This window comes from Cryptomeria japonica, chromosome 10, assembly GCF_030272615.1.
Source record: "Cryptomeria japonica chromosome 10, Sugi_1.0, whole genome shotgun sequence".
Classification (NCBI taxonomy): domain Eukaryota; kingdom Viridiplantae; phylum Streptophyta; class Pinopsida; order Cupressales; family Cupressaceae; genus Cryptomeria; species Cryptomeria japonica.
In genome coordinates this window covers 754,658,895-754,730,983 of record NC_081414.1, presented here as the reverse complement: position 1 = coordinate 754,730,983, position 72,089 = coordinate 754,658,895, and positions in this window count along the sequence as shown.

Below are 72,089 nucleotides of genomic sequence, written 5' to 3'. Positions count from 1 at the left end.
TCTGCTGGCCTCTGGAATCGGCGAACGCGGTCGAATCTGTGAACCAAAGCCATCGCTGCTAACTGCTCCTGCTTTTTTCTCGCTCTGCACTTTGATCTCGCTGATGACAATGAGGATGTATTTTCCCCCGTGGTCTATCTTATAGCCTACCCTAGCCCTCGCATTCATTTCTCGAGTCAGTCTTCATTATCCTGTGACTTTGTCACTTTATCCGGTCAATCCATTCTAGCCTTTCTTTCTTATCCAGAGATTGTCTGCAATCTTTTCAGATATTTTCATCCAATCTCTCGAGGGGGCATATCATTCCCATTCTAGGGCAACTTTGTATCAGTTCATCTTATCTTCTTTGAAACAACGCGACAAGCCGCATTGTCTCAAAGAGGGGCAAAATGTAGACACCTAAAATTGTCATGTCTAATTAAATAAATATTTTATTTATTTAATTATCTAAGCCTAATTCTTCTATTAATTAAATAAATCCTTATTTATTTAATTAATTCATTTATCCTCTTCTAGCCTTATTTCTCATTTAAATAAATACATTTATTTATTTAAATTATCCTTTGCATAAATTAAATAAATATTTTATTTATTTAATTGATCTCACTTCTTCTATTAATTAAATAAATCTTTATTTATTTAATTAATTCATTAACCTTTTCTACCCATGACACATGTCATTCATCTCTTAATTCACACACTACCTACCCCTTTCATTATTTTATTATTTCTTTTACCTACCCTCTAATCTTAGCCGACCTCCTTTTACACCTCTCAATCTTAACCCTCCATTTCATATAGTGTCTTCTATATAAGGAGATGCTTCCCTCATTATTAAACCCCAATGATCATTTTGACTACACTACGATCCTACTTGCAACCACATTCCGTTCTTTGTTGAGCTCTTGTGCATATAAAATCTGAGAGCAAATATATCAAGCAAGATCAATGGAGATAGGAAGAATGGAGATCAAAACCCTATTGGACATGTGATGGTATAATCTTTGTGATTTCATGTGATTTGCATTGTCTTAGGTAATCTTCATATGTTATGGTGGCTCTTTGTTGATTGTTAGGCTAGGGTTTTGTGGTTGAATTTATTTAGCCTTTCAATATTGTTATTATTGTTATCCATTTTCACCATATACATTTTGGCACGCCCGGTGGGACTCTTGTCCCTTTTACATTAACATCTTTGTTGCAGATTTTGTGTTTGAAGTTGCAGATCTGGCATTTTCGACAACATTTTTGACCTTATTGCCCAAGACACAAAAGACATTGGTACAATTTTAGTGCACCAATTGAAGTGTTTGGTAATCTATGCAAACAACGCACACAATAAAGATAAAAAACCCTTGCCAAAATTCTACAATAAATTTTTGTTAGTAGTTTATCAATGATACCCCTCCTGCAAGCACACAAGTTATGTAAATTTTAGATCCAAAGACTTTGTGAAATAGGGGGCCATTAATAATGTGCTTTTTAAAAAATTCAAAGATCCAATTTTTCATGAGTTCTTTTGCATCATATAAAAATAGAGAACCTGTAAAATTTCAAGACATTCTCAAAAATGTAAGAAAATCAAAAAAAATTGCTAATTTGCTCCAAAAATTAATTTTTTATGAAAAATCATAAAAAATTCATAGAAAATGCAATATTGATCCAAAAAATCTTAAATTTTTACTAGAAACTCTTGATACGATTCCAAACTTGCATAAAAAAAATTCTATAAACAATCCAAGCAGTTTGTGAGATATGAGCAAAATAAAGCAAAACCCTAATTTTCAAAGATATGATTTTTGGGGAATGATTTTGCATCCAATTTAAAATCACAAAGAATATACCCTGTGTATAATTCAGAGAGATTTCCAAAAATGTAACAAAATCTGAAAAATGCGCTAATTTGCTCTCAAAATTATTTTTTTATGAAAATGCATAAAAAAATTATAGAAAATTCACATATTATACAAAAACTCCATTTTTGTTACTGCAAATTTCTGATACTTTTTTTTACTTGGAAAAAAAAATTGATGTCAAAATTCGAACTAGTTTGTGAGATCTAATCAAAATAATGAAAAAAGCCAATTTTTCAAAATCTGATTTTTGAGGAAATATTTAGCATCAAAATTAAAATTACAAAGAATAGTTCCTATGTATAATTCTGATAGATTTCCAAAAATGTAAGAAAATCTGAAAAATTCTCTCATTTGCTCTCAAAATTAATTTTTCTATTAAAATACATACAAAATTCATAGAAAATTCATGTATTCTCCAAAAAATCTGATGTTTTTATTAAGTATTTCTGATACTTTTTTTGACCAGCAATTTTTTTTTATGTCAAAATTCAAAGTCGTTTGTGAGATCTCATCATAATAATGAAAAACCCTAATTTTCAAAGATCCAATTTTTAAGGAAATATTTTGCATCAAAATTAAAATCACAAAAAAAAATCCTGTGTACAATTCTGAGAGATTTCCAAAATTGAAGAAAATCCAAAAAATTTGCTCAAAATTAAGTTTTTGATGAAAATTCATAAACAAATCATAGAAAATAGAGATGTGTTCAAAAAGTTCTGAATTTTGGATTTAGATCCCTTGATATTGTCCTCAACCCGCCAACAAAATTTGGTGCAAAAATTCCAAGCCATTTGTGAAATAGGATCAAATCTCTTCAAGATCTTAATTTTGTGTTCAAAACCCTAGCTGGACAAGGTTATTCTCCAAATTCTTTTACAAAACTGCAATATAGGGTTAGAAAAATCTGCAAAAAATATAGATCTAACAAAAATCCATGTCACACTGGGCGTGCTAAAATGTTTATCAAAAAAATGGAAACAACAAAATTGAAAGACTAAATAGATTCAACCACAAAACCCTAGCCTAACAACAACAAAGATCCACCATAACATATGAAGATTACCTAAGACAATGCAAATCAAATAAAATCACAAAGATTATACCATCACATGTCCAATAGGGTTTGGATCTCCATTCTTTGTATCTCCATTGATCTTGCTTGATATATTTGCTCTCAGATTTTATGTGTACACAAGAGCTCAATAAAGAATGAAAAATGTGGTTGAAAGTAGGCTTGATCGCATATGAAAGTTCCAATGCTAGAATGTTTGATTAGCTGATTAGAATGCATAGATGATTAGTGTAATAGGGTTGATAATGAAGGAAGCATCTCCTTATATAGAAGACACTATAAGAATGGGGCTTTATTTTGACTATGTTAGAAGCTTTTGGTTTTCTAGCAGAATTTTGTAAATGGATTATGGTTTTGCTCAAAGACGCTTTAGCTTAGGTAGAAGTTAACGGATCCCTGTCTCAAAACATTTCTCTAGGCAGGTTTATTAGACAAGGTTGCCCCTTAGCACCTGCTCTCTTCGTTATTGTAGCCAATGCCCTGTTCTACATACTTAGAGGCTCTACTATCTCTCCTAAAGTTCAGGGTATCCAACTTCCAAATGGGGAGGAATTGATCAATGCACAATTTGTTGATGACACAACACTCTTTAAAGATATTATTAAGGATGATAGGCTACTGGATTGGGATACCCTTAGAGCTAGATTTAACCTTCTGAGTTCCCATAAACACACCTATAATATGTTACAGAAAGCTTGTGAGAAACTTTATTTGCCCAAGAAATGCAAGAACGATATAGAATATTGTAAGGATCTTTTGTGGAATAATACCATCTGGGTTCGTAATATTAAAGCTAGTGCTATCTATAAGACCCTAACATATGATGAAGCAATAATTTCCCATGCTAACAATTTGTGGTTTGCAGACTTTTCAGTTAAACAATGGTAGAAGGTTTTTAATAGGCTATGGAGTAGCACTATCGCTCCTAAAGAGAAATGTTTTAAATGGCTTTTGATTTTAAACAGGTTACCAATCAGGAAAGATCATAACAATAGTGATATTTTTAATATTTGTAGGGTTCCTGAATCAGTTAGGCATTTTTTTATTATTGTAGCATTGCTAAAGAAATCCAGTTATTGTTTGGTATTGATATTCCTATTCAATTTACTATTCTTGATGTTATAATCAGATATATTAAAGATCTAAAAAAGGACACTAACCTTTTCTGGTATGTTCTTACTTTAGAGATTTTATGGCACATTTAAAAATTAAGAAATGAAGTTAAATTTTAGGGCTCAGCTAGGGCCCTTACTGATTCTTTTCGTGGACTCACCCTTCATCAAATTCTCTTGTAGGTATCAATAATGATGAATGTAGAAAAGAATGGAGGAGGACAATCAAAGGAAAGAAAGATGTGGACTTGGCTCTAGAGACCCTGGGAGCAAAGGTGGCTAGAGCGCAAGACCCTGTTCAAGATCAAATTTAGATGCTCATAGAAATGCTTGATGGAAAACAAGTCATTTGGATGGAGGGCCCCAGGGGTTGCACCACATGGATGGATGCTCCGCAGGAAAAAATCCTTCAAGGATAATTGACTGGCAGCCCTGAAGACTCCATTTTTTTTTGGTTCACAATTTTAATTAATAATATAGTCTACAGATCAAAATAGATACTCCCCCATGTATAAACTCTGTAGCTAATCTGCATTTTTGGTAAGTTTGGATAGAGGGTCCACTCAAACAATCTGTGTAATCTTTTTGTAACATCTCTGTATCAACGTTTTTCCTTTATATGCAATATTAAAAATAAATATATATAAATTTAATAAGTATAATATCGCACAATATATATTTTAATTTGGGCTAAAGTGTATATTTTAATAGTTAATATTAGAATGCACTCTCATCTATTGGGCCATAAATATGATATATATTAAAATGTATCAAAATATTAATATTTAAGAATAAGCATAATATTTACAAAGTATATAGCACATTTAAAATTTATAGTAGTTTTTAAATAAACATGTAGATTGTCTCATTTTTCAAACTTAACGTAACACTTAATATAAATCTAACACATAATTAAAAATAAAAATATTAGCCTAACCTTTGTAATCTTAGAGAGACTTCATTTTTTCTATTAGAATATTTGTAGAGTACAATGCATTCCCACTTGTAGTCAATCTAATCATCGATGATTCTTTTTCTACTAAAGCATAAGTAGGAGAGCATGTCAGCATGAGCTTTGTAGTATTGAAGAGACTCCACTACTCCTATTAGTATTCTTGCAAAGCACAATCTATACCCACTTGTAGCCAATCCATTCATCCATGAAATTATTTTGTAGTAAAACATAAACTCGGAGAGGATCATCTTCAATTGTGAAAATCAATTTCTAACATTATTTAAAATCATTTTTAACACTTAATATTAGCATGTAGGTATGTACTATCTCATTATTTAAAACCAATTTTACCATTGATTCTCAGAATAGATGTGGGAAATATCTCATTATTTAAGATCAATTTTAAAATTTAGTGACAATAAAGGATAGAGTGTAATCAAATGATCCCATTAACATCAAATCATATCTATTGGATCACAAATTTAATATCTATTTACAAATCAAAATATTAATATTTGACGATAAGCATAATATGTATAAAACAAATAGAAAATAAAATTTAAGATAGATATACCGTTTTTAAGTAGACATGTAGGTTTAACAGTTAATTGAAAACAATCTTGTAATTTAAAATAAATTTAAATCCTTATAAAAATTTTAAGTATGCATAAAATATTCTATCTTTTGCACCTAATTTAAACTTATATTTTTTTATAAACATATCTAAATTGTTTCACATATAAACTACTTCATTATTTGGAATAAATTTAAATATTTTTAAAAAAAATATAGACATATAAGCTAATATATTCAATTTTATTTATTTTTAAATAAAAAAATTTAAAGCACATATGAACTATCCCTTTATATTAACACTATTTATAATACTTTAAAACATGTATATAAACATAACATGTAAAATAAATTTGTTATATTTGCTTTCATAAATCTAAGAAATGATCATCTTTTTATGAAATTTTAAGATACTAAATGGTTCCTACACCTAAAATTGTTCTAATGTAATAAAATAAATATATTTATTTAATTTAATTTGCCCCACTTAACCACTATTCCAATATTTTACTATTTTCTATACCTACCCTCTAATCCAAGTGGACCATTTATGCCCGGCCTCGTAATCCTAGTCCTCCCAACCCTCTCCTTTTCTAAAGTGCTCTTTATAAATGATGCAAACCTAAAATCTGATAGGAATCGGTTCAACAAAATCCATTTTAGTTGATTTATATCATTGCTATTACTTGCCCATTAAGCCTCCCTTGTCGTATAAATCTCAAGTCACGATTCAACCGTCTAATTTAATTCAGTTAGGTATTTGCTGAGCCGACTACAGATTTGTGGAGTTGGAAAAAGCCATTGCCTTCTTTGAAGGCCAACGCTCTAGATATTCTGTACTAATTTTCAACTCCAACAAAATCAAGAGAAATAGAAACCAAATAGAAGACAGAGAAGAAGCACGCCTGTTAAAGCCGGTGCCTTTCGAAACTGGCACGATTCTCCGCTTTTCACATCGTGGGCAGTGGGACAAATGCTACCCAATATTAACTCTCGCTGGAGATTGATAAAAATATGTTCCCAAAATCTTAGCTCCCTCCGTACTTGACTTGTGTAAATAACTTCCTATGATTTCCGAGGGAGATTCTTGAGCTCCCAAATCTTGTTTTAGTTAATTTCTATATTGCCACTACATGCCCATTAGGCCTCCCTTGCCCAATAAATCCAGGACTCTATAGTCGCAATTCAACCGCAATTTTATTCAGTTGGGTATTTGGTAGGGTAGAGCCCTCTGAACAAACAAGGAAGAGGAAAGCTATCGGAACACCTCCTGCAGCCGTATCAGTGCCAAGAAGGGTTTCCACAAGGAAACAATCTAAGACCTCCCCTGCTTCACCACAACCAGAGGTGATTGTAATTTCAGAAGGGTCTGTTGAGTCTGAATTTAATGTGTCTCAGAATGTGTCCGAAAATGCTGCTCAGAGTTTGTTTGTTCCTAAAGAGGAACAAGTTGAGACAAAAGAAACAAGGCATAATGAGCAAAAGTTACCAAATCTTGATGATTTGGCTACTGCTGCTATGCAATTTTCAGAGGAAGCACAAACTTCTCCACCGCAGCAACAAGAAGAATTTATCTTGCAGCAAGAGCAAGAACAAACTGAACAATTGAATGTCCTAGTAAAGTTGTATTCCACCCTGCAATTTGTAAAGCCATTGTTGTGTATAAGAGAACGTTTTTAATTGAGTTTTTGGAATATGTTAAAGCTAATTGGGAAACAGTTACATTGCAAACCCTGACTTTCCGACTCATAGCCCAGACTGACATGCATCAAAGTCTATGGGAAATAGAAAAGAGGAAATTGAAAAAGAAAATTGAAAGTCAGAAGCAGGAAATTGCTGAGTGGAAAGCAAAAATGGACGAAATGTTAAAAGTAACTGGTCAGATTATGGAATGTAGACCACCACCCAGAGTTTATGCTCTGTGCCTTAAAAAATAGTTTTTATAGTTTCAATTGATGAGAATTTCTAGAAACCAAGATCCTATAATTCATACTGCCAAGGAATTCTATGAAGCATACCAGGCAGCCGCTAACTGGTTAAGGAATTCTCTGTGTGAATTCTATTTGCATGGCTTTTTAATACCATTTGAAACAGAATGAAATCCTCTTCTATATATTGGTGATATTCATTTGAGAGCATTTATGTCATGTGCAGCAAATGAGGTGAATTATGGCAGGCAGTGGGAAACATATGAGGAAGCTAAGAAAACAGAGTCTGTTCCATTACATTCTCAAAGTTCAAACCCCCATGCAATGTTGAAAGATTGGTTTGCTCTGACATATGGTAATAATAATGTTTCAGCAAGAGAGAAAATATTTGATATCAAAAAACAAGTGTATGATGAATTCCAGGCACAACAATATTCATTTTGGAAACTGGCATACACCAGAAGTGAGAAAAGATGGGAGATATTAACTGTTGGGTTAAGAAAGTCAGAACCACAAGTCCCCTAAATTTCATAGCAACTCTCAAACGAACCAGCAAATATATTCAATTAGGACTTCAAACAAGATTTGAACTGTGGCTACCGCTAACATTCAGAGCCCCTGTGCTAATGTGGCCACTTTATCCTCACCAGGCTACAAATCTTAACAATGAATTAGAAGACCAAAGGTATGAAAGATGCCGGGATTTCAGAAGATTTTATTACAAGTTTAGAAATTTGTTTCAGAGCCAGGCAGCAACCACCAACTTCAGAGAAACCACCAGGAAAGTTAATGCTGGAGGACCAGCATTGGGCTAAGTAGGGGGCAATGATGAGCTTTAAATATGCTCATAATTTGGATGTTATGATAAACTTTTAAATGCCTTTACTGTTGTTATTTCATGGCTGTTCAAACTTTGTTGAAACCTTTTATTGGGATATCCTGTAGCAAGATACTTTTATATTCTTGTAGCTCATTGTGTTGACTTGATTGCATTTATCGCCCCGTTGACTCCCTAAAATGACTAGTATATCGTATACAGTTTTTGAATGATGAAGTAGATTTAAATGTGTGATTAATGAATAGATATCATGTATATGCCATACGCCTTTTCTGTTGCCTGTTACCTTTTGTTGTAGGTTGTTGATGAATGATCGAGTCAAGCGCAGCCGATCTCGGCTTTGCAGTAAAGTCCATTTCCTGCATGACTTCGAGGGAGCTCCGGCGAAGACTCTTTGATCGAAACCATGGGAAAGAATTTTAATGACAGTTAATCTGGACAGAGTGGAGCACTAGATTCTCTCTGGATCAGGTTGAATGCATAAATTCATTTATGAAGTTTGTTCCTTGATTTGGGGATATATTTTACTCCCACGTCTTTCTTTGATGGAGTTAGCTAGTTAGTTGCTCTCCTGTTTTTAAATAAAGCTCTCCTCTTGTGAGAAGAAAAGGGGGGATGATAGATAGAGTAAGATAAAATTAGAGTAGTAGATATCATGTAAGAATCAATATGATAATGAAAGATAGAATCTGTTTAACCAGAGACAGAGTTTGTTGTTAGTTTCCATATCAACAAAACAATGTATGTCATTCTGTTTTTATGAATAAAGTTCAATGAAGTTCTGAGTTTAGCATCTACATAATCAGTAGATGCTTGCTAAGGGGGCCCACTTAGTAAGTATCTGTAGCTAGTTAGTTAGTTGTTTTTTCTTGTTAAGCTCCAGTTTACTTTCATCTTTAAAGTTTTTATACAAACTCAGCCTTATATTGCTTCTGCAGCACAAGGAATCCATCATTGTACCTGTTCCTGTAGCATAAGGCCAGTTCATAGTTTGTGTTTCAGTTGTAGTTATCATGGTTTCTGTTTTAATCAAATCATGGTTGAGTTAAAGAACTTTGCATTACCTTCCTATAGCGTAGATATAATTTCTTTCCAGTATGTATTTCTGCTAAGATTTGACCAAAATGAATTCCGAGTGCATATATTTTACTGCGCCATTTAAAGTATACGTCCCCTGGTTTGACAAGTAAATGAATGTCTACAGAGAGAGATATTGGTCACTTGTTGGAATTCCCAATTCCCAGGAAAGATTTTACTGTGATTTTCATATCCTTTTGTGGGTGCGACCAGCTTCTATGTGTTAATGCATGATGATTCTTATGATATGGATGCAAATATGTACATGTTAAAATGCAATATTTTTGTTCTTTTATGTTTTTACATGTTATGCATATCTAAATGTGAATGTATGAAATGCAGATGAAAATACAAATTACTATTTACATAATGAAAATGTAAAATGTGCTAGCATGTGTTGTGTATAGGATGTGATGCAATTGTAATATCTATATGTATATATGAAATGCTTAATATGTGATAACGTAGGTGCAACTACATGAGATGCAAATGTTTTTGGTGTGTCATTATACTCAATCATGTGATAGCAGGCTACATGGACTCAAGGATGATGGAGGTCAATCAAGAAAGGGGGATAGAAGATATGGAAGTGAAAGACCTTCTTGTGTGTTATCGTCATTGAGCTTTATTATGGCAAGTACGTTATGACAATCAAGATATATGTTCGACCCAGAAAGTCATTGTACCCATTTGCATGGAGATAAGATAGTCACAAACAAGGAATGCCTGAGTTCACACTAACTCACAATATCCTCATGTCCTTGGACAAGTCATAGTATTAATAAGAGACAATCCACATACCCCTCATATAAAAATAGGTGACGATACCCTGTCCTCGTCTTTCTAGTCAAAGATGTCCTGGACATAAGATATCTAGTCAGAGACATCTTGGAAAAGCTAAAAGACATATCACTAAAAGATAAAATCAAAAAGAAAATTAAGACTCGACACAAACATCCACTGTAGTCCAAAATTTTAGTGTCTCTTGTCACTTGTATAAGTCTATTTGATTGTGGTCACAATGTTTACTTTCACAAAAGGATAGATAGCACTGAACCATAATGTTGTCTAAGTCTATTGAAAGATTTGATTTGTTGAAGCCCATTATTGTTGTGTCTCATCTGAAACTGACTCAATCCATGAAACTGATACTTTATTGTGGAGAAGACGAAACTTTATTGTGGATCTGGTGATGAAAATGTTATTTTATTATGGATTGCGTGCAGATAGACTGAAGAAAATTTGGAAGAAACTATACTCCTCAGAACGTGTGATGCCTTTCAGTTCCACACCCATTACTAGACGTAGTATTTTCCTTAGCCACAGATAGGAGCTGATTTATTATGGATGGAAAGGTTGTGAAAAGGAAGGATTATTATGAATGGCAAACCAATCTTGGGTAGATCAATAAAAAGCCATAATGGGAATGGGTAAGTTTATTATGAATGGATAGGTTGTGAGTGTGCAAAGTGAAGGATGAGATCGAATCCTGAAGGAGGAGGAGCAATGTCTCTACACATGGCATCGGTGACCCAATTTTCACAATGGTACTTGCCCAGGGCGCCACCGAAGTGGTTTTCACCATTGGACGAAATATTTTTCTATTTTCCAATTTTTTTGTGTCACAAGGTGCCTGTTTGCTAGGTTTTTACCATGTAATGATTTTTTTATGTTTATGATTTTTTTGTATTTTTGAATTTTTTTGTATTTTTTCAACTTTTTTGATTTTTTTTTTTTTTTGAATTAGGATACTCTGAAGAGCTATGTGTAAAACCTGCGAAGGTGCATGTTGTTGATAGGATCCTTCAAAGCTTCACCATCTAGAGTTGAAAGCTGATATGCACCAGATCCATAGGCTGTTGTAATGATGTAAGGACCAAGCCAATTTGATTTGAACTTTCCCTTCTTCTCTTTGTCTTGCTCAGTTTTAAGATTTTTGTTTAGAACTAAGTCATCCACCTCAAACATATGAAGCTTAACCTTATGATTGTAGCTTCATTGTTCCTTGACTAAATTATGTGTAGCTCAAGTGACTGTTTTCCTTGATAAAGGAACTGAGATAAAATTACCAGTGTGTGGACTAGGTAAGCCCATATATGTGTCACCTAAAGAAGTTTGGGCATCCCTGACAACAAAGTCCCTCGAGGAAGCTCCATAAAAAGGTCCATGATGTATCGCTAGAAGGGAAAGGATGTGCGGAACAAGTGGATGAGTGATGAAGGCTTATGATTGTGAAAATAAGTGAAAGTTGGATAGCATGATGGAGACTTAGGATCAACAAGTATGCTTTTTTACTTGAAATTGTAGAACTTTTGCCCCTAGTTATTTTGATATTAGGGGAGATCAACTCTTGTTCTTTTTTCTTCATATGATTTTTATCTTTGACCTTGATTTGTTCAGAGTCCAATAGCTTTTGATTTTGATTTGGACTAAAGGACTTTTCTTTATTTTTGACTTTTAGATTTTTCTTTTCAAAGCTTGATTCTTGATCCACAATTAGTAAGCGCTTTTTTGATTCTTGTTCATCCAAGTCAAGGAGCAGAGTGGAAATGAAATGAATAGATGATATGGTAAGGCTATGTGAGTTCTTAAGAGGGCTAGCGATACACTCAATAGATTCTTCGTTGGAACCACTCTTAGGACTATTGATATCAAGACACACTTGCACTACTAGAGGAGATTTGTATTCAGATTTAATAGCCACAACACTAGGTAATTCACACCCAATTCCTTGGTATTGCAAATTGTTTGTAGGTTGTTCTTGTTGACTGAATACCTTAGGAGATAGTGAGAGTTGATCAACATGAAAGATATACTCACCACATCCCATGTCTTTAATATTGAATTGTTCTTTTAGCTCTATTTGTTTGGATATAGAAGCTTTTAATGATTATGGATCCACATATACTGATGAAGGAATAGCTTCTCTATTAACTAGAATTGTTATTTCTGATATAGGTCGTAGATTGTTGAAATATATGAATGGATTTGGATCAGCTTTGATGATAACTTCAACTCCATTGTGTGGAAACTGGATACATTGATGATATGTAGATGAGACTGCGCTCATCTCATGAATCCATGGGCGTCCCAAGAGTATGTTGTATGTGAGATCGAGGTCTAGGACTTGACAAACAACATCCTTTGTAACTGGCCCAACTCTGAGAGGTAAGGTGACTGTGCCCTTGGATGATCGCTCTTCATTATCATATGCCTTGATGGTATTTTTGTTTGTAGAATTCACACTTTTTTAGAGTATCCCAATTGTTTAATAGTGCTCAATATACAAATGTTGAGACCAGCTCCTCCATCTATTAGGGCTTATTTTATTCAATGTTTGTGTAAGAAGGCTTCAATGTGTAAAAATGCATTATGTGGTTGGCTCACAGAGGCATCCTCAGCTTCTATGAATGTAATGGAGCGCGGAACGGAAAGGTATCACACCATGGATTGAAATTGGTCCATGTTCAGATCTGTGGGGACATAAGTGTCTCTCAAAGTTTTGTCTTCCCTAACTGTTCTACAAGGTCATACTCAGGTTTTGTTGATGAGGAAGTGGTGTTTGTAGCTGGAGAACATTGCAATGTGAATTTACCTTGATGAGTTGTAACATTACATTCAGAGGTAGGTTCGGAAGAAGATCCAATGCCTTTTAGGACAACCTTGGGTCTTTGGGTAGAATTTTAAGGCGTTTTGTCCTTGATGATAATGGTAGAGACATAATTGTCTATTGAAATGTGATTGATAGTTGAATCATAGTTATAGGATGCTCTGGTATAGTTGGTCTGCTCATCTGTGGCTTTAGCTTTTCCCTTGTCATGTTTTTGGAATGGTTCTTTAAACATTTCATGTTCTTGATTGGATGAGTGTCCTTCAATCTCAATGTCACCTCTATCAATAAGATCTTGTATGATGTTCTTCAGCCGATGACAATTTCATGTTTTATGACCCTTTCTCTTATGAAATTCATAATACTCATCATCGTTCCACCAATTTGGTTTGACCTTTCGCTCATATGGAGGCAAACGTAGAATTGTTATTATTTTGTTTGCCACTAGCTTCTTGAAAGCTGATTCAAGTGGTTCTCCCAATGGGGTGTATTTTCTTTGTAGTTTTCAAGTTGTTTGAGTATTCACTTGATTGTTTGTAGAGCTTGATCCAGAAAAAAACAATTTTGGGTCGTACTGTATTGGCATCAACAACACCATCATTGACTGTATTCTTGTTTTTATTCCAAAATCTTGGCTTGTCTTTTCCTTTAAAGTCCTCTTTGTTTTCTTTGAATATCATAATGACTCCTTGTTCAATTTGGACCTTCTCTGTTGCTAAGCCTTTTTCAATGACGTCCTTGTAGGTGGAGAAACAAGATTTTCTTAAATCATAACCAATTTCTCTATGAAAATTCTGTGTGAACGTCTCTACCATTTGTTTTTGTGGAATTTCACAAGAGCATCTGCTAACTAGATTCCTCCATCTTTGTAAAAAAGATCAAAAAGAGTCTCCATCCTTTTGCTTGGTGTTGAACAAAGTAGTGACTGATATGTCTGTCTCTATGTTGTATGAGAAATGTTGGATAAAAGCTTCTGCTAGATCACCCCATGACTTAATTCTAGGTGGAAGTTGGGAGAACCATTCCATAGCTTGATCACCTAAGCTTTGTGGGAATAATCTCATCAAATATCTTCTTCTGATGCTACCTCAATGCAAGTTGTGAAAAAACTGTCTTATATGTGCCTTAGGATCTCCTTTGCCTCTGTACTTATCAAGCTTTGGTGTCATGAAATGTGTAGGAAAAGGAGGCATTGGAATGCTTTTGTCAAATGGATAGTAACATATGTCTCTCATTGTGTAAGTTGGCTTTGGTCTATTTATATCCTCCATTTCCCTTTGTAAGTCCTTAATTTGCTGCTCCAAATTGTTCTTAGGTGGAGACTGACTTCTTTGACCATACTCCATACCTGAACCACCAGGTGGAGGAGGAGCATGTTGCATATATGGATGGTATTGATCATACACATGTTCATATGGAGGAGGTCTATAGTGATGCTGTGTATAAGGACCAGTTGGTATAGAGTCATGATGAGGAATAGAATATCTGTTTTGTCCATGTATACCATACTCTACAGGCATGTCATGAGTTTTTTCTAATGTGTTGCCCCCAAATTTGACATGAGGTTTCCTTGTGTCCAAATTTTGATCATGCCTTTGGAGATCCAATTGCTTTGGTGGTTGGTACTTAGCATTGGTATGCGATTGAGTATATTTTTCTGGATAAGACTTCCATAATGGTCTACGAAGGTGAGTATCATATGCTTGACCATGTGTGTATGGGACCTTCGGTCCTCTATTACCTCCACTATTAGGCCTCCTTTGATCCATGTTGAGTTGAGTTTCTTTCATAGGTCAATGTTCCATTATTTGAGACATGTCAAAATCATGAGGTATCTTGGCTCCACTTTATGCCATCACTTATAAGAAATATTGTCTATCTCTCCTCATTATTTCCTCAACCAATCGATTAAAATGGGGATCCATAATGGAGTCTTCCACTTCTGCTGAATGTACAGAAACATTGTCCATATTGTCATTGTGTGTATCATTGTTGTTTGTAGTGTCCATGCTCTCAACATTTAGAATGTTTCTATAGGCATCCATGTCAGGTAATGTGGTATGATCAGAATTGAAAAATACATCATTGTCATACTCATAGGAACTCATGTTTGCGGAATCTTGAGGCTCTTTAGCTTCTCTCTGAGATTTTTGGGAATGGGTTTCAACCATGAACTAGGTATTGACCAGGATGTGGGAGACTAGATGAAAATGGAAAGAGTATGGAAGACCAAGAGTTGGATGGAATGTAAATGAATCTGAGGTGTACTTGCAATGTCCAAAGTGTAAGACCAAGTCTGTATGTAGTAGAGTAGGTGTGGCTTCGAAAGAGATCATAGTTTCACTTGATGAGGTAAGTTGACCTTGACTCTAGGTAAGACCAAATGAGACCCAAAGGTGATAGACCTTGATGAGGTACCGCTTAGCAAAATGTTGTTGTATGTAGTGTGTTGACAAAGCAAGATGAGGACAAGCAAGTGACCTTTTGACTCAAGTTTAGACAAATGTGAATGTAATGCAAGATGTAAAGCAATGATGAACTTTGTGAGACCCAGAAATAGGTTGAATGCTAGATGAAAACCCGAAGAAATAACCTAGGAAGGTGAATGAGTCTAAAATTGACTACTCTTATTTGCTGGATTGTAGATTTTTTTCAATTTCTGAAGTTGTTGCTATGACCAAATTTGAATTTGTGACTATTTTTTGTGACAAGAGGACATAATATTGATGAGGACTCTATATTTGCAGGTGTTTAGACTCAAAATGATCTAAGCAAAAGTGTGTTGTTTGATGTAAAAATGTTTTGCATACACTTGAAGACCCAAAAGACACAATGTTTTGATGTTTGATCTTGAATGTTCGAATGTTCAAAAGAAGACAAGCACAATTCTTATGGCTAGCCAAGACAATAGTTGTTCATCCCACATGGGGTTTCCCCTGAGGCTACTCTATTTAGCGCGGATACTTAGATTCTTGACCCCACTGGCTCCACTCTCAGCACTCACTTCTCTGGGGCATCCAAGCATCAGTCCCCATGAAAACTCCCTATGGTGAACTTTGTATCTTTAATAAGAACTGTATATGTGCGGGCCACTCCAAAGGTCTGACCTCCTGTCCCAACAACTAGAAGGATTTTGGCTTTCTAAAATAAAAAGGTGCTAGTAAGGGCATCTGCTCATGTGGCCATACATGTGGCACTTCCAGCTCTTTAAATACAAAAGGCTCCCAACCACTAGGGCTTACGGCCTACAACTGATCAAATAAATTTGATCAAACGGGTTTATTGAGAGACATAGTGTCGGTTTGAACTAATCAACACACATTACCCATGACTTTCACCATGGATACAATTATTTATATTGGTTCGGAAGAGGTGGGTTTTCCTCGCTACCACTTGGTCATTCTCTCCTCACTAGTAGTCCTAATGAACACACGGGGAGATAGGCCCTCTAGAGATTAAACAAAAAGAGCTTATTGCCCAAGACACAAAAGACACCGGTTCAATTTTAGTGCACCAATTGAAGTTTTTGGTAATCTATGAAAACAAGGCACACAATAAAGATCAAAAACACTTGCCAAAATTCTGCAACAAATTTTTGTTAGTAGTTTTTCAATAATACCCCTCCTGCAAGCACACAAGTTAGGTAAATTTTAGATCCAAAAGGCTTTGTGAAATAGGGGGCCTTCAACAATGTGTTTTTTGACAAATTCAAAGATTTGATTTTCCATGAGTTCTTTTGCATTATCAAAAAATAGAGAACCTATAAAATTTCAAGACATCATCAAAAATGTAAGAAAATCCAAAAAATTTGCTAATTTGCTCCAAAAATTATTTTTTTATGAAAAATCATAAACAATTCATAGAAAATGCAACATTGATCCAACAAATCTGAAATTTTTACTGGAAACTCTTGATACCATTCCCAACCTGCATAAAAAAAAATTTGCAAACAATCCAAGAAGTTTGTGAGATATAAGCAAAATAATGCAAAACCCTAATTTTCAAAGATCTAATTTTTTAGGAATGATTTTGCATCCAATTTAAAATCACAAATAATGTGCTAATTTGCTCTCAAAATTAATTTTTTTATGAAAATGCATAAACAATTCATATAAAATTCACATATTATCCAAAAACTATGATTTTTTTACTACGAATTTCCAATACTTTTTTTGACTTGCAAAAAAAATTTGATGTCAAAATTCAAACCAATTTGTGAGATCTGATCAAAATAATGAAAACCCTAATTTTTAAAGATCCAATTTTAAGGAAATATTTAGCATCAAAATCAAAATCACAAAGAATAGATCTTGTGTATAATTCTGAGAGATTTCCAAAAATGTAAGAAAATCCATAAACTTCTCTCATTTTCTCTCAAAATTAATTTTTTTATGAAAATACATACAAAATTCATAGAAAATTCAAATATGGTCCAAAAAATCTGATTTTTTTATTAAGCATTTCTGATACTTTTTTTGACCTACAAATTTTTTTTTATGTCAAAATTCAAAGTCATTTGTGAGATCTGATCACAATAATCAAAAACCCTAATTTTTGAAGATCCGATTTTAAGGAAATATTTTGCATCAAAATTAATATTAGAAAGTAAAAATTTTGAGTGCAATTCTGGGAGATTTCCAAAAATGTAAGAAAATATGAAAAATTCACTCATTTGCTATCAAAATTAATTTTTTATGAAAATTCATGAAAAAATCATAGAAAATATAGATGTGCTCAAAAAATTCTGAATTTTGGATTGAGATCCCTCGATATTGTCTTCAACCTGCCAAAAACATTAGGTGCAAAAATTCCAAGCCGTTTGTGAAATAGGATCAAATCTCTTCAAGATCTTAATTTTGTGTTCAAAACCCTAACTACACAAGTTTATTCTCCAAATTGTTTTACAAAACCGCAATATAGGGTTACAAAAATTTGCAAACAACATAGATCTAACAAAAGTCCATGTCCCACTAGGCGTGCCAAATTGTTTATGGTGAAAATGGACACAACAACATTGAAAGACTAAATAGATTCAGCCACAAAACACTAGCCTAACAAATAAAATCAAATAAAATCACAAAGATTATACCATCACATGTCCAATAGGGCTTGGATCTTCATTATTCCTATCTCCATTGATCTTGCTTGATATATTTGCTCTCAAATTTTATGTGTACACAAGAGCTCAACAAAGAACGGAAATGCAGTTGAAAGTACGCTTGATTGCATATGAAAGTTCGAATGCTAGAATGCTTGATTAGATGATTAAAACGTGTGGATGATTAGTGTAATAGGGTTGATAATGAAGGAAGCATCTCCTTATATAGAAGACACTATAAGAAATGGAGGGATAAGATTGAGAGGTGTAAAAGATAAATGGTCGGCCAATATTAGAGGGTAGGTAGCGAAAATAAGAAAATAATAAGAGGGTAGGTAGTGTAGAAATTAAGAGATGAATGACATGTGTCATGGGTAGAAAAGGCTAATGAATTAATTAAATAAATAAAAATTTATTTAATTAATAGAAGAAGTGGGATCAATTAAATAAATAAAAGTATTTATTTAATTTAGAAAAAGGGTAATTTAAATAAATAAATAAATTTATTTAAATGAGAAATAAGGCTAGAAGAGGATAAATGAATTAATTAAATAGATAAGTATTTATTTAATTAATAGAAGAATTAGGCTAAAATAATTAAATAAATAAATATATTTTTTAATTAGACAGGACAATTTTAGGTGTCTACAGTCCTAATATTATTATATTCTATATTTTATTGTACTAATCTTATTGAAAAACATGAACCTAACCCTATATATGTATATTATATATAGATCTATAATAATGTAAAATTAAATAATAATATATTTCTATAATATATTTAACAACTTTTTGTAACTAAAATATGGAAATATTAAATAATTTTTTATTTAATTTTTGTATTAAAAATCGTTAGTTAAAGCAAAGAGTACATCCGGGGAGGCTAGACCTCAACCAAAAGAGAGAGTTGGAGTGTTAAGCCCGAGCCAAAACTACTACATCACACGCCTACCTTGGCTATACCACAAATATCCATAGGTATCATACATAATCAGAAAAGATATAGTGTTGTAGCAAAAATAGCTCATTGAAGGATCTCATCATGAGATTCTACCCACGCAGTCCAACCTTGCGCTCCCTCCATCCAGATAATATTTTTGCTTGGAAAGGGCATGTTCAAAGGAAGCTTGGTTCTCTGTAATCCTTCTCCATTTGTACCCATCCTTCATCTCATAAATGAACATAGTGTCTTAGCCATCTCTAAGGAATCGAAGGAAAAACAGATCTGCACAACAATATTATAAAAAGTGAGCCTACGAAAAGACTCAGTAAAGATTCTGTCATTACCCTGGAATTTTTCTTCATTTCTAATTTTCCAAATATACCATCGAGTATGAGCTGAGAGAATAAACCAAAATAAATTAGCATATTTTTTGAGCCCATGGATAGTACCAGAAATAATATCTAAAACATCCATAGTCATAGGAATGTATATACCAAAAAGTAACCAGACCTCTTTAGCCACAGAGCAATCAAAAAATATGTGTCTACTGGTCTCGAGGACTCTACAGATAGACTAGAGTTCAATACTCTTGGAAACCTTCTTAGTTGGAAGTCTATCTAAGATAAGTTTCCATTTGAAGCATTGGATTTTGGGAGGGATAGGGCTCTTCCACAGTCTACCAAATATTTTTTGCTAGGAAGATTCATTCAAATTAGAGTACCAGTTCAAATTAGCATGTTTAATAGCAGAGTCATCATAGGTGAGTAAATTGTATATAGAGCGGGCCTTGACTTTGGTCAGGAGAGAGCCATCCTGCCACTTGAAGGAAAGCACCCTTTGAGAATCCACATCGTAAATAATAGGCAAGGAGAGGATAGCACAAGTGCTTTTGATCATGTTATAGGTTCGGTTTTGGGAAGCACGAAGATCAAATTTAGAGTTGAGGTCCTCCCAACTTATTAAATCATTACATTTAAGAATTTCCATAAGGTATTTTATGCCTTTGCTGGCCCAAAGTTTGGTAGAACAGCCTTGAGTAAGCGCCAGAGGTTTAGAATTATGGTAGAGGTTCCACCAAATTTGCCTTTCCCCATGCAAGAAATTATTGCTGTTAACATTAGTATTAACAATAAGCCTCCTAACATGCTCCCATGCTTTCTAGATAGATTTGAAGACACAAGTACCTTGGACCAAGATAGGGAAGGTGTCAGCCACAAGGTCACTAAAGGGAAGACCCTTCAATGACTTAGATTTCTTAGGAACCGCATTCTAAATATTGTTTCTAACTAGGATCTTCCAAGGTTCCTGTCCCTCCAATGCATGGAATATCCATTTCGCAGTGAGGGCAATGCCTTGGATTTTAAGATCTTTCAAACCAAGGCCACCAAACTTTTTGTCAATGTGACACCACTTCCACTTAACAACATGCAATTTTTTATTTCCTTTGCCATCAAACCAGAGGAACTGTCTAACAACCTTTTGTAAGTCAAGGATTTGAAAATTATTACGAGTAATATAATATTATATTATATTAAATAATTAAATATAGTTTAGTTAATTTTAAAATTTATATAATATAATAAAATATAATAATATAAATATAACAGTCCAAGGGGTTGAGCTTAACTGGTTAAAACATTGGGTTCTCACTAGGTCATTAACATAATATTATAAATATTATCATCAATTTTATTGTCTTAATATTTAAAATCCATTTTAACATGTAATATTAGAATGCACGTGTGGATTGTCTAAAATAGTTTGAAATCAATTTCTAACATTACTTATTAATAATTTTAAAACTTAAAATTTGAATGCAGGTGTGTATTATCTCATTATTTAAAATCAACTTTAACAGTCAATGACAATAAAGGATGGAATCTAATCACATGGGCCTGTCAACAAAGAAGTCTTATCTATTCAATCATATATTTGATACATGTTTACACATCAAAATAACAATAACCATAATCTTATGAATTTTTCTGGATTCGAAAAAGAAGTCAAACACAAGATAGAGAAGAAACATGCTTGTTAACAAAAGATTGAAGGAGAAAAATGTCAAATTTAAACTCTTTCACTAGATTTTTAAGTTTGTTTTTAATTAAGTATTAAGATAATTTTAAATAATAAAGATCTACATGTCCATTTAAATATTTTAATTTCTTTTTAATTTATTTTATATAAATCTAATATCTATGTACAAATCAAAATATTAATATTTAACAAGAAGCATCATATGTATAAAATAAATTAAAAAGAAATTAAAATATATGTACTAGTTTTTAAATAGACATGCAGATCTTGATTATTTAAAATTGACATAATACTTAATTACAATCAAACTAAAAAATCTAGTGAAAGAGTTTATTTATTTGAAATTTTTCTCCTTCAATCTTGTGTTAACAAGCATATTTCTTCTCTATCTCGTGTTTGGCTTCTTTTCTCTTAAAGTTGTAGATTATTTCCATATTTACTAATTTTAACATTTAATCTTAGTATAATTATTCCAATTATTCTCCATTATGTTGAAAATATTTTAAGACATAATAAAATGGAGAGCAGGAGAGGGAGCGGTTATGGATCGGGAACTAGGGTTTGAGAGGAGAGGGAGATATAGGGGAAGATGTAGAGGGAGATGCGGAAGATAATGACAAGGTTTTTTGGCTCCTCTTCTTTGCAACATTATTTCTTTGGCAGAGGGAGATGGGGAAGCTGATTACGGGGGGTTTTGGCTCTTGTTATTTGCGACATTATTTCTTTACCCGCTTGTTGATGACATGCATGGGTTTATCTTTTCCCTTCTTCTCATGGCTTTCTCTGGATGGAGGGTTGTTTGGGAATGCAGACTTATTTTCTCTATTCTATGCTTGTCCATCCTGACTATTGGGGTGTTGTGCTCCTAGTTTGTATTTTGTCTGGAATGCTACCTTCCCTTTCGGGAGGTGTATCTACTCCATGTTTTGTCCATTAGGTTGTACCTTGGGTACTATGATGGTGTCCCCTTTATTTTTATTTCTATATCTACATGTGGGTTTGAATGTAGCCTTGCTCTTCTAACATCCAAGTTTCCTGGTGTGGCTTCTTTATAGATCTTTTCTACTTGCGGCAAGTAGTACCTTGGGTACTGTGATGGTGTCTCCTTTATTTTTATTTCTATATCTACATGTGGGTTTGAATTTAGCATTTCTCTACTAACATCCAAGTTTCCTGGTGTGGCTTCTTTGCGGATCTTTTCCATTTGTGGGTGTGTGTGGTTCGTGATGAAGGTTTCCACCTACTATGTTTTTTCCCCTCGATGTGCCTACGTCCATTCTACTCGGTGTGCTTGTGGGTTGGTGTGTTTCCTATCTTGTGTGGTTTGAGAAGGGCTAGACTCTTTCTTATAGGCCTATGGAAGGCATCAATTTGGCCGATTCTCTTCTGGTGTGTGTTGGGGTTACGCCCTTTGTCAGATTTTCCTCTTGGCATGTGTATACTGGTGGAAGATCTTTGTGAGATATATTTGAGGCCAACCTCATGGTATGTTGGTGTTTGTCTCCCCACCCCCTTCTTTTTCCATTACACCTGTATGTTGCGGTTTCCTGGAGCATTCTCGTGCTTCTGTGAGATCTATTTCACCCCATGTCTCCATGTGGTGGATTTAGTCTATTTTTTGCTTATTTTTAAGCAAGAAAGGTGTCCCCATGCAATTTTTTAAGTATAGGAAAAGGAAAATTCAGAATCTTTTCCTACTTTTGCGGAGCAGCTGCTACTTAACAATTGAAAATAAGCTGAAAAAAAAGGAGGGGCTGAAAATATGCAGCTAAAATGAGACATGGCTTCTTTTCATTTTTTTTATTTCCTATTTATTTGCAATAATTTTTGCCTCTAGATTTTATTTGCATGGAATATTAGTAAAAAATTATTTTAAAATATTATTGAAAAGGACTTCTTAAATACCAATAGCAAATCTGATTTTCCATGGGGTTGCCAGCTTCACAAATTTCTACCCAAAAAGTTGAGCAACAACTGCTAGCCAAAATAAGCTAAGCAGCTGCATGGGCACTTGCTCTTAGGGGCCATTGTTGACTCTACTTTTGCTGAGGGACTCATTTTTGGGCCTTTTTCTATGCTTGTTGTGTGGCTATGTCCTTTGGTGGCTGCTCCTTGGGGTTTTTGTTTGGTGATGGGAGTTGAGTGAATGGTTGTGCCCCCTACCTCTTGGGTCTCTTCGCACGATCTTTTTTTATCTAATGTTAGGATCTATGTCTTTTGTATGTGTATAATTAACTATTACAATGATTAAATTGAAAGTCTTGAAAAGGTAATTGAAATGCTTAAATGAACATAACAATAATAAAGCGATGAATTAACAAACAAAGAAAGAAAAGGGAATATACAAACACGAGTTGAAAATGGAGTTCACCACTATGGCTACATGTTCAGGCCCCTCTCCAACAAAGTGACCGATACTTGATTATGCTCCAACAATAGTTAGAAGGTCTTCAGCTTGCACAAGTTTCAAGTCTCTTGATTACAATGAGTACAAAGTCCTTCTCTTTAAAATGCAATAGCAAGACATTAGTTTTACAACTTGAATAGAGATGAATACTCAAGCTCTCTAAAAAATTCTCTCACAAATCACTAGTAACTCAAACTGACCACATACCCCTCTTTTTATACACCATTTTTTCACCGTTTTGCTTAAAAGCTCTTTTTTTTGGAAATTTCCCTATATCTTCCATTTACAACCTTAAATCTTCAAAATCCCCTTCAATTAACATCAAAATCCATATTACTCTTAAATTTTAACCATATCCTCTTAAAATGTATGGCTTATATTAATTAAGCCTTAAAATATAGCCTCCGAGTATTTATTGAATCCCTTATTAATCGATTTTTGTCATTTGAGGTTAAAATTTTGTTTTGACGGTTGATAGTTGGGGGGCTTGGGATTGGCCCGAGCCTTGCCCTCATGGGTTTTACCTCATTCAAAATATTTTATTTATGGACTTGGTCGCTTAAATCACAAGATTCGCATGGGATTCTTTGGTCTGGAGATGCTAACGGGAGTTGGGTGGTCGGTAGTTTGACCCCCGCCAATCTCCACTATGAATCTCTTTTTTTGTCAAAAAAAACTAACACCCATAAGTAAAGAGGGGGCGTAGTGATGAGGAAATTTTGTAGTGGATATGAAGTTGGGGGTTTGATTTCCCCAACCATGTTTTGACCAAAGTGTCTATTGCATAGAGGTGCCATGTGGAACATCTACAATTATCTATTTTTTTTAAAACATCTATCCACTTGGATCAATTTTCCTTGTTGGGAAGGGTTTCGGCGGTGTTGTTTATCCTACTACTTGAATTGGCCATATAGAGGTGGGTCTAGAAGATGTTGTGTTTAGGAAGCTCCTTCTTGAAGGGTGTGGGAGGCGAGGGGGGTTCTGTTGGGTCTCAAATCAACAGATTGGATAGGTTCTAAGGAAATGCCAACTCCTATGATCAAACCCTCCAATTGACTTGGCCAACTTATAGAGTGAACCTATTTGGTTACTAACTCTCTCACTTTAGGCTCTGCAGGACCTAGGCGGGTATACCTACTCACTAGTTGTTCCTTCAACTAATGCTTTTTATAGCAGATTTAATGTCTTAATCTGATGTCTCCTAGTTTCAAAATGGCATAAGTTTCTTAAACAAACTGACTTCAGATGTGTGTATTGATCTATGTATCTTACAAAAGTATATATGTTACACTTTGGCTAAATTACCTACTATACCTACTCTACTAATCCTAATGCTTAAAAGTAAAGGGTAACTGGTATGGTTAAAGGGTTTGTTTACAAATGATCAGTTTCTTTCCTCTTATTTGGGCTACAGAGTCTTATATTTCTTCAGGACTTATTGTGTAAACTTATGAGACAGTTTTTAAACCCACCACCTCTCGATGAGTCTGTCAGTTACTGTTTCTTATGAGCTCTACTTCAATGTCTATATTGTAAACTGCTTGAATGGATTTAACCCTAACTTTTAAGAGACCATCCAAGGAAGAAATACAGGGAACAATTACAATTCATGAGTAAATCTTTTTGATCCAAATCTACAATATGAAACACAGAATTTTACTGGAAGAACACGAATAACCTTATCCACTTTTAGATAATATCATAAGCAACTACCTTCTAAAAATATGTTAACACTCAACACATATGAGAAAGAAAATGCAACTAGTTATTTTTTATAAAAAGTTTTAAAGTACAAAATTTCCTCCACCTCTTCTCTCTCTATTCTCTTCTCTCTTTACATTTTACATCACACATATATATGTGTTTGAATGGTTTTCATACCCCTTTGGGTGAAAAGACACCCCCCTTTTAAATAAAAATAATTCCAAATCCTGAAATTGCCTTAGTTTATGTAATTAATTGTCACTTTACAAGTTGTTTAGGCATATTAGAGGTATTGTAACGCTATTTTATGGGTATATAATGGATAAATGGTTTTTAAATGATGTAAATACCCCCTCTGGTGCTTCACACTCCATTTTTTATGCCCATTATTGTGTTTATGTTATGGTTTCATATTGTGCAACAAATATAAAATATATTACTTGTACCTAGTCAATATATATATATATATTTAGAATTTTTCTTGCTCCTTGTCTTGGAATTTGGAATTCTAAAAATTGCAAATTCTAGGGTTCCAACAGTGGCTCTGTCTAGGGATGGATGCCCCTTGTGGGCATAGCAAGAATTCAGATCTCTGGTAGAGCAGACCATGTGCCTAATTCATTGACTTGTTTTGGTGGCCTCAAGCCCAAAAACTGAACACCAATTCTTTCCTCTATCAAACATCTGATTCTCATCATGAAGTAGTATAAAAACTTTGAAATTATTGATATCACCTGATTGGCAATTCCTATCATAAGATGTATCATCCATCCTTATTTTATAGGGATTCTTTATTTCACCTGGATTACCATTATCCCCTATTCCATAGAAAATGGTATTTATACTTTTACAAAATTTTGCTTCTTGTGGCATCCGCATATTCTTCATCTCTATTTTATTGGAATGCTGCATATTATCTAACTAGTACTTCTTTTCACCTTTTATTTTATCTCTATGTGATGTACCTTCCTTTTGTAACTCTCTTATTTTTGTGGTCCTTTTATCACTTGACTTAGTCATATTATTACCAATGTTGTCTTCACACATGTTTGTATTGTCCATACTATCTAAAAAAATTTCTTCTTCATCATATAAAGGATTTGAGAATACATGAAAATCCTTTTCACACATACCATGGCAATAGGGAATATGATTTTCCTCTATCACTTCATCACATAAGGGGTTTGAAAATATTTGAAAGCCATTTTCAAATTTGCATACCTCTTCTTTATCAATTGTATCATCAAGGTACTCAGGTATGGACTCACTTTCCTCATGACTGGTATAATATTCTTCATCAATGTTAGCAACAATTTCTTCAAGTTCTGACTTGTACTCACAAACATCATCAATTGCTTCTTCATCAAATGGGACTTCCAAAGGGATAACTGATTCTTCTATATATTCATCTTCATTTGCATCTCTTATGTTGATGTTACTCATCTCATGCAAATCATGTAGTTTTTTATTCAATTCTTCAAGAATTGAACATGTTGATTCCAAACTGTCAGACCCACATTCTCTCACGATCAATTCCTCCAGTATAGCTGAATTAAGTTGTATATTATTAGGCATTTGGAAATAAGTCACCATTATTCTGCCTATTAGTTTTTCTATAGATTCACCTTCCTTTCTTCTTATGTTGTAGATTGCATTGCCACAATCATAATCCGATTGAATCTGATTTTGGTATGGAGAACCAATTGAAGGGCTAGCGACTGAAGTGTTGTCCTCGATTACACTGTAAAATTCTTCCATGAACCACCACTCAAGTTCTTCCCATGATGAGATACTTTGTGGGGGTAACAAGCTGAATGACTGCTTTGCAACATCCTCTAATGTTAGCACAAACCATTTCATAATCATTTCTTCTAAGTAGATTTTGAAGGTCTCAATAAACCAATAAAATCATTTTATATGCCCAATTGGTGATTCCCTTTCATCTCCATGGAACCTCGGCATAAAGATCTTCAACTCACAAGGAAATGCATATGGATACTCAGGGATGTTACCAAAATCCAATGGCTTAAAACTTCATAGAATATTCTTGTCTCTTTGTGGCTGTGGTTGCCACTGTGCATATTTTTTTGAAGATGCTTCTCCATAAAAATATGGATATTGAAACATACTAAATGCTACTAATCTTTTTCATTTAATTTTCCTTTTTACAGAGTCACCACCTCTTTCATAGAGGATATAAGTTATTTCTTTCTTCTGAGTTCTCTCCCACAGCAGAGTCTTAATAATTCTTCCACAGCAGAGTCGCCATTCTGTTGGGTCTCAAATCAATAGATTGGATAGGTTCTAAGGAAATTCCAACTCTTATGATCAAACCTTCCAATTGACTTGGCCAACTTATAGAGTGAGCCTATTTGCTTACTAACTCTCTCACTTTTGGCTCTGCAGGACCTAGGCGGGTATACCTACTCACTAGTTGTTCCTTCAACTAATGCTTTTTATAGCAGATTTAATGTCTTAATCTGATGTCTCCTAGTCTCAAAATGGCATAAGTTTCTTAAACAAACTGACTTCAAATGTGTGTATTGATCTATGTATCTTACAAAAGTATATATTTTACACTTTGGCTAAATTACCTACTATACCTACTCTACTAATCCTAATGCTCAAAAGTAAAGGGTAACTGGTATCTTACAAAAGTATATATTTTACACTGATCATTTGTTTACAAATGATCAGTGTCTTTCCTCTTATTTGGGCTACAGAGTCTTATATTTCTTCAGGACTTATTGTGTAAACTTATGAGACAGTTTTTAACCCCACCACCTCTCGATGAGTCTGTCAGTTACTGTTTCTTATGATCTCCACTTCAATGTCTATATTGTAAACTGCTTGAATGGATTTAACCCTAACTTTTAAGAGACCATCCAAGGAAGAAATACAGGGAACAATTACAATTCATGAGTAAATCTTTTTGATCCAAATCTACAATATGAAACATAGAATTTTACTGGAAGAACACGAATAACCTTGTCCACTTTTAGATAATATCATAAGCAACTACCTTCTAAAAATATGTTAACTCTCAACACATATGAGAAAGAAAATGCAACTGGTTATTTTTTATAAAAAGTTTTAAAGTACAAAATTGCCTCCACCTCTTCTCTCTCTATTCTCTTCTCTCTTTACATTTTACATCACACATATATATGTGTTTGAATGGTTTTCATACCCCTTTGGGTGAAAAGACACCCCCCTTTTAAATAAAAATAATTCCAAATCCCGAAATTGCCTTAGTTTATGTAATTAATTGTCACTTTACAAGTTGTTTAGGCATATTAGAGGTATTTTAAGGCTATTTTCTGGGTATATAATGGATAAATGGTTTTTAAATGATGTAAATACCCCCTCTGGTGCTTCACACTCCATTTTTTATGCCCATTACTGTGTTTATGTTATGGTTTCATATTGTGCAACAAATATAAAAAATATTACTTGTACCTATTCAATATATATATATATATATATATATATGTATATATATATATTTAGAATTTTTCTTGCTCCTTGTCTTGGAATTTGGAATTCTAAAAATTGCAAATTTTAGGGTTCCAACAGGTTCTTTGCTCTTTAGGATGGTGGTGTTCTTATTAGTGGTTACTCTTCTTTTACTAAAGTTGATGGACTTTGGGTAGGTGTTGTGGGTTGGTTACCCTATGGGCATTTAACTAAAGATGACTCTATTTTTCATGTGTCTATTGTGGTGTTGGATTCTTATTGTTGCTAGAAGATGATTTCTTTCTGGAGGACTTCCTCTTTTGTCCCTTGCTCTCCCTATCTTCAAATGTTCCTTGTGGGGCTATTTCCTGCAAGACATCTCATTTTGAGTAGGTGTTGGATTCATTTAATCTTTATTTTTTAATCTGTGGATTTCTCCCCTATATTTTTTCTTATTAGGACTTTATTCCATAATTCTTATTTGACATTTGGCCTATTGAGGTGGTCTTTGTTAGTTTCTTTATCTGCCTTATTGGAAAAAGATTGCAAACTGCATTTCAAAATCTACTAGTTGTTGCTTGTCCCCTTGTCTAGTCCATTCCAAACTTAAGGGTGGTTGTTAGAATGGTTTGGGGTGCATTCCTAAGCCCCTCTTTTCTGATTAGGTAGTTTTCAGTGCACAGAACTTGATATCTTGTCGGTTATGGCTCCTATCAAAAGCCTCTTTTCAATAAAGGGTTTGCCTTTTTTGGTGTTGCCTGGGTCATCTCACTTCTTGTGAGCTCTACCCTTAGCATGCCCTTGTGGCAGCTTTTTTTGGTATGGGCCTATCCTGATTTTTCTTTTTTTTATGGTATAGGCCTATAACGCTTTTTGTAATAAAAAATATTTAATCTTAGGACACATGAGTGAATACTCATATTATTTGATTTTTTGCATTACCTCTTCATTTAAAACCCACTTTAAAACTAATCTTATAATACACTTGTGTACTATATCATTATTTAAAATCCACTTAAATCCTAAATCTATGCCCCTCTAGACTATCCTGTTATTTAAAATTTAGTTTTAATACTCATAATTAGAATGGATGGGTGGAGTTGATCTTAAAATGAAAGTGTGTCCTATCTAGTTATTTAACCTTAGAATGCATATGCAAACTATCTTAATAGTGTATATATCTTCAAGAAATCTATATAGAAAAAGTGGATAAATATCTTTAGAATTTATTTAATAATCCTAATAGTATTATATTTTATACGATATTATACTAATATTAACTCTAATTGAACCTTAACTAAACCATAATTTTTACCAAACCTTACTTATATTTGTAAACTAATTGTACTCATAATATTTATTGAAAATCTTTAACCTAACACCTAGCAAAAATAAAATCTTTAACCTAACTTTATCTCTATATTATATATAGATCTATAATAATTTATTTAATTAATAATAATATGATTAATTTTTTTCATAACTAAAATATGTAAACATTAAATAATTTAATCTTTATTAAGAGTAATATAATAAAATTTAAAATTATATCATATTAAATAGTATAATATTGAATATAGTTTAGTCAATATATTTATATAAATATATTATAATAATATAAATTTAAGACTTTTCTCGCTCTGCAACTCTATCTAGACCTAGGGTTTGGGCTCTGGCTGCAGGGCCGTAGGCTCTGACATGGGGATGTACCCAGGCCTTCCACGTAGGTAAGCTCTTTAATTGGTTTGTGTGCAGGTGGCTCTCCTAGCGCCTTCGTCATCGCTTCACCTTGCCATCCCTTGTGCAAGTGTTTAATGCCAGTTAATGGAGGGCGCCTCTAGCGCTGGAAAACTCAACAATGATGCCCCATTTAAACCTAAGTCTTTCAAGGATGTGGTTACCTTTTCTTCTCCCTCTGTTGTTGAAGGTGCGAGGTTTGTTACAAACCCTAATGGCAGCCCCTGTGGAGAAGGTAAGGACCCTCACTCAGCCCGGGAATCTATCTCCATCTCTCCTAATGACCTAATGTGTAAAGAAATTAATATGGAAAAGGATAGACTTCGAGATACTGCAATTTTCTTTGCTACTGTTGATTTGGATAAATGTCCTACTCATAAATTCATTGATGATTGGATTAGGAATGTATGGAACACTAAATTAGGTTGTTTGGCTTCGTTCTGTAGACTCATTCAAAAGGGATTATTTGTCATCTTCTTTACAGGTCATAAAATGCAGAAAGAAGTGCTTAATAAACAATATTGGTCTGTCTGAAATGTACATTTCATGCCCTAGAATGGACACCAGAAGTGGTCAATGAAGAAATTCTTGCACTCTCGTGCCCTAGATGGGTTCTAATTCGAGAAGTGCCTCCGCTATTTTGGAAATTCATACCCCAAATTCTAGAACCGATAGGAAAAGCTATTAGGGTGGATAATTCATCCTCACTTATTCCACATTTAGATGCTAGGGTTTTGATATCACTTAATCCTGGGTGTGCTTTCCCCAAAATAGTTAATATTAATCTCAAAATCGAAGTCATGGTTTGCCCTATTGAAATCCTTTGTGGGGTGAACACGTGCTTTCTCTGCAGGAAAGAAGGGCATATTCATAGGAATTGCCCGATTATTAATAAAACTAAGGGCCCAGATAGACCTCGCAATCAATCTGACAACTCACCACATGTTCATGAAATGCACATCCCGAGCATGGAAAATCTCAATGGCATTAGTAAAAAGATCAATAAATTGGTAAAAGGGGAAAACTGGAAACCCCTAGAAGGTGGAAAAATCTTAACCTCTGGTAGCTCTGGAGTTGCCCTCACCCCTCATTCTGCGATCTCAAATGCTCTAAAACAGATAAATGAGAATTTGCAGGATGAGTTTTAGATTGTGAGGAAAAATCCTACAAAAAGAAGGAGGAAAAATGCACAACAATTAGCATTGGAAAAAATTAGGGCAAATGGTCCTAGTAATTTGACTAATAAGATAAATTTGGATAGCAATTTAACATCTCCTATGGAGGATGATGGTCTTGAGGTCCCCCTAGAGATGAAATTCTCTAGCCTAGCCTCTAATGGTGATAACCCTGGAGTTCATAACCCTAAGAATAGAGACAGTGTGAGTAGTGAGCTGAGTTTAGGAGGGGGCCAGTCTAGGTTGATGAATATAACTTCTCACAGAAGTTCGCCAGACATGGATGTCTCATTTGAAATGGATCCATCAAAGGATCCTCCTTACATTATTGAGGTAGAGCTTCCCTCTCAATCTAAACCCACTCCTGATACGATCTCTGTCATTCCACCTAAGAAGTTTATAGAGCTTGAAGATTCCTGTGTGATTGAGGTTATTGTTGGTAACCCTAAGGCTTGTGAAGTTAATCCACTATCTAGTGATGGTGTTAATCTAGACCTTCCACATAGTTTGAAGGCTTTGGAGTCTTGTGCTAAGACCTCGGAGACCCCCAATTGGGGGAGCAATAGGAAGGATTCTGAAATAGAAGAGGAAGACCAGGGAGAAAAGTGCCCAGGAGAAGCAAGAGAGTGGACAACGAATAATGAAAATCCCGAGGCAATCTCTAGAAGAAGAAGGGGTAGACCTCTGGGATCCAAAAATAGGGGTGCTATTAACAGAAGGATTAATGAGGAGAAGAAAGACCTCCCGAGATGCTTTAACAAGTTTAAAGCATCCAGAGAGTAAAACAATACTCTAAGTCTAGATGAAATGCATCTCTTGGAACATTAGGGGTCTGGAATCTCCAGATAGGAAATAAATGGTCAGAAGGTTTGTCAACCAGCATAAGAACGTAGACTTCATTATGCTTCAAGAACTCAAGGCTGTAAAGTTTACCCTGGAAGTCAACCTAGAATTTATATGGAAAGATTCTATCAAGGTCTCCTCAAATCATGACAGAGGTAAAGGAGGTGTTGGAATACTTATCAACCCTAGATGGAAAGAGCATATAGTAAACCAAGGATGCTCACCATGTAACAGAGCAGTCTGGGTGTCCCTAGAGAATAATGGAATCAGATTTGGAATTTTTTCCATTTATGCCCCCAACGAATATAGGGAGAGAATTGCATTATGGGATTGGATCGCCACACTACCAGATATCCCCTGGATTATAGGAGGTGACTTTAATATGGTTGAAACTCAGGAAGACAAGTATGGAGGTATCCCTATGGAGTGGAAAGGGATAGAGAAAATTCACTAGGAAAGATTGAAAAACAGAAAAAAACTATTTGACCCTCTATTCTGCAAAAAGAAAGATAACTCTGAAATTTGGTACATATGGTGCAACTTTCAGAGTAGGAAGCACAGGATCTTTTGTAGGCTGGATAGGTTCTATGCTAATAAAGACCATTTCTCTTTTGACCTAGGCAATAATGGCAATCATGTGATAGTTTTTCCGACCACTCTTTCAGACCACCTTCCTATCATCTCTTAGGTTAGGCTCAGAGACTACTGCGAGAGCCAAGAAACTCCAAAGGATAAATTCTTTCTGAATTCCAGCCTCTTAGATTCAGATGTGTTGAGTGCGGTTAAGATTGTCCGGATGTTTAACAAAAGGAATAGATTGTTGAACTCTTGTGTGGAAAGATGGAACCAGAATGTGGATAGTTGGCAAGTGCTTCTTCAAAACATAGGGCAAAAGAAAGTAAGGGATTTTAGGTGGAAAGAGAAAAGTCTAGCGGAAAACTTCCATTTGTGTGAAGCTAAGATCAAGACAATCCATGCAGTATTGAGCTTATTCATGAGGTAGCCTTGGCTAGGGATAGACTCAGAAAGCATGAATAGACTAAGACCAGAGGGGCCATAATCAGGGCTCGAGCACATTGGATGCAATTTGGGGATAAAGGATACAAATTTTTCTTTAATATGCTGAAGAAAAAAATAGTCTTTAAAGTAGGCTATAGATGGTTCTGTCTTCTTCTTCTGTGAACTCCCCATCCTTAATATTAGGTCTCAAGTAATTACGCCATCTTAGTCTACAACTCTTCCCACACCTTTTCAAGCCTGGCTCAGATGTTGCTACCAGAACAGCTGTAACACTTAGAGGTGCATGCATCCCTACTGTTTCGTAAAACAAACCCCTGCAGTACTCTTCCCACACCTTTTCAAGCCTGGCTCAGATGTTGCTACCGGAACAGCTGTAACACTTAGAGGTGCATGCATCCCTACTGTTTCGTAAAACAAACCCCTGCAGCACTTGCAGGTTCTTCCATGATGGTAAATTGTTTGCAGCAGCTTGAAAGCTTTAATAAATTCTGTTTATTAATCAGTAGCTCATAAAACTTTCATTTTTAGGTATTTGATTTCGCTCATAAGCATGAAAGATCTTACATCAACTCGCTTAAGTCTGCATTCTGTCCATTCTTATGCCCTTATTCTTGGTATCAGGTAAAGAAACTAAATGTGGCATGCTTTCTTTCAGATTATATTACAGTAAAAATAGGTCAGACTAGAAATTATTTTATTGGGTGTTGTCTGAGGACGAACTGCTACGGGGAGCTGCAATATTGCTGTATAAGGCAACAAAAAATGCCGAATATTTGAACTACATTCAAGGAAACAACCGGAGTTTAGGAGCTGTTGAATCAGACGATATATTTGGGTGTTTCAATTAACATGTTGTAACCTGAGTGCCTTTATCAAATGTACAACAAATTTCAGTTTTTTCATAGTGGTTACTATCAAAATTCATTCTTTTAAGTAAAATTAGTTTGCATGTTACCGAAGTTAAACTGCAGTATGTTACATCTACATCTAACTACCTCAGCTCCTCCAAACAACTAGTGTATTGTGGGGGGGTGACAGTGACTCCTCGCCATATTAGAGCAATAGAAAAGCGTCAGGTATATAGAACAGTTACAGAAAAGAATAACAAGGTGTCAAAACTATAATAATGATGGAAAAAACAGTTAAAAGGCATTTTTTAACTCTTTTTATCCTTGTTTTCTAAACATTTTACTAAGTGCCACTGCCCCTGCGTTTTAGCTTAAAATCCGTTTTAGTTAATTTATATCATTGCTATTACGTGCCGATTAGGCCTCCCTAGCCCTATAAATCTCAAGTCGCAATTCAACAGTCCAATTTCATTCAGTTGGGTATTTGCTGAGCCAACTACAGATCTGTGGGAATGAGCTATCACCACCACCACCACCAGAGGTCTCGTGGTTTGCATAATTATAGAGAGGCGTTGTCAAAAGCCATTGCCCTCTTTGAAGGCCAACGCTCTACATTTTCTGTGAAGATTTATCTGATGCTTGGGGTAGGCTTGAAAAGTGTGGAAAGAGCTGTGGACTTAGATGATGAATTACTTGAAGCATAATCATCTGTAGTCTTTAGGTTAGGCTATAGATGATTCTGTCTTCTTCTTTTGTGAACTCCCCATCCTTAATATTCGGTCTCAAGTAGTTATACCATCTGAGCCTACAACTCTTCCCACACCTTTTCAAGTTATTCCTCTCATAAGCACGGAAGATCTTAAATCAACTCCCTTAAGTCCGCATTATGTGCATTTTGTTGCTCTTATTCTGGGTATCACATAAAGAAACTAAATGTGGTATGCTTTCAGATTATATTACAGTAAAATAGGTCAGACTTGAAAGGATTTTGTTGGGTGTTGTCTTAGGATGAACTGCTACGGGGAGCTGCATGGCTGCATAAGGCAACAAAACAGCCGAATATTTGAACTACATTCAAGGAAACAGCCAGAGTTTAGGATCTGATAAAGCCAATGCAAAATACCTCAGCTACTCCAAACTACTAGTGTCTTGTGGGGCGATGACATTGACTCCTCGCACGATTAGAGCAGTAGAAAAGTGCCAGGTATATGGAACAGTTACTGAAAAGAATAAAGAGTTGTCAAAACTATAATCATGATGGAAATAATAGTTAAAAATGCAACTCTTCTTATCCTTGTTTTCTAAACATTTTAGTGTCACTGCCCATGCTTTCTGGCGAACAACCCAGGTCTTATTCTGAGGAATTTATTGTTGTGGTAGGCGGACTGTATACTGGGTTCCAATCCTCTGGAGATGTCATACATGGTTGGGTATGGTTCCAAGTACCCACAGCTTATTCACCACAGTTGCTCAACACCCAGAGGCCATACTTTTTAGAAAGCAGGGTTAAAAAGTATGCCATTGGATAAAGTGCAGGCTTCCAATCCTTGAAGAGCAATGCCCCCAATTCAAACGTCATTTTCCAGTTATGGCGGTGTATATTATCTCTATGCCAAGACCTATGCCATTTATGGTAGACACAGATATGCTATTGAGGTTTACAATATAAATCCTCATACAAGACCCGCAGTGCACAATTCAAATCCTCATAAGACGTGAAACCCTAAATATCCTCACGTGTTTCTCCATTCAAAGATTTTGCAGAATGCTATGCTACTGAAGATAATTGATGCGATGGAGATTCCTACTTTTCCAACAAGGAAAAATCTGCTATGCATGGCAAAGATAGCTTTGACTATTCTTAGCGAGTTTTTTGTTTTAATTCGTAGTTTTTTCCCTCTGCAAATAAAGCATGTGTTGCATGCTTATTATAGAAGATACGATTTAGTTTTTTTAATTGTAATTTGGGTAAAACATCTGTTTTATTGTTTTTTTCCTTTTGAGGGCAGCGTACTGTTTCTGAGGCTGCATCTTATATCTCTATATATTATCCTCTCTGTATTTAGTTTTTTTAGCTGCTGAAGCTGCAATAACAGAAAACTCTGTTTTGAAAACAGAGCAGATTTTTTCTGGATCTGAATAGCATTGTATATCTTTGGATCATAATTCTTTATGAGGTTTTGAGTAGCGTAATTTATGAACTATTTTATATAACTGTTTTTTTTCTTCTTTTTGCTGTTCAACTCATTTGTATCAGCTGGTTTTAGAGGAGAGGCACTTTGTTTTTCAAATCTACATTTGGTATCAGAGCAGGTATTTTTGTTTTGGGTTTAAGATCTAGCTGTTCGAATTTCGCCAAAGATTATCATGTCGAATTCTAACAGCTTGCCCATTCCAGAATTTGATGGTAATGAGTATGATTATTGGTGTATAAAAATGATGACATTTTTAATAGGAAAAGACTTGTGGGAGATTGTTGAATCAGGTTACCAGGAGCCAGCTGATTGGAATGCCCTCCCAGTCAATGAAAGAACAGCAAGGAAGGAAGCTAAGAAGAAGAATTTTCAAGCATTGTTTCATATTCAAATAGCTCTAGACAAGAGTTTATTTCCAAGAATTGCAGGTGCAAAGACTGCTGAGGATGCCTGGAAGACTCTAAAAGAAGCTTACCAAGGCAGTGATCGGGTCCAAGTTGTTAAGTTACAGACATTGAAAAGAGAATTTGAGAATTTAAAAATGCAAGAAGGAGAAAGTGTGAGTGAGTATTGTGTCAGAGTAAAAGATGTGGTCAATAAGATGGCTACACTTGGAGAAACTGTGAACACAGAAGTTCTGATAAAAAAGGTGTTGAGATCTCTCACACCAAGATGGAATCACGTTGCCATAATAATGGAAGAAAGTAAGGATTTGACAACCCTTCAATTCGATCACCTTGTTGGATCGTTGATCTCACATGAAGAAAGATTAAAAGATTATTTTGAAGAAAGTGTTGAGAAAGCCTTTTCCTCCAAAGTACAAATCACAAAGAATGATGATGGCAGCAGTAGTAGCAAAAGCAATCAAAGCCAAGGTAAAAGTCAAAATCAGAATAATTCAAGAGGTAGAGGCAGAGGTTTTTCAAGAGGAAGAGGTGCTTCAAGAGGCAGAGGTAGAGGAAGATTTGATAAAAGGAATGTTCAATGTTACCATTGTAATAGGTATGGACATTTTGAAAGAGAATGTAGATTAAAAGAAGGTAAAAATGTTAATTATGCTCAAGAAAGTTATGAAAATCCTCCAGATAATTTATTCTTATCTTATTCTAAAAGTGAAAATACTAGTAAAGATGTTTGGTACCTAGATTCTGGATGCTCTAACCATATGTCAGGAAATGGGAAGTTGTTTTCAACAAAGGATGAAAGTTTCAAGTCAAAGATTCAGCTCGGTGATGATAAATCATTAGTGGTTGCTGCAAAAGGTGCTATGGAGGTCCACACAAAAGAAGGTATGAAGAGTGTTAATGATATTTATTACACTCCTGAGTTAAAACATAATTTGTTAAGTGTTGGACAATTATGTGAGAAGAACTACAGAGTTGTCTTTGAAAATAAGAAATGTACAATTTTTGATAAGAGTCAGGGAAACAGAGTAGTCACAGTTGTTCCTATGACGAAAAATAGGATGTTTCCATTGAGATTTGGTGAAAATAATAGCAGCCTTGCCAATATGGCATTTGAGGATACAAGTTGGCTATGGCATTTAAGGTATGGCCATTTAAACTTTCACAGTTTGAAGCTTCTGACCTCACAAGCATTAGTTGCTGGTCTGCCCAAGGTTGAAGAGCACAAGGAGGTTTGTGAAGGATGTGCAAAAGGAAAGCATGCAAGGGAAAGGTTTCCAAAAGGCACTGCATGGAGGGCCCATTACCCCCTTCAACTTGTTCATTCAGATATCTGTGGACCAATGCAAACAAAGAGTTTGGGTAAGTCATCATATTTTATCACTTTTATTGATGATTACTCACGAAAATGTTGGGTGTATTTTTTGAAGACTAAGAATGAAGCCCTTGATACATTCAAGAGGTTTAAAGCACTTGTGGAGAATGAAAAAGGGTGCAAAATCAAATGTTTAAGGACTGATCGTGGAGGAGAATTTTGTTCAAGAGCCTTTCAAAATTATTGTGATATGAATGGCATCAAGAGGCAGCTCACCACTCCATACACACCTCAACAGAATGGGGTAGCTGAAAGGAAAAATCGCACTGTGGTAGAAATGGCAAGGAGCATGTTGCAAACCAAGGGATTGAGTAACTCTTATTGGGGAGATGCAGTTGCTATAGCAGTGTATATTCTCAATCGAAGTCCCACTAGTGCACTTGAGAAGATGACTCCTTATGAAGCATGGTATGAGAAAAGGCCTAATGTTAATCATTTTAGAGTTTTTGGATGTTTAGCTTATGTTCATGTACCTGATCAGAATAGACAAAAGTTAGATGCTAAAAGTGAGTCATGTATTTTTGTTGGGTATAGTGAGGAAAGCAAAGCTTACAGGTTATATAATCCTCTCACTAATAAGCTTATTGTTTCAAGAGATGTGATTTTTGATGAAGGGGGAGTTTATGGTCATCAAAAAGGCCAAATGGAGAAGTCAAAATCTGTTATGAATGATGATATTGATCATGAGCAGCCCACTAATGTTGTTGTCCCAATTGCTATAAATCCACCAAGCAGCCCCTCATCTAATTCTTCAAGTCCATCTTCAACTCCAAGTTCTAGAAGGAAGGTAAAAAGTTTGAGTGATATTTATCAAAGGAGTGCCAATCAAGCACATGAAGAAAATCCAATAGGTGAGACAGTTAATTTTGCTTTATTTACCAAGGCTGATTTTGAACCATCATGTTTTGAAGAAGCATGTACTAATGAGGTTTGGATGCAAGCAATGCAAGAAGAGATGGATTCCATTCATAGGAATGATACTTGGGAGCTTACAGAGCTTCCACATGACAAGAAGAAGATTGGCACCAAATGGATCTACAAGACTAAGCATAACAGTGATGGAAGTGTTGAAAGGCATAAGGCAAGATTAGTTGCTAAAGGCTTCACACAGAAGTATGGGATTGACTATGAAGAGACGTTTGCACCAGTTGCAAGACAAGAGACCATTAGAATGCTGATTTCATTAGCAGCTCAAAAGAATTGGAGCATACAACATATGGATGTGAAAAGTGCCTTCTTGAATGGGTACTTAGAAGAGGAAGTATATGTGGAACAGCCACAAGGTTTTCAAGTGGAAGGAAAAGAGAATCATGTCTACAAATTGAAGAAGGCTTTGTATGGCCTCAAGCAAGCACCAAGGGCATGGTATGCAAGAATTGATGGATACTTTCAGGAGAATGGCTTCAAGAGAAGTAAGAGTGAACCTACCCTTTACTACAAACAAGAAGGTAATGATATTCTTATTATAAGTTTGTATGTTGATGATTTGTTGTATATGGGTAGCAGTTCTAAGATGAAAGATGAGTTCAAAATTGCTATGATGAAAGAATTTGAAATGAAAGATCTTGGTCTCATGAAATATTTTTTAGGAATGGAGGTTTATCAATGTAAAAATGAAATTTTCATTTGCCAAACCAAATATGCAAAAGATATGTTGAAGAAGTTTGACATGGTTGATTGTAAACCATACTCCACTCCAAGTGCTCATGGAGTTGTGTTGAGTAGGAATGATGGTGTTGAATTAGTTGATGAGACTACTTACAGAAGTATTATTGGGAGTTTGATGTTTCTAACCCACACAAGACCTGATATAGCATATTCAGTTTCACTTGTTTCAAGGTATATGACAAATCCATCAGAAATACACATGAAGGCAGCTAAGAGAATTTTGAGGTATGTGAAAGGTACTCTAAATTATGGTATTCATTACTACTCTTCTAAAAGATTCAATCTTGTTGGCTTTAGTGATTCAGATTGGGGAGGTAGTATGGATGATCGTAAGTCTACATCTGGAAATTGTTTCTCCTTTGGGACTGGTTTAATTACTTGGAGTTCCAAGAAGCAAAGCATGGTTGCTCTCTCATCCACAGAAGCAAAGTATGTTGCAGTTACTTCAGTAGGTACACAAGCTCTTTGGCTTAGAAAAGTTTTAGAAGAAATTGGAGAGAAGCAGATTCAACCTACAATGGTTTATTGTGACAATGTAAGTGCCATCAAGTTAGCAAAGAATCCAGTTCATCACAGTAGAACAAAGCATTTTGATTTGAAGTATCACTTCATCCGTGATTTAGTACAAAAGAAGGAAGTTGAATTGAAGCACATCAGCACTAAGGATCAGTTAGCAGACATCTTCACCAAAGCAGTTGCAAGAGATCAGTTTATGTTACTTCGAGATCAGATTGCCCTCTTCGCATCAAGGGGGAGTATGAAGATAATTGATGCAATGGAGATTCCTACTTTTCCAACAAGGAAAAATCTGCTATGCATGGCAAAGATAGCTTTGACTATTCTTAGCGAGTTTTTTGTTTTAATTCGTAGTTTTTTCCCTCTGCAAATAAAGCATGTGTTGCATGCTTATTATAGAATATACGATTTAGTTTTTTTAATTGTAATTTGGGTAAAACATCTGTTTTATTGTTTTTTTCCTTTTGAGGGCAGCGTACTGTTTCTGAGGCTGCATCTTATATCTCTATATATTATCCTCTCTGTATTTAGTTTTTTTAGCTGCTGAAGCTGCAATAATAGAAAACTCTGTTTTGAAAACAGAGCAGATTTTTTCTGGATCTGAATAGCATTGTATATCTTTGGATCATAATTCTTTATGAGGTTTTGAGTAGCGTAATTTATGAACTATTTTATATAACTGTTTTTTTTCTTCTTTCTACTGTTCAACTCATTTGTATCAGCTGGTTTTAGAGGAGAGGCACTTTGTTTTTCAAATCTACAGCTACATCATTTAAGAAATAAAAATAAAATAAAATGAAATCTCTAAATAAATACTCTAAACCATAGAGAATCACAGTAAAAAAAAAAAATGAATCTGCTACAGCATAGAGAATCACAGTAAAAATACTCTGAAATCCAAAAAAAATATTCAACGAAATTTCAGTCACAAATTGTTATTACCGCTAAAATAGAAAAAATTTCTAGTCAAAAATTGTTTTGACCGCAACAAAAATGATCAAAAGATAAATACTAAACGTTGCAGGGCTTACCTATGAAACCGAGAACTGTATGATCAAAGGATCAAATTGTTTTTATCCTTCAATTGTCATCAAGGCAAAACTATTTTTTGTCTTGACTTAAAATTTAAATGTTATCTGTTAAAATATCAAAAATTTTAAATACGCTAAAAATCATACAGTAACCATTGAAAGTGGAAAGAAAAATTTCCCAGAAACTCATAATTCTTGTAGGGGATTGTCTGCATACATTCCAATAGTTTTAAAATAAATCTATACCTTAGATTACTAGGTTAGTCTACCCTTTAAACACATTTGATTATTTTGTTTGATAAAAGATAAAATTTATCATTGTAAATGAAGTGTTTTTAAGTGTAATAAAAATTTAATTCATGAAATTGTCTATTTAATTAGTCTGTATCAAAGTCACATCTAATTAAATTGTTTTATCTAAATTTAATTATTTCAATTTTCAATTCATCATCAATTGAATAAAACATATTTTCTTGTTATTGCTTTCATTAATTCTAAAAATAAACAATCAAATAAATTTCTTTTCTCTTATTTTTTGTTGTAATCAAAACACATTTTTTAATATTTTCAGTCAAAATAATCTTATTTCCTTCATGAAAATCATTTTATACATATAAAACTATTGACAAATAACTTTTAAATGTATAATAATACATTTTTCTATATTTTTCAAAGTAAGAACAAAACAAAAGAATTATCTTATAATGAAACAAGTTACTAAATAACGAATGATAGATTTGTGAAATAAAATGAATTTTTTCACAAAGTAAAATAGCTCTTCAAATAAAGATAAAATAAAATAGTAAATTGAATATATCTATAAATGAGTAGAATACAAAGTAGAAAATTGTATTTCTGGTATAAACTGTCTTTGTATGATTTGTAACTTACTTTTCTTCACTTTGTTTGATGATTTACTTGAGAATATACCATTTGTCAATGTCTTTGTGTATAAAAGTACTGCAATAAAAATAAAATAGAGAAAAAAACAAAATGTAAAATGACATTGTATGTAAATTTTACCATTACTTTTTGTCCGCACCTTATATACATGTGAGGTTTAAAATGATTTTATACATTTTAAAGTATGTGGCATTAAAAATATGCATGTAAATTAAATATCTCAAGTGCTTTAAAAATGGACTCTATAAGGATACAACCACCATGTTTACCTTGTAGGTATTGACAATACATAAGGTGACTCTCTATAATATCTTTATATCATATACACATTTGAATATAGGAACATTAGTTATAAGACATGCAATCAATAATTGATGTAATAGGATAAAACGAACGATCAAAAGAGGGAAATAGTAATTTATGAGAAATTTTTTGGATTCAATTATGTAAAAGATTTTTGTATCAATGTTTCATGTCAGACTAGTTGAACCACCATGGGGATTTTGGAGAGAAATGTCGAGAGAAAAATGAAAGTATGCAAGACTTAGCTGGATTAAATAGATGAAAAGGGTAGAGAGGAGAAGGAGCACAAGTTTCAGGGTTGAAGGAATAAAATCAAGGGGAGTGTTTATCTCAATACCACCAAATTAAAAAAAAAAAAAGTGTTAAGCATAACACCCTAGAATTTCATCAATGATATAAGTGTGAGAGTTCTATAAATCAGAGACCCTATTGGAAAGATAGTGTAACAAAGTGTAACAATGTGTAAAAGAGGAAATATCAATACAATGTTGTTAGATATGACAATAGTGGCACAAATGTAAAAAGAGAATGCATAAAAATCTCCTGTTTTAGTCAAGAGATACACTAATTTAAGTTCATTGTCATAGTATAATAACTAAATAATGTATCTGATTTAATTGAATGAGATAGGCCTAATGACATGATGGAATTATGTAATTGTGTGTATCATGGTAATATCTAGGTGAAACACATATATATGTGTTTAATACATGATTAATTAAGCACATATAGATATGAATGACCTATGGGATTAATGTTGAAACAATAAATATTTCACGGGATGCCTAAAGTGGTAGTCGGTTTTCATGGGCTTCATGTGGCAAGTGAGTTGGGCCTTAGAAAAATCATTATTGAAGGTGACTCTCATAACACCATCATGATGCTAAATGAGGTGGCTAGGCCAGACCAGAAGGTTGAACTTCCCATCGAAAAGTGTCACCCCCTCTGCCTTACCTTCTAAGAAGTCGGATTTTTTCACAAGCAACACAAGAGTAATGGGGTGGTGGACAAGTCGGTCGAGTTGAGGAAGATGTTTAACAATTTGAAAGTTTGGCTCCATTTGCACAAATTATGCATTGTGGCTCATGCCATGATCTAAAATTACATTCCCACTAATGATGTGCAATCCCAAGCTTACCTTTTTAAATTTTTCAATTCTTGCCCTTTCCTTTCCCAGCTAGTTAAGACAACAAGATTTTATTTATGTTGGTAGTCACCACTATTGCTTTTAGACCTATCACTATCACATTTTGGCATCTAGGTTTGTGAAGATGGGTATAGATTTGAAACGGGTTGAACCAAATCAGTGCTCTCAATTAAAAAATAATGGCAAACTCTAAAGAAAGGTTATTTAGGGAGATTTGGACTCATATGTGGAGAGCATGGCCCACCATGACCCCAAATTATCTACAACCTTTGTTCAAGCCTGGAACAATGTCATTGTGAAGCTTGGGAGAATTACCTTTGATGTGTTTGAGGAAACAATAGTGAGAGTTACTAGGTTGGCCCTCGACAACATTGACTTCCTAAAAATACCTAAGTGAAATTATCAGGAAGATTTTGACCAATTCTATCAACCTGTTGAAGGGGTTTGTAAATTGCAAAGTGGCTACAAATGTAAGGATCTCCTGCGTGTTTGGAATGAGGTTGTCCTACTCTTTGTGAAATACTTTATGCTCAATGGCAAGAAGAGAAGATTTCACCTTCAACTCTTGTCTATGTTGAACCACTTGTACCATGGAGTAAGACTATACTTTCCTTACTGGGTAAATTATATTCTTTGTCTCAATCTATCTCTAGGGCTATTGCTACAGTAAACCCACCCTTGACAGGGTCTTATTTGTAGCCTATATTATTTTCATTTTTACCAAACGCCCTTAGGTGGGATCCCCGTTGTTGAAATTGGGTCCACCTATGACTCCAATTTTTATGTTGACCTCATTATCACCCCATCCAATTCTACTGAAGTTTCCCATTCAGGCCCTAAATTTCCTACTAGAAAAAACCTTGCACACATGGTTAAAATCAAGGCCATCTCTAATTCTCAAAATGACCTTGTTAAGGATCCCTACATTGGAGAGCATAAGTAGGTGGAAATTATTGAGGACTCAAAGTGTGATTCAATTTCCTCTAATGAGTCAAATTCCTCCAAAACCATAGGCTCAGATTGATCCTCTATCAAGTATATTAATTATGATGCTAACCTTCCCTCCCCTCCCACAAACCCTCCTCCTTTTGCAAATACTAAGCCCCTAATCTCGATCGCAGTCCTCACCAAGCTTTTGAAGGATATTAATGAATGATGTGCAAAAGTAGGACGATCTACTCAATCTTGTCAGTTTCCAAAGTCACTGGTATTAACAAGCGCGTTTCTTCTCTATCTTGTATTTGGCTTCTATTTCTCTTGATTTTGTTGGACTGAGTTATGCATCATTTAGAGATTGCTTGTCTATTCGAGTGGTTTAAATTAGTTAAAAAAATTATTTTAAAGTTGTGAATTATATATGTATTTAATGATTTTAACATTTAATCATAGAACACATGAGAGGATAGTCTTGTTATTTCATATTGTGGACTATCTCATTCTTATTGGTTAAAATTAGTTTCAAAAAGTTAAATAGTAAGACACGTGAAGGGATGGTCTTATTTATGTATTTAATGATTTTAGCATTTACTCATAGGACGCCTAAGCGGATAGTCTTCTTATTTGATGTTGTGAACTATCTCATTATTTAAAATATAGTTTAACCCCAATCTTATAATGAGCTTGTGTACTATCTAATTATTTAAAATCCACTTAAACCCTAATCTTATATTAGAATACACCTTTAAACTATTCTACTATTTAAAATTTATTTTTAAAACTTAATATCAACCTGGAGGGGTGGACTTGATATTAAAATGAAAGTGTGGCTTGCCTTTCTATTTAACCTTTTAATACATATGTAGACTATCTTACTAGTATATACATCTTTTAAGAAATATTTTTAAAAAAATGTGGACAATGTCTTTGGAATCTATTTAACAATCCTTGTTTATGGTGAAAATGGAAACAACAACATTGAAAGACTAAATAGATTCAACCACAAAACCCTAGCCTAACAACAACAAAGATCCACCATAACATATGAAGATTACCTAAGTCAATGCAAATCAAATAAAATCACAAAGATTATACCATCACATGTCGAATAGGGTTTGGATCTCCATTCTTCCTATCTCCATTGATCTTGCTTGATATATTTGTTCTCAGATTTTATGTTTAATAGTTCTCAATGTACAAATATTGAGACCATCTCCTCCATCTATTAGGACTCATTTTATTTGATGTTTGTGTAGGAAGGCTTCAATGTGTTAAAATGCATTATGTGGTTTGCTCACGGAGGTGTCCTCACTTTCTATGAATGTAAGGGATTGTGGAACGGAAAGGTATCCCACCATGGATTGAAATTGGTCCATGTTCAAATCTATGACGACATAAGTGTCTCTCAAAATTTTGTCAAGAATGGCCTTAGGTGCAGGGGATATGCGTAAAAGCTCTAGGATGGAGATATGTGCAGGTGTCTTCCCTAACTGTTCTACAAGGTCATACTCAGGTTTGGTTGATGAGGAAGTGATGGTTTTAGCTGGATAACCTTGCAATGTGAATTTACCTCGATGAGTTGTAACATTACATTCAGAGGTAGGTTCGGAAGAAGATCCAATGCCTTTTAGGACAACCTTGGGTCATTGGGTAGAATTTTCAGGTGTTTTGTCCTTGATGATAATGGTAGAGACATAATTGTCCATTAAAATGTGATTGATAGTTGAATCATAGTTATAGGATGCTCTGGTATAGCTGGTCTGCTCATCTATGGCTTTAGCTTTTCCCTTGTTATGTTTTTGGAATTGTTTTTTAAACATTTCATGTTCTTCATTGGATGAGTGTCCTTCGATCTCAATGTCACCTCTATCAATAAGATCTTGTATGATGTTCTTCAGGCAATGACAATTTCCTATTTTATGACCCTTGTTTTTATGAAATTCACAATAGTCATCATCACTCCACCAATTTGGTTTGACCTTTGGCTCATATGGAGGCAGATATAGAATTGTTATTATTTTGTTTTCTACTAGCTTCTTGAAAGCTGATTCAAGTGGTTCTCCCAATGGGGTGTATTTTCTTTGTGGTTTTGAAGTTGTTTGAGTATTCACTTCATTGTTTGTAGAGCTTGATCCAGAAAAAAATGATTTTGGGTCGTACTGTATTGGCATCAACAACACCATCATTGGTTGTGTTCTTGTTTTTATTCCAAAATCTTGTCTTGTCTTTTCCTTTAAAGTCCTCATTGTTTTATTTGAATATCTTAATGACTCCTTGTTCTATTTGGACCTTCTCTATCACTAAGCCTTTTTCAATGACATCCTTGTAGATGGACAAACAAGATTTTCTTAATTCATAACAAATTTCTCTATGGACATTCTGTGTGAACATCTCTACCATTTTTTTTTGTGGAATTTCACAAGGGCATCTGTTCTCTAGATTCCTCCATCTTTGTAAAAGTGATGAAAAAGACTCTCCATCCTTTCGCTTGGTGTTGCACAACGTAGTGAATGATAAGTCTCTCTCTATGTTGTATGAGAAATGTTGGACAAAAGGTTCTGCTAGATCACCCCATGACTTAATTCCAGGTGGAAGTTGGGAGAACCATTCCATAGCTTGCTCACCTAAGCTTTGTGGGAATAATCTCATCAAATATGTTTCTTCTGCTACTACCTCAATGCAAGCTATGAAAAACTATCTTTTATGTGCCTTAGGACCTCCTATGCCTCTATACTTATCGAACTTAGGTGTCATGAAATGTGTAGAAAAAGGAGGCATTGGAATGCTTTTGTCAAATGGATAGGGACTTATGTCTCTTATTGTGTAAGCTGGCTTTGGTCTATTTATATCCTCCATTTCCTTTTGTAAGTCCTTAATTTGCTGCTCCAAATTGTTCTTAGGTGGAGACTGACTTCTTGGACCATACCCCATGCTTGAATGACTGGGTAGAGGAGGAGCATGTTGCATATATGGATGGTATTGATGATACACATGTTCATATGGAGGAGGTATATAGTGATGTTGTGTATAAGGACCACTTGGTATAGAGTCATGATGAGGAATAAAATATCTATTTGTCCATGTATACCATACTCTACAGGCATGTCATGAGTTTGTTCTAATGTGTTGCCCCCAAATTTCATGCGGGGTTTCCTTGTGTCCAAATTTTGATCATGCCTTTGGAGATCCAATTGCTTTGGTGGTTGGTCCTTAGCATTGGTATGTGATTGAGTGTATTCTTTTGCATAAGACTTCCATAATGGTCTATGAAGGTGAGTACTATATACTTGACCATGTGTGTATGGGACCTCAGGTCCTCTATTACCTCCACTATTAGGCCTCCTTTGATCCATGTTGAGTTGAGTTTCTTGCATAGGTCGATCTTCCATTATTTGAGACATGTCAAAATCATGAGGTATCTTGGTTCCACTTTGTGCCATCACTTGTAAGAAATATTGTCTATCTCTCTTCATTATTTCCTCAACCAATCGATTAAAATGGGGAACCATAATGGAGTCTTCCACTTCTATCGAATGTACGGAAAAGTTGTCCATATTGTCAATGTGTGTATCATTGTTGTTTGTAGTGTCCATGTTCTCAACATTTGGAATGTTTCTATAGGTATCCATGTCAGGTAATGTGGTATGATAAAAATTGAAAAAGACATCATTGTCATACTCATAGGCACTCATGTTTGCGGACTCTTGAGTCTCTTTAGATGCTCTTTTAGATTTTTGGGAATGGGTTTCAACCATGAACTAGGTACTGACCAAGATGTGGGAGACTAGATGAAAATGGAAAGAGTATGGAGGACCAAGAGTTGGATGGAATGTAAATGAATCTGAGGTGTACTTGCAATGTCCAAAGTGTAAGACGAAGTATGTATGTAGTAGAGTAGGTGTGGCTTCCAAAGAGATGATAGTTACTCTTGATGAGGTAAGTTGACCTTAACTCTAAGTAAGACCAAATGAGACCCAAAGGTTCATAGACCTTGATGAGGGACCACTTAGCAAAATGTTGCTATATGTAGTGTGTTGACAAAGCAAGATGAGGACAAGCAAGTGATGTTTTGTCTCAAGTTTAGACAAATGTGAATGTAATGCAAGATGTAAAGCAGTGATGAACTTTGTGAGACCAAAAAATAGGTTGAATGCTAGATGAAAACCCGAAGAAATAACCTACGAAGCTCAATGAGTCTAAAATTGACTAGTCTTGATTGTTGGATTGTAGATTTTTTCCAATTTCTGAAGTTGTTGTTGCGACAAAATCTAAATTTCTGACTGTTTTTCTTGACAAGAGGACACAATATTGATGAGGACTCAATGTTTGCAAGTGTTTAGACTCAAAATGACTCAAAAGAAAGTGTGTTGTTTGATGTAAAAATGTTTTGCATACACTTGAAGACACAAAAGACACAATGTTTCGATGTTTGATCTTGAATGTTCGAATGTTCAAAAGATGACAAGCACAATTCTTATGGCTGGCCAAGACAATAGTTGTTGATCCGACATGGGGTTTCCCCCAAGGCTACGTTATTCATTGTGGATACTTAGATGCTTGACCCCACTAGCTCCACCCTCGGCACTCACTTCTCCGAAGTAGCCAAGCATTAGTCTCCATGAAAACTCCCCGTGGTGAACTTTGTATCTCTACTAAGAACCATATGTGTGTACCGCTCCAGAGGTCCAACCTCCTTCCCCAACAACTAGAAAGATTTTGGCTTTCTAAAATAAAAAGGTGCTAGTAAGGGAATCCGCTTGTGTGGCCATGCATGCGACACTTTCAACTCTATAAATATAGAAGGCTCCCAACCAGTAGGGGTTACGCCCTACAACTGATCAAATAGATTTGATCAAATGGGTTTATGGAGAGACATAGTGTCGGTTTGAACTAATCAGCACACGTTACCCATGGCTTTCACCATGGATACAGTTACTTATAGTGGTTCAGAAGAGGTGGGTTTTCCTCACTACCACTTGGGTCATTCTCTCCTCACTAGTAGTCCTAATGACCACACGGGGAGACAGTCCCTCTAGACATTAAACAAAAAGATCTTATTGCTGAAGACACAAAAGACACTGGTTCAATTTTTCGTGCACCAATTGAAGTGTTCGGAAATTTATGAAAACAAGGCAAACAATAAAGATCAAAAACCCTTGCCAAAATTCTACAACAAAGTTTTGTTAGTAGTTTTTCAATAATACCCCTCCTGCAAGCACACAAGTTAGCTAAATTTTAGATCAAAAGACTTTGTGAAATAGGGGGCTTTCAACAATGTGTTTTTTGACAAATTTAAATATCTAATTTTCCATGAGTCGTTTTGCATCATAAAATAATAGAGAACCTGTAAAATTTTAAGGCGTTTTCAAAAATGTAAGAAAATCCATAAAATTTTCTAATTTGCTCCAAAAATTAATATTTTATGAAAAATCATAAAAAATTCATAGAAAATGCAACATTGATCCAAAAAATCTGAAATTTTTACTGGAACCTCTTGATACCATTGCCAACCTGCATAAAAAAAATTCTACAAACAATCCAAGCAGTTTTTGAGACATGAGCAAAATAATGCAAAATCCTAATTTTCAAAGATCTGATTTTTTAGGAATGATTTTGCATCCAATTTAGAATCACAAAGAATATATCCTGTGTATAATTCTGAGAGATTTCTAACAATGTAACAAAATCTGAAAAATGTGCTCATTTGCTCTCAAAATTATTTTTTTATGAAAATGCATAAACAGTTCATACAAAATTCACATATTATCCAAAAACTATGATTTTTTTACTACAAATTTTTGATACTTTTTTTGACTTGCAAATAAAAGGGTCAGTGCAAGAAGATGAGTCCACTTTTTGGCCAAAAAGTGGAAGTGTTTTCCCTGATTTTTAGATTTTGTCTTATTTGAGCTTAAATTTTGAAACACTTAGAGATCGAATCTTGGAAAAAGTCGGTAATATAAAAGATATCCCTCTGAGTGTACTTTCCAAATATGTAATTTATTTTAATACCCACATAATAAAAATAACTTTTTGAATGGAGTTCTAAAAACTATGTTTTAAAAATGCCTGTTTCAGGACCATACCATGCATGTGTATGACCCACACTTTTTGACACAATTAAAATTATTTTTTCAAACTGTTTTGGGAAATGTTTTGTAACACATTGAAGATTGATAAGCATATTTTTCTGTATTTTTTTTTTCTAATATTTTTTTTTAATTAATTTTTTAATGGCTGTAATTATCTTTTTAAAAATTTGACATGTACGACCCACATAATTTGATGTAAACTTAACATTTTTTTATTTTTTATTTTTTAAATTACAAAAGAATTTTGTGTAGATTGATGACATATAATTTGTTTTCCAAAATTCTTTAAAATAAAAAAGTTATTAAATTAACAAAATTATTTAATATTTCAAATTATGGACCCGATTTAGTTTAAATTAAATGAAAAATAGTTAAAATAATCAATTTTTAAATAAAATTACATATTTATAATCTAGATAGTATAATTTGAAATGGGTTTTAATTTCGTATAAAAATTCTCTGATTAGAGGCACGTAAACTATTTCAGAAGTTCATATTTGTGCTTTCATTCATGGAGATTTGAATTTGCAGGTCCATGTCTCAGGTGTGGCCATCCTAGGCCTATCCCAGGCCTAATCCCGAGCCAAGTGGTGGGTTGTAGAATCAACTTCCACAAAACGGGCCCCCATTTTCAAACAAGGGCGGCTTGTGAAAAAAAAAGGAAAAATGTGATTTAGAAATGGGGGCCCATTTTTTTTAAAGCGGGCCCTCGTTTTAGAACAAAACGGAGGCCCATTTATTTTTTCTTCGGACCCTCATTACCTTTTGGCTCGATAGCCCGAAGCATAAACGAGCCCCCATTTTTTGAAAATGGGCCCTTTCCAATGTGCGGACTTCCGCAAATTTGTGACTCATTACCTTGCACTTGCCCAAAATGTGATGTCAAAATTCAAACCAGGTTTGTGAGATCTAATCAAAATAATGAAAAACCCTAATTTTTAAAAATCCACTTTTTGAGGAAATATTTAGCATCAAAATTAAAATCACAAAGAATAGATCCTATGTATAATTCTGTGAGATTTCCAAAAATGTAAGAAAATCTGAAAAATTCTCTCATTTTCTCTCAAAATTAATTTCTTTATGAAAATACAAACAAAATTCACAGAAAATTCAAATATGCTCAAAAAATCTGATTTTTTTATTAAGTATTCCTGATACTTTTTTTAACCTGATTTTTTTTTTATGTCGAAATTCAAAGTTGTTTGTGAGATCTGATCAGAATAATGAAAAACCCTAATTTTCAAAGATCTTATTTTTAAGGAAATATTTTGCATCAAAATTAAAGTCACAAAGAAAAAATCCTGTGTACAATTCTGAGAGATTTCCAAAAATGTAAGAAAATCCAAAAAATTCGCTCATTTGCTCTCAAAATTAAATTTTCATGAAAATTCATAAACAAATCATAGAAAATAGAGATGTGCTCGAAAAATTCTGAATTTTGGACTAAGATCCCTTGATATTGTCTTCATTCTGCCAACAAAACTTGGTGCAAAAATTCCAAGCTGTTTGTGAAATAGGATCAAATCTCTTCAAGATCATAATTTTGTGTTCAAAACCCTAGCTGCACAAGGTTATTCTCCAAATTATTTTACAAAACTGCAATATAAGGTTAGAAAAATTTGCAAAAAACATATATCTAACAAAAATCCATGTCCCATTGGGCATGCCAAAATGTTTATGGTGAAAATGGAAACAACAACATTGAAAGACTAAATAGATTCAACCACAAAACCCTAGCGTAACAGCAACAAAGATCCACCATAACATATCAAGATTACCTAAGACAATGCAAATCAAATAAAATCAAAAATATTATACCATCACATGTCCAATAGGGTTTGGATCTCCATTCTTCCTATCTCCATTGATCTGGCTTGATATATTTGCTCTCAGATTTTATGTGTACACGAGCTCAATAAAGATGTGGTTGAAAGTAGGCTTGATCGCAAATGAAAATTCAAATGCTAGAATACTTGATTAGCTGATTAGAATGCATAGATGATTAGTGTAATAGGGTTGATAATGAAGGAAGCCTTTCCTTATATAGAAGACACTATAAGAAACGGAAGGATAAGATTGAGAGGTGTAAAAGATAAATGGTCAGCCAAGATTAGAGGGTAGGTAGAGAAAATAAGAAAATAATAAGAGGGTAGGTAGTGTAGAAATTAAGAGATGAATGACATGTGTTAGGGGTAGAAAAGACTAATGAATTAATTAAATAAATAAAGATTTATTTAATTAATAGAAGAAGTGGGATAAATTAAATAAAAAAGGATTTATTGAATTAATAAAAGAATTAGGCTAAAATAATTAAATAAATAAATATATTTATTTAATTAGACAGGACAATTTTAGGTGTCTACAATCCTAATATTATTATATTCTATATTATATTGTACTAATATTATTGAAAAACATGAACCTAACCCTATATATGTATATTATATATAGATCTATAATAATGTAAAATTAAATAATAATATATTTCTATAATATATTTAACAATATTTTGTAACTAAAATATGGAAATATTAAATAATTTTTTATTTTATTTTTGTATTAAAAATTGTTAGTTAAAGCATAGATTACATCCGAGGAGGCCAGACCTCAACCAAAAAAGAGAGTCAGAGTGTTAAGCCCGAGCAAAAACTGATACATCACATGCCTACCTTGGCTATACCACAAATATCCATAGGTATCATAAACAATCAGAAAAGATATAGTGTTGTAGCAAAAATAGCTCATTGAAGGATCTCATCATGAGATTCTACCCACGTAGTCAAACCTTGCGCTTCCTCCATCCAGATAATCTTTTTGCAGACCTGAAGCTGCAACATCTCCACATGAGCATAAGAGAGTCCTCTGTTGCTCTTTATCTCCTCCAGTAGCTTGGAAAGGGCATGTTCAAAGGAAGCTTGGTTCTCTGTAATCCTTCTCCATTCGTACCCATCCTTCATCTCGTAAATGAACATAGTGTCTTAGCCATCTCTAAGGAATCAAGGGAGCTTGTTCCTTTCAAAATTCATAGTAAAACAGATCTGTATAGCAATATTATAAAAAGTGAGCCTACGAAAAGACTTAGTAAAGATTATGTCAATACCCTGGAATTTTTCTTCATTTATAATTTTCCAAATATACCATAGAGTATGAGCTGAGAGAATAAACCAAAATAAATTAACATCTTTTTTGAGCCCATGGATAGTACCATAAATAATATCTAAAACATCCATAGTCAATGGAATGCATATACCAAAAAGTAACCAGACCTCTTTAGCCACAGAGCAATCAAAAAATATGTGTCTACTGGTCTCGGGGACTCTATAGATAGAACAGAGTTCAATACTCTTGGTAACCTTTTTAGTTGGAAGTCTATCTAAGATAAGTTTCCATTTGAAGCATTGGATTTTGGGAGGGATAGGGCTCTTCCACAGTCTACCAAATTTTTTTAGCTAGGAAAATTCATTCAAATTAGAGTACCCGTTCAGATTAGCATGTTTTGAAATGAAGTCATCATAGATGAGTAAATTGTATATAGAGCGAGCCTTGACTTTAGTCAGGAGAGAGCCATCCTACCACTTGAGGGAAAGAACCTTGTGAGAATCCACATGGTAAATAATAGGCAAGGATAGGACAACACAAGCACTTTTAATCATGTTATAGGTTCATTTTTGGGAAGCAGGAAGATAAAATTTAGAGCTGAGGTCCTCCCAACTTATTAAATCATTACATTCAAGAATGTCCATAAGGTATTTTATGCCTTTTCTAGCCCAAAGTTTGGCAAAACAGCCTTGAGTAAGCGCCAGAGGTTTAGAAGTATGGTAGAGGTTCCACCAAATTGACCTTTCCCCATGCAAGAAATTATTGTTGTTAACATTAGTATTAACAATAAGCCTCCTAACATGCTCCCATGCTTTCTAGATAGATTTTAAGACACAAGTTCCTTTAACCAAGATAGGGAAGGTGTCAGCCAGAAGGTCACTAAAGGGAAGACCCTTCATCGACATAGATTTCTTAGGAACCATATTCTAAATATTGTTTCTAACTAGGATCTTCCAAGGTTCCTGTCCCTCCAATGCATGGAATATCCATTTCGCAGCGAGGGCAATGCCTTGGATTTTAATATCTTTTAAACCAAGGCCACCAATCTTTTTGTCAATGTGAGACCACTTCCACTTAACAACATGCAATTTTTTATTTCCTTTGCCATCAGACCAGAGGAAGTTTCTAACAACCTTTTGTAATTTAAAGATTTGAAAATTATTAAGAGTAATATAATATTATATTATATTAAATATTTAAATATAGTTTAGTTAATATTAAAATTTATATAATATAATATAATATAATATAATAATATAAATATAACAGCCCAAGGGGTTGAGCTTAACTGGTTAAAACATTGGGTTCTCACTGGGTCATTAACATAATATTATAAATATTAACATCAATTTTATTGTCTTAATATTTAAAATCCATTTTAACATGTAATATTAGAATGCACATGTGGATTGTCTTAAATTGTTTAAAATCAATTTCTAACATTACTTATTAATAATTTTTAAAACTTAAAATTTGAATGCGGGTGTGTTTTATCTCATAATTTAAAATCAACTTTAACACTCAATGACAGTAAAAGATATCTATTCAATCATATTTTTGATACATGTTTACACATCAAAATAACAATAACCTTTATCTTATGAATTTTTTTGGATTCAAAAAAGAAGTCAAACACAAGATAGAGAAGAAACACGCTTGTGAACACAAGATTGAAGGAGAAAAACGTCAAATTTAAACTCTTTCACTAGATTTTTAGGTTTGTTTTTAATTAAGTATTAAGATAATTCTAAATAATAAAGATCTACATGTCAATTTAAATATTTTAATTTCTTTTTAATTTATTTTATATATATAATGTTTCTTGTTAAATATTAATATTTTAATTTGTACATAGATATTAGATTTACGATCTGATAGATAAGAGTTGATATTAATTAGATTATGTAATTACACTTTATCCTTTATTAGACCACTATGTGTTAAAATTGGTTTTAAAGAATGAGATAGTCCACACATGCATGCTACTATTAAGTGTTAAAATTGGTTTTAAATAATGTTAGAAATTCATTTTAAACACTTAATAGTAGCATGCATGTTCGGACTATCTATTATTTAAAACCAATTTTAACACATAATGGTCTAATAAAGGATAAAGTGTAATCACATGATCTAATTAACATCAACTCTTATTTATCAAATCATAAATTTAATATCTATGTACAAATCAAAATATTAATATTTAACAAGGAGCATCATATGTATAAAATAAATTAAAAGGAAATTAAAATATATGTACTAGTTTTTAAATGACATAAAGATCTTGATTATTTAAAATTAACTTAATACTTAATTAGAAACAAACTTAAAAATCTAGTGAAAGAATTTAAATTTGACATTTTTCTCCTTCAATCTTCTGTTAACAAGCATATTCCTTCTCTATCTTGTGTTTGGCTTCTTTTCTCTTAAAGTTGTGGAATATTTCTATATTTACTAATTTTTAACATTTAATCTTAGTACAATTATTCTCCATTATGTTGAAAATGTTTTAGCACATAAGAAAATGGAGAGCAGGAGAGGGAGCGGTTGTGGATCGAGAACTAGGGTTTGACAAGAGAGGGAGATATAGGGGAAGATGTAGAGAGAGATGGGGAAGCTAATGACAAGGTTTTTTGGCTCCTCTTCTTTGCAACATTGTTTCTTTGGCAGAGGGAGATGGGGAAGCTAATGACGGGGGTTTTTGGCTCTTGTTCTTTGCGACATTGTTTCTTTGGCTGCTTGTTGATGACATGCATGGGTTTATCTTTTCCCTTCTTTTCATGGCTTTGTCTGGATGGAGGGTTGTTTGGGAATGGAGACTTATTTTCTCTATTCTATGCTTGTCCATCCTGACTATTGGGGTGTTGTGCTCCCAGTTTGTATTTTGTCTGGAATGCTACCTTCCCTTTTGGTAGGTGTATCTACTCCATGTTTTGTCCATTAGGTAGTACCTTGGTACTGTGATGGTGTCCCCTTTATTTTATTTCTATATCTACATGTGGGTTTGAATGTAGCCTTGCTCTTCTAACATCCAAGCTTCCTGGTGTGGCTTCTTTTTAGATCTTATCTATTTGCGGCAAGTAGTACCCTGTGTACTGTGATGGTGTCCCCTTTATTTTTATTTCTACATCTACATATGGGTTTGAATTTAGTATTTCTCTTCTAACATCCAAGTTTCCTGGTGGGGCTTCTTTGCGGATCTTTTCCATTTGCTAGTGTGTGTGGTTCGTGATGAAGGTTTTTGCCTACTGTGTTTTGTGCCCTCAATGTGTTTAAGTCCATTCTATTCGGTGTGTTTGTGGGTTGGTGTGTTTCCTATCTTGTGTGGCTTGAGAAGGGCTAGACTCTTTCTTGTAGGCCTATGGAAGGCATCAATTTGGCCCCTTCTCTTCTAGTGCTTGTTGGGGTTATGCCCTTTGTCACATTTTCCTCTTGGCATGTGTATACTGGTGGAAGATATTTGTGAGTTATATTTGAGAGCTACCTCATGGTATGCTCATGTTTGATTGCCAACCCCTTTCTTTTTCCTTTACACCTGTATATTGCGGCTTCATGGTCCATTCTCGCTCTTCTGTGAGATCTATTTCACCCCATGTCCCCATGTGGTAGATTAGGTCTATTTTTTACTTATTTTTAATTAAGAAAGGTGTCCCCATGCAATTTTTTAATTATAGGAAAAGAAAAATTCAGAATCTTTTACTACTTTTGTAGAGCAGCTGCTGCTTAACAATTCAAAATAAGCTAAAGAAAAAAGGAGGGACTGGAAATAAGCAGCTAAAATAACACATGGCTTCTTTCCATTTTTTTAATTTCCTATTTATTTGCAATAATTTTTGCCTCTAGATTTTATTTGCACGAAATATTAGTAAAAATTTATTTTAAAATATTATTGAAAAGGACTGCTTAAAAACCAACAACAAATTTGATTGTCCATGGGGTTTCTAGCTCAACAACTGTACTTTCGCTGAGGGACTCATTTTTTGACCTTTTTCTATGGTTGTTGTGTGGCTATGTGCTTCGGTGGCTGCTCCTTGGGGTTTCTGTTTAGTGATGGGAGTTGAGTGGATGGTTGTGACCCCTACCTCTTGGGTCTCTCCGCACGATCCTTTTTTATCTAATGTTAGGATCTATGTCTGTTGTATGTGTATAATTAACTATTACAATGATTAAATTGAAAGTCTTGAAAACGTAATTGAAATGCTTAAATGAACATAACAATAATAAAGCGATGAATTATCAAAGAAAGAAAGAAGAGAGAATATACAAATATAAGTTGATAATGGAGTTTACCACTATGGCTACATGTTCAACCCCCTCTCCAACAAAGTGATCGATACTTGATTATGCTCCAACAATAGTTAGAAGGTCTTCATCCTACACAAGTTTCAAGTCTCTTGATTACAATGAGTACAAAGTACTTCTCTTTCAAATGCAATTGCAAGACATTAGTCTTCAAACTTGAATAGAGATGAACACTCAAGCTCTCTAAAAAATTCTCTCACAAATCACTACTAACTCAAATTGCCCACATACCCCTCTTTTTATACACCATTTTTTCCCAATTTGGCTTAAAACCAATTTTTTTTTGGAAATTTCTTTATATCTTCCCAATACAACCTTAAATCTTGAAAATCCCCTTCAATTAACATCAAAATCCATATTACTCTTAAATTTTAACCATACCATCTTAAAATGTATTGCTTATATTAATTAAGCCTTAAAATATAGCCTTCGGGTATTTATTGAATCCCTTATTAATTGAGTAAGCATTTGAGGTTAAAATTTTATTTTGATGGTTGACAGTGGGGGGGCTTGGGATTGGACCGAGCCTTGCACTTGTGGGTTTTACCCCATTCAAAATATTTTATTTATGGACTTGGTCACTTAAATCACAAGACTCGTGTGGGATTCTTTGTTCTGGAGATGCTAACAAGAGTTGGGTGGTTGGTAGTTCAACCCCCACCAATCTCCAATATGAATCTCTTTTTTTCTCAAAACAAACTGACGCCCATAAGTAAAGAGGGGGTGTAGTGATGAGGAAAGTTTGTAGTGGATGTGAGGTTGGGGATTCGATTTCCCCAACCATGTTTTGACCAAAACATCTATTACATAGAGGTGCCACGTGGAACATCTACAACTATCTATTTTTTTGAAACATCTATCCACTTGGATCAATTTTCCTTGTGGATCAGGGATCCTCTATTTTTTTTCTTTTGGTCCTATTGAGGGGGGCTTATTGGGAAAGGATATGTTATTTTGGTCCTATTGAGGTGGGCTTGTTGGGAAGGGTTTTGGCAGTGTTGTTTATCCAACTGCTTCAATTGGCCATATGGAGGTGGGTCTCGAAGATGTTGTGTTTAGGAAGCTCCTTCTTGAAGGGTGTGGGAGGGCATTGGGGGGGGGGGGGGGGGGTTGTTTTCTCTTTAGGATAGTGGTGTTCTTCTTAGTGGTTACTCTTATTTATTAGAGTTGATGAAATTTCAGGAGGTATTGTGGGTTGGTTACCCTGTGTGCATTTAACTAGAGATGACTCTATTTGTCATGTGTCTATTGTGGTGTTGGATTCTTATTGTTGCTAAAAGATGATTTCTTTCTAGAGGACTTCCGCTTTTGTACCTTGCTCTCCCTATCTTCAAATGTTCCTTGTGGGGCTATTTCCTGCAAGACGTCTCATTTCCAGTAGGTGTTAGATTCATTTAATCTTTATTTTTTTATCTATCAATTTCTACCCAATATTTTTCCTTATTAGGACTTTATTCCCTAATTCTTATGTTGAGATTTGGCCTATTGAGGTGGCCTTTGTTAGTTTCTTTATCTGCCTTATTGGAAAAAGATTGCAAAATTCATTTCAAAATCTATTGGTTGTTGCTTGTCCCCTTGTCTAGTCCATTCCGAACTTAAGGGTGGTTGTTAAAATGGTTTGGGGTGCATTCCTAAACCCCTCTTTTCTGACTAGGTTTGCCTTTTTTGGTGTTGCTTGGGTCATCTCACTTCTTGTGAGCTCTACCCTTAGCATGCCCTTGGGGTGACTTTTTGTGGTATGGGCCTATCCCAATTTTTCTTTTATTTTACAGTATGGGCCTATAACGCTTTTTGTAATAAAAAAAAATTAATCTTAGGACACATGAGTGGATACTCATATTATTTGATTTTTTGCATTACCTCTTCATTTAAAACCCACTTTAAAACTAATCTTATAATGTACTTGTGTACTATCTCATTATTTAAAATCCACTTAAATCCTAAATCTATGCCCCTCTAGACTATCCTATTATTTAAAATTTAGTTTTAACACTCATAATTAGAACGGAGGGGTGGAGTTGATCTTAAAATGAAAGTGTGTCCTATCTCATTATTTAACTTTAGAATGCATATGCAAACTATCTTACTAGTGTATATATCTTTCAAGAAATCTATATAGAAAAAGTGGATAAATATCTTTAGAATTTATTTAATAGTCCTAATAGTAACTCTAATTGATCCTTCACTAAACCTTAATTTTTACCAAACCTTACTTATGTTTGTAAACTAATTGTACTCATAATATATATTGAAAATCTTTAACCTAACACCTAGCAAAAATAAATTCTTTAACCTAACATTATCTCTATATTATATATAGATCTATAATAATTTATTTCAATAATAATAATATGACTAATTTTTTTTATAGCTAAAATATGGAAACATTAAATAATTTAATCTTTATTAAGAGTAATATAATAAAATTTAAAATTATATCATATTAAAGAGTATAATATTGAATATAGTTTAGTCAATATATTTATATTAATATATTATAATAATATAAATTTTACATATATTATAAATATAAGTATAATATCACACAATATATATTTCAATTAGGTGTAAAGTGTATATTTTAATAGTTAATATTAGAATGCACGTGCATATTATCTCATTATTTAAAATCAACTTTAACATTCAATGACAATAAAGGATAGAGTGTAATCACATGAGCCTATAAACAAAAACTCTTATCTATTGGACCATAAATATGATATATATTAAGATGTATCAAAATATTAATATTTAGGAATAAGCATAATATTTACAAAATATATAGCACATTTAAAATTTATAGTAGTTTTCAAATAAACATGTAGAATGTCTCATTTTTCAAACATGATGTAACACTTAATATAAATCTAACACATAATTAAAAACATAAGTATTAGCCTAACATTTGTAATCTTAGAGAGACTACATTTTTTCTATTAGAATATTTGTAGAGTACAATGCATTCCCACTTGTAGTCAATCTAATCATCGATGATTCTTTTTCTACTAAAGCATAAGTAGGAGAGCATGTCAGCATGAGCTTTGTTGTATTGAAGAGACTCCACTACTTCTATTAGTATTCTTGCAAAGCACAATCCATACCCACTTGTAGCCAATCCATTCATGCGTGAAAATATTTTGTAGAAACACATAAACTTGGAGAGGATCATCTTCAATTGTTAAAATCAATTTCTAACATTATTTAAAATCATTTTTAACACTTAGTATTAGCATGTAGGTATGTACTATCTCATTATTTAAATCCAATTTTACCATTGATTCTCATAATAGATGTGGGAAATATCTCATTATTTAAGATCAATTTTAAAATTTAGTGACAATAAATGATAGAGTGTAATCACATGATCCCATTAACATCAAATCATATCTATTGGATCACAAATTTAATATCTATTTACAAATCAAAATATTAATATTTAACAATAAGCATAATATGTATAAAATAAATAGAAAATACAATTTAAGATAGATATAAGGTTTCTAAGTAGACATGTAGGTTTAACAGTTAATTAAAAACAATCTTGTAATTTAAAATAAATTTAAATCCTTATAAAAATTTTAAGTATGTATAAAATATTCTATCTTTTGCACCTAATTTAAACTTATATTTTTTTATAAACATATCTAAATTGTTTCACATATAAACTACTTCATTATTTGGAATAAATTTAAATATTTATTAAAAAATTATAGACATATAAGCTAACATATTCTATTTTATTTTTTTTAAATAAAAAAACTTAAAGCACATATGAACTATCCCTTTATATTAACACTATTTATAATACTTTAAAACATGTATATAAACTTAACATGCAAAATAAACTTGTTATATTTGCTTTCATAAATCTAAGAAATGATCATCTTTTTATGAAACTTTAATATACTAAATGGTTCCTATGCCTAAAATTGTTCTAGTGTAATTAAATAAATATATTTATTTAATTTAATTTGCCCCACTTAACCACTATTCCAATATTTTACTATTTTCTATACCTACCCTCTAATCCAAATGGACCATTTATACCCGCCTCGTAATCCTAGTCCTCCCAACCCTCTCCTTTTCTAATGTGATCTGTATAAATGATGCACACCTAAAATTTGATAGGAATCGGTTCAACAAAATCCGTTTTAGTTGATTTATATCATTGCTATTACGTGCCCATTAGGCCTCCCTTGCCCTATAATTCTCAAGTCGCAATTAAACCGTCGAATTTCATTCAGTTGGGTATTTGCTGAGACGACTACAGATCTGTGGAGTTGGCAAAGCCATTCCCTTCTTTGAAGAACAACGCTCTAGATTTTCTGTACTAATTTTCAACTCCAACAAAATCCAGAGAAATAGAAACCAAACAGAAGACAGAGAAGAAGCACGCCTGTTAAAGCAGGTGCCTTTCGAAACTGGCAAGATTCTCCGCTTTTCACATCGTGGGCAATGGGACAAATGCTACCCAATATCAACTCTCGCTGGAGATTGATAAAAATATGTTCCCAAAATCTTAGCTCCCTCCCTACTTGACTTCTGTAAATGACTTCCTGTGATTTCCGAGGGAGATTCTTGAGCTCCCAAATCTTGTTTAAGTTAATTTCTATCATTCCCACTACATGCCCATTAGGCCTCCCTTGCCCTATAAATCCAGGACTCTACAGTCGCAATTCAACCGCAATTTTATTTAGTTTGGTATTTTTTGAGGCTAAAGTGAGCAGTTTTTCAGTATGTTTGTGTTGTTGTGTGTTCTTATGTTGGTGGAAGGCAACTACAGATCTGTGAGAGGTCTACTGGTTTGCATAACTATAGACAGGAGTTGTCAAAATCCATTGCCTTCTTTGAAGACCAGCGCTGGTTTGTTGTGTTGATTTATATGATCCTTCGGGTAGGATTGAAAAGTGTGGAAAGACCTGTGGACTGAGATGGTGAATTACTTTAGGCATAATGTTAATTATGGGAGTTCTCAGAAAAAGACGACATAATCATCTGTAGTTTTTAAAGTAGGCTATAGATGGTTCTGTCTTCTTCTTCTGTGAACTCCCCATCCTTAATATTAGGTCTCAAGTAATTACGCCATCTTAGTCTACAACTCTTCCCACACCTTTTCAAGCCTGGCTCAGATGTTGCTACCGGAACAGCTGTAACACTTAGAGGTGCATGCATCCCTACTGTTTCGTAAAACAAACCCCTGCAGCACTTGCAGGTTCTTCCATCATGGTAAATTGTTTGCAGCAGCTTGAAAGCTTTACTAAATTCTGTTTATTATTCAGTAGCTCATAAAACTTTCTCTTTTAGGTATTTGATTTCGCTCATAAGCATGAAAGATCTTACATCAACTCGCTTAAGTCTTACATCAACTCGCTTATGTCTGCATTCTGTCCATTCTCATGCCCTTATTCTGGGTATCAGGTAAAGAAACTAAATGTGGCATGCTTGCTTTCAGATTATATTACAGTAAAAATAGGTCAGACTAGAAATGATTTTATTGGGTGTTGTCTTAGGACGCACTGCTGCGGGGAGCTGCAATATGGCTGCATAAGGCAACAAAAAATGCCGAATATTTGAACTACATTCAAGGAAACAGCCAGAGTTTAGGAGCTGTTGAATCAGACGATATATTTGGATGTTTCAATTAACATGTTGTAGCCTGAGTGCCTTTATCAAAGGTACAGTAAATTTCAGTTTTTTCATAGTGGTTACTATTAAAATTCATTTTTTAAAATTAAATTAGTTTGCACGTTACCGAAATTAACTGCAGTATGTTACATCTACATCTAAATACCTCAGCTCCTCCAAACAACTAGTGTATTGTGGGGGGGGGTGACAGTGACTGCTCGCCATATTAGAGCAACAGAAAAGCGTCAGGTATATAGAACAATTACAGAAAAGAATAACGAGGTGTCAAAACTATAATAATGATGGAAAAAACAGTTAAAAGCCATTATTTAACTCTTTTTATCCTTGTTTTCTAAACATTTTACTAAGTGCCTCTGCCCCTGCTTTTTAGCTTAAAATCCGTTTTAGTTAATTTATATCATTGCTATTACGTGCCCATTAGGCCTCCCTAGCCCTATAAATCTCAAGTCGCAATTCAACCGTCCAATTTCATTCAGTTGGGTATTTGCTGACCCAACTACAGATCTGTGGGAGTGAGCTATCACCACCACCACCACCAGAGGTCTCGTGCTTTGCATAATTATAGAGAGGCGTTGTCAAAAGCCATTGCCTTCTTTCAAGGCCAACGCTTTAGATTTTCTGTGCTGATTTATCTGATCCTTGGGGTATCCATCATCCTTGGGGTAGGGTATCCATCATCCTTGGGGTAGGCTTGAAAAGTGTAAAAAGAGCTGTGGACTTAGATGGTGAATTACTTGAAGCATAATCATCTGTAGTCTTTAGGTTAGGCTATAGATGATTCTGTCTTCTTCTTCTGTGAACTCCCCATCCTTAATATTAGGTCTTAAGTAGTTATACCATCTTAGCCTACAACTCTTCCCACACCTTTTCAAGCCTGGCTCAGATGTTGCTGCCGGAACAGCTGCACCACTTAGAGGTGCATGCATCCCTAGTGTTTCGTAAAACAAAGCCCTGCAGCACTTGCAGGTGCTTCCATGATTGTAAATTGTTTGCAGCAGCTTGAAAGCTTTAATAAATTCTGTTTATTATTGAGTAGCTCATAAAACTTTCTCTTCTAGGTATTTTATTCCTCTCATAAGCCCGGAAGATCTTAAATCAACTCCCTTAAGTCTATATTCTGTGCATTTTGTTGCTCTTATTCTGGGTATCAGGTAAAGAAACTAAATGTGGTATGCTTTCAGATTATATTGCAGTAAAATAGGTCAGACTTGAAAGGATTTTGTTGGGTGTTGTCTTAGGATGAACTGCTACGGGGAGCTGCATGGCTGCGTAACGCAAGAAAACAACCGAATATTTGAACTACATTCAAGGAAACAGCCAGAGTTTAGGAGCTGATGAAGCCAATGCAAAATACCTCAGCTACTCCAAACTACTAGTGTCTTGTGGGGCGATGACATTGACTCCTCGCAAGATTAGAGCAGTAGCAAAGTGCCAGGTATATGGAACAGTTACTGAAACGAATAACGAGTTGTCAAAACTATAATCATGATGGAAATAATAGTTAAATGGGCAACTCTTTTTATCCTTGTTTTCTAAACATTTTAGTGTCAGTGCCCATGGTTTCTAGCGAACAACCCAGGTCTTATTCCGAGGAATTTTATGTTGCGGTAGGTAGACTGTATACTGGGTTCCAATCCTCCGGAGATGTCATACATTGTTGGGTATGGTTCCAAGTACCCACAGCGTATTCACCACAGTTTCTCAACACCCGGAGGCCATACTTTCTAGAAAACAGGGTTAAAAAGTATGCCATTGGATACAGTGCAGCCTTCCAATCCTTGAAGAGCAATACCCCCAATTCAAACATCATTTTTAAGTTATGGCGGTGTATATTATCTCTATGCCAAGACCTATGCCATTTATGATAGACACAGATATGCTATTGAGGTTTTACAATATAAATCCTCATACAACACCCGCAGTGCACAATTCAAATCCTCATAACATGTGGAAACCCTGAATACCCTCACGTGTTTCTCCATTCGAAGATTTTGCAGAATGTTATGGTACATCATTTAACAAATTAAAAAAAATAAAAATGAAATCTCTAAATAAATATTGAATCTGCTCCAGCATAGAGAATGACAGTAAAAATACTCTGAAATCTTTAACAGAATCTTGGGAAAAAAAAAAAAATTCACCGAAATTTCAGTCACAAATTGTTATTACCGCTAAAATAGAAAAAATTTCTAGTCAAAAATTGTTTTGACCTCAACAAAAATGATCAAAAGATAAATACTAAACGTTGCAGGGCTTACCTCTGAAACCAGAACTGTACGATCAAAGGATCAAATTGTTTTTATCCTTGAATTCTCATCAGCGCAAAACTATTTTTTGTCTTTACTTAAAACTTAAATGTTATCTCTTAAAATATAAAAAATTTGATGGCACTTAATGTTTAAAGACGATAATAAACCATACAGTAACTATTCAAAGTGCAAAGAAAAATTTCCCAGAAACTCATAACTCTTGTAGGGGATTGTCTGCATACATCCCAACAGTTTTAAAATAAATCTATACCTTAGATTACTAGGTTAATTTATCCTTTAAATACATTTGATTATTTTGTTTGATAAAAGATAAAATTTGTCATTGTAAATGAAGTGTTTTTAAGTGTAATAAAAATTTAATTCATGAAATTGTCTATTTAATTAGTCTATATTAAAGTCACATCTAATTAATTAGTTTTATCTAAATTTAATTATTTCAATGTTCAATTCATCATGAATTGAATAATATATATTTTCTTGTTATTGCTGTCATTAATTCGAAAAATAAACAATCAAATAAATTTATTTTCTCTTATTTTTTGTTGCAATCAAAACATATTTTTTTTTATTTTCAGTCAAAATAATCTTAATTCCTTCATGAAAATCATTTTATACAAATAAAACTATTGACAAATAACTTTTAAATGTATAATAATACTTTTTTCTATATTTTTCAAAGTAAGAACAAAACAAAAGAATCATCTTATAATGAAACAAATTACTAAATAACGAATGATAGATTTGTGAAATAAAATGATTTTTTTCACAAAGTAAAATATCTCTTCAAATAAAGATAAAATAAAATATTAAATTGAATATGTCTATAAATGAGTAGAATATAAAGTAGAAAATTGTATTTGCGGTATAAACTATCTTTGTATGATTTGTTACTTACTTTCCTTAACTTTGTTTGATGATTAGATACAACAATCTTTAGTCGTTCAAACACACAAAAATTTGTGTTTAGTTGGTCCTCTACCGAACTAAATCACATTTACTTGAGAATATACCATTTGTCAATGTCTTTGTGTATAAAAGTACTCCAATAAAAAAATAGAGAAAAACAAAAAATGTAAAATGACATTGTATGTAAACTTTACCATTACTTTTTGTCCCCACCTTGATATACATGTGAGGTTTAAAATAATTTTATACATTTTAAAGTATGTGGCATTAAAAATATGCATGTAAATTAAATATCTCAAGTGCTTTAAGGATATCAGTTCATCAACCCATATAAAAAAATGGACTCTGTAAGGATACAACCACCCATGTTTACCTTGTATGTATAATACTATACATAAGGTGAGTCTCTATAATCTCTTATAATCATATGCACATTGGTTATAAGACATGCCATCAATAATTGATGTAATAGGATAAAGGGAACTATCAAAAGAGGGAAATAGTAATTTATGAGAAATTTTTGGGATTCAATTATCTAAAAGATTTTTGTATCAATGTTTCATGTCAGACTAGTTGAACCACCATGGGGATTTTAGAGAGAAATATTGAGAGAAAAATGAAAGTATGCAAGACTTAGCTGGATTAAATAGATGAAAAGGGTAGAAAGGAGAAGGAGCACAAGTTTCAAGGTTGAAGGAAGAAAATCAAGTGGAGTGTCTATCTCAATACCCCCAAATTAAAAAAAAAACAAGTGTTAAGCATAACACCCTAGAATTTCATTAATGATATAAGTGTGAGAGTTTTATAAATCAAAGACCCCATGGGAAAGATAATATAACAAACTATAACAATGTGTAAAAGAGGAAATATCAATACAATGTTGTTAGATATGACAATAGTGGCACAAATGTAAAAAGAGAATGCATAAAAATCTCCTGTTTTAGTCAAGAGATACACTAATTTAAGTTCAATGTCATAGTATAATAATTAAATTTAAGTTCATTGTCATAGTATAATAATTAAATAATGTATCTGATTTAATTGAACGAGATAAGCCTAATGACCTGATGAAATTACGTAATTGTGTGTATCATGGTAATATCTAGGTGAAAGACATATATGTGTGTTTAATTAATGATTAATTAAGCACATATAAATATGAATGACCTATGGGGTTAATGTTGAAACAACAAATTTTTCACTGGATGGCTAAAGTGGTAGTCGGTTTTCATGGGCTTCATGTGGCAAGTGAGTTGGGCCTTAGAAAAATCATTATTGAAGGTAGACTCTCATAACACCATCATGATGCTGAATGAGGTGACTAGGCCAAACCGGAAGGTTTAACTTCTCATTGACAAGTGTCACCCCCTCTGCCTTACCTTTGAAGAAGTCAAATTTTGCCACGAGCAACGCAAGAGTAATGGGGTGGTGGACAAGTCGATCGAGTTGAGCAAGATGATTAACAATTTGAAAGTTTGGCTCCATTTGCACAAATTTCCTTTTTAAATTTTTCTATTCTTGCCCTTTCCTTTCCCAGCTAGTTAACGCAACAAAATTTTATTTACGTTGGTAGCCACCCCTATTTTTTTTAGACCTATCACTATCATATTTTGGCATCTAGGTTTGCGAAGATGGGGATAGATTTGAAACAGGTTGAACCAAATGAGTGACCTCAATTTAAAAATAACTGCAAACTCTAAAGAAATGTTATTCAGGGAGATTTGGACTCCTATGTGGATGGCATGGCCCACCATGACCCCAAATTATCTACAGCCTTTGTTTCTAAATTGTAAAGTGGCTACAATCGTAAGGATCTCCCATGTGTTTGGACGGAGGTTGCCCTACTCTTTATGAAATACTTCATGCTTAATGGAAAGAAGAGGAGATTTCACCTTCAACTCTTGTCTATGTTGAACCACTTGTACCATGGGATAAGACTAAACTTTCCTTACTGGAGTTTATATTCCTTGTCTCAATCTATCTCTAGGGCTATTGCTACGGTAAACCTCCCCTTGACAGAGTCTTATTTGTAGGCTATATTATTTTCATTTTTACCAAATGCCCTTAGGTGGGATCCTCGTTGTTGAAATTGGGTCCACCTATAACCCTAATTTGTATGTTGACCTCATTATCACCCCATCTAATTCTACTAAAGTTTCCCATTCAGGCCCGAAATTTTCTACTAGAAAAGGACTCGCACACATGGCCAAATGCAAGGCCATCTCTACTTCTCAAAATGACCTTGTTGAGGATCCCTACATTGAGGAGCATAAGGAGGTGAAAATTATTGAGGACTCAGAATGTGATTCAATTTCCTCTAATAAGTCAAAGTCTTCCAAAACCACAGGCTCGGATTGATCCTCTATCAAGAATATTAATGATGATGCTAACCTTCCCTCCCCTCCCACAAACCCTCCTCCTTTTGCAAATATTAAGCCCCCAAGCTTGATCTCAATCCTCACCAAGCTTGTAAAGGACATTAATGAATGATGTGCAAAAGTAGGATGATCTACTCAATCTTATCAGTTTCAAAAGTCACCATTATTAACAAGTGTGTTTCTTCTCTATCTTGTATTTGGCTTCTATTTCTCTTGATTTTGTTGGAGTGAGTTATGCGTAATTTAGAGATTGCTTGTCTATTCGAGTGGTTTAAATTAGTTTAAAAGATTTATTTTAATGTTGTGAATTATTTATGTATTTAATGATTTTAACATTTAATCGTAGAACGTATTAGAGGATAGTCTTGTTATTTCATATTGTGGAGTATATCATTCTTATTGGTTAAAATTAGTTTCAAAAAGTTAAATAGTAAGACACATGAAGGGATAGTCTTACTTATGTATTTAATGATTTTAGCATTTACTCGTAGGACGCATAAGGAGAAAGTCTGATTATTTGATGTTGTGAACTATCTCATTATTTAAAATATAGTTTAACCCCAATCTTATAATGACCTTGTGTACTATCTCATTATTTAAAATCTACTTAAACCCTAATCTTATTTTAGAATACACATCTCAACTATTATACTATTTAAAATTTATTTTTAACACTTCATATTAAAATGAAAGTGTGGCCTGCCTTTTTATTTAACCTTTTAATACATATTTAGACTATCTTACTAGCATATCCATCTTTTAAGAAATCTATTTAAAAAATAGGGACAAATATCTTTGGAATCTATTTAATAATCCTAATATTATTATACTCTATATTATATTGTACTAATGTTATTGAAAAACATGGACCTAACCCTATATATGTCTATTATATAGATCTATAATAATGTAAAATTTAGTAATAATATATTTCTATAATATATTTAACAATTTTTTGTAAATAAAATATGGAAATGTTAAATTTTTTTATTTTTTTTTGTATTAAAATCATTATTAAAGCAATGAGTACATCTGGGCTTGCAAGACCTCAACCAAAAAAGAGAGTCCCAGACGCCAGACCTCAACCAAAAAAGAGAGTCAGAGTTTTAAGCCTGAGCCAAAATAGTTACATCACACGCCTACCTCGGCTATACCACATATATCCATAGGTATCATACATAATCAAAAAAGATATAGTGTTGTAGTAAAAATAGCTCATTGAAGGATCTCATAATGTGATTCTACCCATGCAGTCCAACCTTGTGATCCCTCCATCCAGACAATCTTCTTGCAGACCTGAAGCTGCAACAACATCTCCACATGAGCATAAGAGAGTCCTCTATTTCTCTTTATCTCCTCTAGTAGCTTGAAAAGGGCATGTCCAAAGGAAACATGGTTCTCCGCAATCCTTCTCCATTCCTACCCATCCTTCATCTCGTAAACAAACATAGTATCGTAGCCATCTCTAAGGAATCGAAGGAGCTTGTTCCTCAACATTCATAGTAAAATAGATATGCACATCAATATTATAAAAAGTGAGCCTACAGAAAGACTCGGTAAAGATTTTGTCATTACCATGGAATTTTTCTTCATTTCTAATTTTTGAAATATACCATAAAGTATGAGCTGAGAGAATAAACCAAAATAAATTAGCTTCTTTTTTGAGCCCATGAATAGTACCAAAAATAATATCTAAAACATCCACAGTGACAAGAATGTATATACCAAAAACTAACTAGATCTCTTTAGCCATAGAGCAATCAAAAAATATGTGTCTACTGGCCTCGGGGACTCTACAGATAGAGCAGAGTTCAATACTCTTGGTAACCTTCTTAGTTGGAAGTATATCTAAGATAAGTTACCATTTGAAGCATTGGATTTTGGGAGGGATAGGGCTCTTCCACAGTCTACCCAAAATTTTCTGCTAGGAAGATTCATTCAAAATAAAGTGCCAATTCAGATTAGCATGTTTAACAGTGGAGTCATCATAGGTGAGTAAATTGTAAATAGAGTGGGCCTTGACTTTAGTGAGGAGAGAGCCATCTTGCCACTTGAAGGAAAGAAACCTATGAGAATCCACATGGGAAATAATAGGCAAGGAGAGGACAACACAAGCACTTTTGATCATGTTATAGGTTCATTTTTGGGAAGCAGGAAGATCAAATTTGGAGCTGAGGTCCTCCCAACTTATTAAATCATTAAATTCAAGAATGTTCATAAGGTATTTTATATCTTTGCTGGCCCAAAGTTTGGTAGAACAACCTTGAGTAAGCGCCAGAGGTTTAGAGTATGGTAGAGGTTCTACCAAATTGACCTTTCCCATGCAAGAAATTATTGTTGTTAATATTAGTATTAACAATAAGCCTCCTAACATGCTCTCATGCTTTCCAGATAGATTTGAAGACACAAGTACCTTGGACCAAGATAGGGAAGGTGCCAGCCACAAGGTCACTAAAGGGAAGACCCTTCAACAACTTAGATTTCTTAGGAACCACATTCTAAATATTGTTTCTAACTAGGATCTTCCAAGGTTCCTGTCCTTCCAATGGATGGGATATCCATTTTGCAGTGAGGCAAATACCTTGGAATTTAATATCTTTCAAACCAAGGCCACCAATATTTTTGTCAA